This window comes from Dioscorea cayenensis, chromosome 5 (assembly GCF_009730915.1).
Source record: "Dioscorea cayenensis subsp. rotundata cultivar TDr96_F1 chromosome 5, TDr96_F1_v2_PseudoChromosome.rev07_lg8_w22 25.fasta, whole genome shotgun sequence".
Classification (NCBI taxonomy): domain Eukaryota; kingdom Viridiplantae; phylum Streptophyta; class Magnoliopsida; order Dioscoreales; family Dioscoreaceae; genus Dioscorea; species Dioscorea cayenensis.
The window spans coordinates 16,198,949-16,263,608 of NC_052475.1; the positions used below are offsets into that span (position 1 = coordinate 16,198,949).

The following is a 64,660-nucleotide window of genomic DNA, read 5'->3' on the forward strand; positions in this document are numbered from 1 at the left end:
GTAGAATGCTCTCTCTGTACACTTTGGTGAACCTAAGGCCAAGCACTTCCAATATTTCCTTCAGCTATGCACAGAATGTTTAATTTTTGCTTGAGGACAAGCAAAAGCTTAATTTTGGGGGAGTTTGATAAGTGCTTGTGTGATATGAATGCGAAGCATTCTTTCCTTATGTTGAGCATTACTTTTCTCGGGTTTTTACACTAACATGTGTGTTTTTATGTTACTTTCGTGCAGGTAGGGTTATGAGGCCGAGTATGAAGGAAAGAAGCCAATGTGGATCATAATGAACCAATTTTGGAGGAAATGCTAGAGTGTGTGCCAACCTCCTCGTATTTGAGTTAACACAACCATTTGGAGGGCACAAGGGCAGTCACACTCAAGCATTCCGACTTATGCATATAGAACAAGATCTCCACCAACTTGTCCGTCATTAAAGAAGCAAAGCGATCCACGACGTGAACATGTGCCCGTTTGCGTCACCTTGATGAAAGTATGGACTCGGGAAGTATTTTAGGCACAGCCGGCCGAGAAAACAGGAATTCAGAGAATCCACACGGGCGTGTGAAAATTATACATGACCATGTTGAAATTCCACATGGGCGTGTGAAAAATCAACAAGCCCATGTGGTCGCCCGATTCCAGCCCTATTTAAAGCCGATTCAGCCTCGATTTCAGCATTCTTTTCTCCATCTTTTCCCCTAACTTCAGAGAGGGTTTCGGCTTAGGTTTTGAGAGGTATTGGCTAGGGTTTTGGAGAGGTTCTACGCCTCCGACTTCGTCATTCCTTAGGAAGAAGGTTGGTAGGGGAGCTTCCGTCGAGGCGTATCCTATACCGGACAAGGGAATCTTTGGACGACGAGTAGAGGACTTTCCACAAGTGTACGGGAATGGCACCAAAAGTTTCCTAGAATTCCTTAAAGCTCCCCGGCAATGGCGCCAAAAACTTGATTGCTTCCCGGCAAGTGTACGGGATCGCCAAGTAATACCTCGCGTGAAGACACGAGGATCGTATTCCACGGGGCTAAGGATCTTCTATTACTCCTTCTCGAGCTATTATCTAGCCTAAGATCTCAAATGATGGATTTTTACTCTACTAAAGCAATTAAAACTAAAATGAGATTATGACCAAATTAGAGAGAACAAGCAATGGGCAAGCAAGAAATATAAAATAATGCAAAGGCCTATGGATGTGGATCCCCTTGAGGGGTTATCATGCAACATGGATGATGATTTAAAGATGCAAGGGTAAAATGGACCATGAGATTCCAAGTTTAGAACAACCCCAATTTCTCGCGATTGAACCCTAGTCCCATACTGAACATAGATAGGAATTTCTCCCAAATCTACATCCCCTACGATTGCATTAAGTATGAGGAAATCTCGCTTAGGAATGAACCTACTCTTCTTCGGATTAAACCTACATTGAGGGCTACCAAACACCCAATTTCTCGGCGTGATGATACAAGTATCCCCTTCTAATCCATTCATGATCTAATACATGCGAGCAAGTCACATCTACATGCATCACTCATAAAAGAGCTACGGATTTCTCCTTAATGTAGCACTTAGCATGAAAACAATGGATTAGATCTCAAAATTACCCAAGCAAAGAATTAACAAGTAATCATCCAAAATACATGATAAACCCCCCCTCAAGGTTCACCAACACCAGGTGGCCTTGGGGGTCTAGTGTGTCATCATCCCACAACAAGTAACATAATCAAGTAAAACACACAAGAAAAGCATGAGTGACACTCCCTAGATGAAATGGTGTAGGAGGAGGTAGAATGTATGCCGAATGATGCTTCCCTCGGCAAAGGAATGCCGAATGACGCTTCCTCTAGCCGCGGGTCTCCTTCCTTCAAAGCGTGGTAGATCTCCCCTTTGAATGATGTTACTTCTTGCCTTGAGAGTCTTGGACCTCGGGCTTAGATGATCTTCTAGCTTCCTTGCCCTTCTTCTCCTCCCCCAAGGTCGCTCAAAAAAACCTCTCAAGTGTCTCCCCAAAAATCGGCCAAGAAAAGGTCTAGAAAAAAAGCCTAGCTGAAAAAAAGTCCCCAATATCTGCCCCTAAAGTTGGTATTTATACTCCCCGAGGCATACGGGTCGTATGGGGGTCGTATGAGGGTCGTATGGCACCCAAAAAAACCCTAGATTCATGATCCATACAGGGGTGCATATGGCCCCCATACTTGGGTAGTATGAAAATCAGGGCGAGACACTCCAAAACAATCCAGCTTTCTACAGTGCATACGGCCCCCATCTTGGGTAGTATGAAATTCCTAGTTTTCTTCTCTTTTTGCCCAAATGATATCTTCTTGTTCTCCATGGCTTCCTTATGCCCTACAAAGCAAATAGAAGACGATTAAGCATAAAACGGGCATCAAACCTCACAAAATACATGCAAAGTGAATACGATAATTATATGAAAACACCTACATTTAGACACTTATCAACCATCGACACGACTATCGAGGGGGTTTCTCTATGGATTCATTGCTTTTACATTCTATTTCTTTGATTGTACTTAGCTCCATGGATAGCTAAACCCCTAGTGGGTACTTTGGTATTTGTGAACCCTAGGATGTAATTGTTTCATTGAATCTCTTTATAATTCTTTCAATGAATTGATGTTTATTATGAGTTCCAACCTTGAATGCTTGATTGTATGATCATTTCCCCTAGAGTAACACTAGGGTTGAGAGTTCTTGTTGGTAACCTTGTGAGTGAGTGACACACCACGAGCGTTAGACAAAGCTAGGTTGGAGAGGGTTGAGAGGGTGAGTCGAGAGGTACAGGAGCGTTCCCTTTCCCCTCTGATGTGATAGATTCTACCTCCGTTCCTCGAGTTCTTTGCGGCCATAATAGAGTGAATGGTCTAAGGGATGACCCTCCACTGGGGCTTAGTTGCGCGTGCAATGGAGTTAAGCGTTGAGGTGATCTTAGTATCTAGGGCTTAATTGTTGTTGGGGACTTTCCACCTGGACCAAATGGTTACGTCTATAATTAGGAAGAGATTTATCACTTGGAATCCCTAGAGCTCATTGCAACTCTATACGAGTGCGAGGTGTTGAGATTGTTCAATTTCTCCTCCGGGACATGTATAGAGTTAAGGCATAGTTGACCTTAGATTTAGGACTATGTAATTAAGGATTTCCACGACTCACCATTGCATTGATTAGGAAGCATAATAGAGGGTTCTTGCACTTGAAACAATTATTTTAGGTGGAGCATTATCCGGGTACCCCATCTTTATCAATTGCCTTACCTCCCTCTTTACTCGTACTCTCTTACTTGTTGTTTTTACTTTTGAGAATTGAATCATTGTCACACTTATCACTACTGATCTTTCATATAGCTAAGATCGGATTAAGTGTTTTTATTCCCTATTCCCTGTGGATTCGATACCCGCTCATCCGGGATTATTACTTCGACAAACCCGTGCACTTGCGGGATATACCCAAGGGGATCTTGTCAATTCCAAATATAAGTGTAGCATCCAAAATACATGATGAACCCCCCAAGGTTCACCTACATCCGATGGCCTTGGGGGTCTAGTGTGCCATCATACAAACAAGTATCTCAAACTCAACAAAAATAAGAAGTAAATGCATAAATGACACTCCCTAGTGTGAATGATGATGAGGACGAAGAATGCCAGCCGAATGATGATTCCTCTAACCCAAGGAAGGTCGAATGCTCCTACTCCTTTGATGATGAAGCTCTCTCCTTGAAGTTCAAGCTCTTGATCTCTCCAAGTCTCAAGCCAAAACACTCCCAAGAATGATGTCTTTGTTCTCCTTTTCTCTCCTAAGTAATGGCTGCCAAGGGTCCTCCCAAAAGTCCCTCAAATGGCCTTCAAGATACCCTCATATACCCTCCAACATCTCCCACAAATTGGCCTCTACATAGGTGGTATACCGGCTCTATGAGGAGCTCATTGAGGCCATTTGGGGTAGGCCAAGTGCACAAAAAGCTCTCAGAATAGTCTCTATACTAGCTTAATGAGCACCTCATTGAGCTAGTATGCCTTCAAGCAAATCATCTTCTTCAATAGCTATAGTAATCATCCCGGGCTCCATCCCGGGCAGCATTGAGGCCGTATGCCATGGGTCAATTTCTGACTTGAAAACTCTCCACGTGCTACAGTAGCAGATATAGTGATTTTACTACAGTTCCGACGCTACAGTACTCTAGCTGTAGTAATCTACTACAGTGAATATGCTACAGTATCACACCCTGGTTTTCTTCTCTTTTTCACCCAAATTGTATCTTCGTGTTCTCCATGGCGTTTCTTTGCCCTGCAAAGAACATAACATACGATTAAGTACAAAACGGGCATCAATCCTTATAGAAATACATGCTAAATACATCAAATATATACACTAAAATACGTACATTTAGACACTTATCAACAACAACTTTCTTTTTCTTATTTTTCTTTAAATATTGGTTATAGCTTTCACACATCTTACTGGTATTCTTTTCTCTTAGTAGGGCATACAAAAGTATCTGACTGTCTAAGAGAAGTTTCACACATCAAAAATCGTATCTTTTTCCACCAAACACACATATTATGAGGTAGTCCTTTCTTTTAGTAGGGCATACACAAGTATCTTACTTTCTAAGATTGAATTCACACTTCAAAAGAAAAACTATGTGCAAAAATTCTAATGTACAACAAACACTTTTTATTATATATAAACCAAGTCCCTAAAACATACTCAATAATTTCTTCATTTTGCCTTTTTATTTCTTGTAATTTATCCATATGATGTCTAAGTTTATAAGATAAGCCTCTTGATTTTTTTAATTCTTTTGAATTTATAGGCATGTTTTGGTTATATCATTTTTCAAAGTGTTCACATGCTTTTTCATTCTTGATCCAAGTACTTATAAGGCTTCTCCTTACATTGAAGGAGAGATTACTGCTCAAAAACCATGGGTTCCCCATTGTTTTATGAAACCATTTGATGTGACAAGTCATGCCATATTATCCTACCTAGAGTAGGTTTTGACTAATTTAACATAATTTTTTATTATTTTACAAAGACATTAATAAAAACCATAAGAACTCAACCTATTGTTGGATTAGACAATAAAGGTATACTAACCATGATTATAAGTAACCTACTTAAAGTAGGTTTTGACTAATTTTACATAAAGATACCCATCACCCACACAAAAGTGCATAGTAGGTGCTAACCCGAATAACAAGATATTGAATCAAGGAAGTTCACAGCAAGAAGAGCCACTTGTCTCATCATAGAGCCGAATGGAATGAGAACAACGTGAAGAAAATAGACAATTAATTACATAGGTGGATTCTAACACAAGATAATGAATGATGTGTGGATTTAATATAGTGGTTATGTATGACCACTATAGGGGATGAGTTTTCACTAATTGTGCTTTATGAAGCTATGCTATGTGTTTTCCTTACTTTTGTTTTCTTTATAATTACAACATGTATCTTCTGCATCTTCATTAAATTTAATTTCTACAATTTGCTCGATGTATTCCTTCAATAAATTCTGCATAAAATGGAGGGTCATGATCGTATGAGTGATACTTCTGGCTCAAAGATTTATGGAACCAAGCATGGAACTCCCAACAAGAAATAGAAGCCCGAGTGTAGCAGTTTCCTGATTCTACTACTTGTGGAGTAAGCAAGGAAAAGGCTTGAAGATGATAAACGTGGCATGCAAAACACAAGTACTAACTTTACTTGAGTCCTGAGTGGAAAGAAAATGCACAATGCAAGAATTTTGAATCGGTTCTTCTGGTTGGAAAATGATCACTTGACCTTAAGATCAACTTTAAGATTAAAAATTACCTTTGGGTTTATTAGTTATCTTCCATTATGTTCTTTTAAATGATATCTAATGCCTTGATATGGAGCTATAAACCCATTCATAGTTGTGTAACAACCACCTACCAAATAATATTTCCATACAAGAAAGGACGATGATCAAATAGGATTGCTTTTAAAGTTATAGGGGCTAAAATATAAATTTTCCCACCTTCTATTTTAAAGAGGTCTTTGGGTTGTAGTCTTGATATTGATTATTTTAACACAATAAAGTCATTTTACTGATCCTTTCTAGCCAGCTAGCACATAAGTAAATTTTAGATCGAGAGTCACCACCGCTTGTAGATTTTTAGTTGGCCCATTTCAACCATGAAAGTATGGTAATTCTTGAGAGGGGAGAGAGTAAATACATCAATATGCATCCCATCAAATAGACCTATACAATCCTCCATGACAAACATATATGAAAGATTGACATGAGTGCTTTAGGAAATTTATTAAACCTTTTGATATAGTTAATCATGACCATACTTTTAAATAGGTGCACAAGCTCCTATTACTCTCAATTTTAGGACGGTTGGTGTTGTTTGGTGGGTGAAATAAGTCATCATAGATTACATAATAGCTTGAAGGCCATTGTTAAAATGCCAACTAGTTGTTCCCCTATTGTGATAGAATACAACCAATCTATTGTGCAAGAATTTTGAAAACTATTCCTCCATGTATTTATGTCTACTATATACAAATAGGTCATTGTTATGGATAATAGATGCCAAATACATAAAAGGCTTTATGTCCATCAATGCTAAATTCAGAACTAATTTCAGCCATAAGAATGTAGAGAATCACTACAAAACCAATAAGACACAATATATTAAAAAAAAAAGCAAATTTATACGATAGCTTAGGATAATCTACAAGGAGGACAATGCGATGGGCTATTATACGATAGCTTTATTTGTATATTTTTGGGACAAATTTGAAAATGAAAACAACAATAATAACAATGTTGAATCACTTTAAGAAAAACATGTAAGTGATGAAGATAGTGATGCCAATTTTTCCCCACCAATTGCTAGTAGTTGGCCACATCTTCAATTAGAATGTTGAATCACTTTAAGAAGAACATGTAAGTGATGAAGATAGTGATGCCAATTTTTCCCCACCAATTTCTAGTAGTTGGCCACATTTTCAACCAAAGGTTCCAACATACATACAAAAGACCTAGAAGCCCTTCGATGATGAGTGATCTCATAATTGTGGTGGATGATATGGCTTATGTACTCAATTAAGAACCCAACATGCTGGATAGAGACCTTATATGCAAGGGTTATGGAAGTAGAAGGATTTAAAATGCAAGTGCTAGTTGAGGTATTTGACTATCTTCAAATGTGAGAAACTGAAGCTAGGGCATGCACGGTGAAGAAGATGGCCTAAGATGTGTTTGGATTAAGAAGTTCATCTCCCAAATGGAGTGAACCACCCCTTACCATGTTCTATAACTTTTTTATCATGTTAAACTGGTTACTACTTTTCATATCTTTTTTTTTTCTTCATCCATTTCTGCATTTTACGTGTATGTTTCATAGTGCCATGTTGATTGTTGTGTGGACCTAGTATGGTACTCTATCTGCATTAATTTTGTGCTTCATTCCTCTTTATTTTCATGCATACTTTCACTCTATATGTGCCTACATTTCATGTGTGTTTTATTTATGTACCTTGTGTTATGTGATTTATATGTGAAATTGCTAGTTTTATGTGGATCACTTGTTTTGCCTTTGTGTGCATTTCTAAGTGATCTGCATTTGATATGGTTTGTGGATTCTCTCAAGTGAGGATAGAATGGAAATGTTTTGAGTATAAGAATTTTGTGACAAAATTATTGGGATATAGTTCCCTGGTATGGCCTCCAAGCAAATGGGTTCATTAGCGGGTCAAAATGAAGGGTGATAGATGCCTTTCTTTTGCAGCCATAATGCATCTCATTTTGTTTGAGAAGATTGAGGATTCAATAACATAGATGTTGTTATTCATAATGTTCTTTTATTCTATGCCATCTTCATTTGTTGATTACTTTTACATTTTCATGTTTGTTGTTCTGGTTATGTATGGTTTTCTTGTTTTGCTATATCTATGTTTTCTTCTCCATTTTCTTAGATATTTATTTTGCTATATTCAAGCTAGCAAGCTAGTGGCATGTCTTTTGTGGTTTCTTTTGTCACTCTCCTAATTTGTTATTTTCTTTTGATTCTAAGTAATTGCTTGATTTTCATGATTGGGAGAGGCAATCAAGAGGCATACAATACAAGCATTGAATCGTGTTTGTAGCTAACAATTAATGTTATCTTGACTGTCTTATTTATTAGATTGGTTTTTTTCATAATTTACATTTTGTTGCTTTTAATGCATTTGTTGTTGGTCACCTTGCTTGTTTTTTATAGTAAATCAAGAAGAAAAAACATATAAGGGGACCTATAAATACTAATAAAATTGATAAAATATCACTCTTGTTAGCTGATCCATGTTAGTTAAAAGTTGATTTGTTAAAGACCATGCCAAGAAAAATTCCGAAGGGTATGCTCAATAATTTCTTGTATGTTGGCATGTTATCAAGTGATGTCTATTTTTGTTCTTAAATTTTAGGTTAATGTGTCGATTCTTTTAGGGTTAGTGTAATCTGCAAGTTGATTGCTATAATCTCCTTGTGATTTTATTTAATTACACTTACTTTGCTTCTTTTATAGCATTTGATATTGATCTTGTCATGCTTAATTCCCCAAGTGAATTGAAGTTATTGAGTTATTTATTACTAATGACTTATATTGGATTTTACATACCTCTTGTTCTATGTTGTATGATAAAGTCTACTGATTTCAAGAATGATTTTTGTTCATTTACTTATAGTTATTTTCTTTTGACTGACTAGCAACTTACTAGCATGTTACTTATATATGTAAAGGAACTTATAGCTGATGTTGGAGTTGTTCCAGGAAAGAGAAGTGGGCTCACTTGTATAGCTTGATGAATTCTATTTTGAATGGCAATGATCGCAACATTATGTTGGTGGCTATTAAGTATATTTATAAGTTTTATCAATTACATTTGTAAGTTGTGTAAGTTGTACTTGATATTCATGACAAACGCATTATGGGTGTCTAAATTATGCAAATATATAAGTCTGCAAGTATGCACTTAATACTACAGTTAGTCCATTATACCGCAAGTGTATGGGTCATCAAGTGATACCTCATGGGTGAGCATGAGGGTCGTATTTCCCCAGGAATGGCGAGAGGCTCCGATTACTTCTTTTTCATTTAATCAATAGCCTAATCATTTATGCTCTTTCTTAATTTACTTGAATAACATTATTAAACAATACAATTGGAGATGGCGGTAAACACACTTAGAAGGAGTTGGAAGTATGCACTATAGGTATCTTGATTATTAATTATGATAGTCATTAAGTGTCAACCATGTTCTAGGTTCGAACCAGGGGAATTCAAAGGAATACTATCCCCAATAAGCCATGGCGACTAGGTCTAAACCATTAAGAACTTAAGATGGAATCTCTTCCCCCCAACCTCCTAGGTTTACCTTAAGTGCTGGAATCACACAAGAAGAGAACAATCAGACCTTAAGCCTAAGGGACAATCAATCCCTAATCCATAGCCATGCCTAACCTCTTAGAACATGCATAGATCTATCATAGCATGGCATCATCAACATGGGGGCATATCCTCTTCATCCACATCAACATGTAACAATCAATTAAGAACATGCAATGATTATGATACTAAAACAATTTGTATTAATCAATCAAGATTCATAAATAATAACCGATAGACCTAGATATACAGTTCCCCTCAAATTAGGTTCTTATGTAGCATAACGAGTAAAGCATCAAAGCACAAGAGAACCACAAGACCAAATAAAGAATAAATAAGCATTTAATGTATTCCTAGACTAACTCCCTCCAATAGTTCTTCGAAGATGGGGATTAGAGTATCCCAAGATTATTCGATGACATGTGTCACTCACACCTCTCTAATGATGATCTTTGAATATGCCTGTCACGCGCGATCTTCTCCAATGATGCTCATTGATGTAGTCTTGAGAAATCCATCTGAGTCTATTAGAATATGGAATCAACACAGTGGCCTCACCAAGGGCGTTGTGATGCTCGTTGTGAGTAAGTTATTGCTTGGGCTCCAAGTCACGTACTGGCATGCTCTTTGTGCATTATGTGTCTTGGCAACTGCCGTTATGGACTTCACAACGGCGTTGTGGCTTCTATGTTGCTACCGGTGAGCTTATGCTGCCATAGCTTGATCACAGCAGAAGGTAAGTGTAGACAACGGGCGTTGTGAGTTAACAGATCACCCATTGTGAGTCGTGGTGAAGACTTGATTCAACAACTTGCTTTATTTTGCTTCAAAACATCATCGAATTCACTTATTTCTTCCTAAAAGAAGAATTAGGGTCATTGTGAATAAAAGAATGAAATTTCATACTAATGTGGTGGTAAACAAGTACAACTGCATGCTAAATATAGTATAAATGATATAGAAAATATTATCATTTTAGCATTTATCAAATATTCCCACACTTAAGCATTTGCTTGTCCTCAAGCAAGTAAAACCGATAAAAATAAAATATATGATAAGTGCTTGATCTTGAGCAACTAAATATGGAGTGTCAGTAGTTGATAAACATCTAAAAGTATGTATTTTGCATGTATTTGTTTGGTATTATTCGTTACATTTATTTGTTGAACCGATGCCCTTTTGGTCTAAATTATGTTATTTTTGCATTTCAGGCCCAATAGAACTCGGGCGACGAGATTGGGGATGAATTCAGTATCAAAACGGCGTTTCCGGTCTAAATTATGTTATTTTTGCATTTCAGGCCCAATAGAACTCGGGCGACGGAATTACTGTAGCATAGTACTGTAGCTCACCACGGGCTTCTCGGCAGAAAATTGGAAATCCCGAGGGGTCGGCATACGGCCGGTATATTGACCCGTTTACCTATCGGAACCTGAGGGTTTAAAAGGCTTTGAGGGCTTTTTTTTGGGGAGCTTCCTTTCGGGGGATCATCATCTTCTTTGGGCAAGAGACGGCTAGGGTTAGGGAAGCACTTCCACACCACCATGAACCCGAGCTTTATAAGGGCAAAAAGGGAAGAAATTCGAGCATTTCTCGGCGGGGAGACCAAGAATTAGGAGGATCTACTTCTAGGGCTACATTTCATGGAGGTTGAAGACAACGGGAAGCCACCCCTGCAAGTGGAGTCTTCGGAAGGTTTTCTCTGGGGATTCAAGCGTCATTCGGCCTTCAACATTTGAGGGAGTGTTCCTCATGTTTATTTTAGTTGTTTGTATGGATTGTTTGGTTTAGGTCACCAGATGTAGGTGAACCTTGGGGGTGAACTTTCGATGTTTTGGTTTATTTGAGTAGTTTATGCATGTTTGGCTTGTTGTGATTCTTGTTTGGTGTTCTTGATTGTTTTTGTACATTTGATTGAGTGATGTATTGATAAGTGCTTGTGCAATACGAATGCGAAACATTCATTCCTTATGTTGAGCATTACTATTCTCGGGTTTTTACACTAATATGTGTGTTTTTATGTTACTTTTATGCAGGTAAGGTTGTGAGGCCGAGTATGAAGGAAATAGGCCAATGTGGATCACAATGCACCGATTTTGGAGGAAATCTTGCTAAGGTTCAAACGCGAAGACATAGGTCGATGTAAGATGCTAGAGTGTGTGCCAACCTCCTCGTATTCGAGTTGGCACATCCATTTGGAGGGGCACAAAGGCAGTCACACTTGAGCATTTCGACTTATGTACATAGAACAAGAGTTTCACCAACGTGTACACTATTGAAGAAGCAAGTGATCCACGACGTGAACGTGTGCCTGTTTGCGTTACCCCGATGAAAGTATGGAATTGGGAAGCTATTCAGGGCCGAAATCATCGTAGAGAATCATCTGTAGCAACATGTGTAGTATGTCTGTAGTAGCACTCGTCCCACGACCCGGCGAGAAACCCGGAGAAACAGAGAATCCACACGGGCATGTGGAAATTATCCACACCCGTGTAGTCGCCCGATTGCAGCCCTATTTAAACCCGATTCAGCCCTGATTTTGGTATTCTTTTCTCCATCGTTTCCCCAACTTGAGAGAGGGCTTTGGCTAGGGTTTTGAGGGGTATTGGCCAAGGTTTTGGAGAGGTTCTACGGCTCCGACATCGTCATTCTTTAAGAAGAAGGTTGGTAGGGAAGCTTCCGTCGAGGCGTATCCTATACCGGACGAGGGAATCCTTGGACGACGAGTAGAGGATTTTCCACAAGACCATCAACACGACTATCGAGGGGGTTTCTTTATGGATTCATTGCTTTTACATTCTATTTCTTTGATTGTAGTTAGCTCCATGGAGAGCTAAACCCCTAGTGGGTACTCGGGTATTGTGAACCCTAGGATGTATTTGTTTCTTTGAACCTTTTTATTATGCTTTCAATAAATTGATGTTTATTGTGAGTTCCAACCTTGAATGCTTGATTGTATGAACATTTCCCCTAGAGTGACACTAGGGTTGAGAGTTCTTGTTGGTAACCTTGTGAGTGAGTGACACACCACGAGCGTTAGACAAAGTTAAGTTGGAGAGGGTTGAGAGGGTGAGTCGAGAGGTACAGGAGCGTCCACTTTCCCCTCTGGCGTGATAGATTCTACCTATGTTCCTTGAGTTCTTTGTGGCCATAATAGAGTGAATGGTCTAAGGGATGAACTTCCGCTGGGGCTTAGTTGCGCGTGCAACGGAGTGTAGCGTTGAGGCGATCTTAGTATCTAGGGTTCAATTGTGGTTAGGGACCTTCCACCTGGACCAAATGGTTAGGTCTATAATTAGGAAGAGATTTATCACTTGGAATCCCTAGAGTTCATTGCAACTCTATGCGAGTGCGAGGTGTTGAGATTGTTCAATTTCTCCTCCGGGACATGTATAGAGTTAAGGCATAGTTGACCTTAGATTTGGGACTATGTAATTAAGGATTTCCACGACTCACCATTGCATTGATTAGGAAGCATAATAGAGGGTTCTTGCACTTGAAACAATTATCCTAGGTGGAGCATTATCCGGGTACCCCATCTTTATCGATTGCCTTACCCCCTTCTTTACTTTTGCTCTCTTACTTATTGCTTTTACTGTTGAGAATTGAATCATTGTCACACTCATTATCATTGATCTTTTACATAGCTAAGAATCGAATTAAGTATTTTTATTCCCTACTCCCTGTGGATTCGATACCCGCTCACCCGGGATTATTACTTCGACAAACCCTTGCACTTGCGGGATATATGCAAGGGGACCTTATCATGTATCAATTTCTTGGTAGCATTTTGTAGCATGACCATTGCCTTAGTGCTAGACTTCACCAAACTTGGAAGGGATTATTGTATAAGTACGCAGTGACCATCGGGTATTTGTACCCCTCCATTCCTAGGGTTGAAAACTACTTGTGTTTCTACCCTAACTTGTGAAAACCATCTTTCTCCTTCCAACCGTGTGGGAAGTTGGGCGGAAGAAATTCTGTACTCAACACTTGCACCGGGTTAGGGGTCAATTGCCATGACCATCGGGTTGACCTAAGTTTTGGTTTTCTCGATCCAACTAGCCACGTGCTTAACTACTCAATTTCCTAGTCACTTAAGTAACCCCCTTGGGGATCCGCATTTGTTACCGTTTTCCAACCTTGAGCTTCTCCAATGTTTTGATCGTATCATATTTCTTAAGAATTTCTCTTACTTTTTACTTTGCTTTGTTTTTTTTTCTTTTCTCTTGAATTGGAATCGGTGAGCTAAACAACAGGTAAGAAGTGAGTAAAGTAGCTCCTCGGGCCCGCTTGGGAATACGACCCACTCGTGCATGCGCGAGTGGTTTATTACTTGATGACCCCGTGCACTTGCGGGTGTTCACACTCTGTGTCGATCAATAGTACGGGGGAACAATCAAACACCAGGTAGCATGATTATTCCTCTACAAAAATTAGTCTACTGCATGATAAAAAGTACTTTCCCAAGTGTGAGTCTCCTAGTCTATCTTATAGTCTAGATCGTGTAAAGAAACTTTTTGGGGTTTTATTCAGACTCACTCTTACACTTTTCATAATTTCTATAAATGATTACCTTTTTCATCTCTTTTTTTCTCTCTTTTTCTTTTTTTCCACAGTTAATAGCATTCACATTTGCTAGGAGGCAGCCCTCTCTCCCACTAGAGCATACACTTTGTATCCAACTTGTTGGGAGTGACTATGTACTACAAAGGAGGTAGCTCTGTCTGTTGTACATATATCCTAACTTAGAGCAATAAAGTAAGTACTGATCATACCCCCATTATAAAACATCACTCACTAGACAAACATAGTGTGCAAGGTGAAGTCAAGAGGGACATAAGGTAGGGTAAAGAGTCACAGAGTAGTGAAACTCTCGAGAGGGAACAAAAGAATTGCTAGTCTAGCATATCATGTCCCTAAACCAAAGAAACTCCAACAAGTAAGTGCAATGCCTTCAAAGATCAATACTAGAATGTGTATATGATACAAGCACCACTAAACAAGAGTTTACAAGATAGATATCATAGTAACATAGTATAGTATAGCATGAAATTTATAATAACGTGCAAAGAAAAAGCAAACCTACACTCCCTCCCCACACTTAAAGATGTAAATTGTCCTCAATGTACACATGCATGCACAAGTGTAGTGATATATAATAAGAAAAGAAATTAAAAGATTGTATGGTCACTAGTACTCCCCTCATTTCTTAGTTTGGCCGACTAGGGCGATGAAGTTACACTTGTCCAAGCAACAAATTGTGCGGGCCAGAACAACACTTGATCACCTCAAACCCTGATGAGAAACAAATTGGGTAGTTAAATATATAGTAAACAGAAATATATATTGATGTAAAATAAAATCCACTAATACTAAAAAGTACAAAAGAAGCAGGGCAAATGCCCCTTGCTGTGATAAAATGTACAATGTACTGAAATAAAAAAAGTACAAAAGTGGTATATAAAATCAAAAATGGTGGAGTTAGGCAGGGGAAGGCTAGTGCTATATATAATTGATGAAGTACTGGTGGTGTCGGTGAAGCTGGAGAAGATTCTGACTCCACTAGAGTTGTAACGGTAGGTGATGTAGGCTCCAAAGTAGTTGAGGGATCCTGACACTATAGATACACTAGGATCTGTCAAAATAGACCCTCAAATAACCCTCCTCAAGATGGTTAAGCGCTCCTCAAGAGCAGATAGAGCTGATGGAGTCGATGCAGCGGTCATAGGAGGAGGAGGATTAGTAGTAGCAATAACAGCAGGAGCTGGAGGTGGGATCGGGGAAACTGTGATGGCGGTGGTCTCTAGAAGAGACTCCTCACCGTTTAAAGACTCAAAGTTAGTCAAATGGACAACCCGATACTGCACCCCGTAGGGTGTGTCTCACCGCTCAATCATGCGCATGGTACAGAGTGTGGTGACTCTGAGCGGATGCATGCCCCCTACACGATGCATGCCTGTCCAGCTATCGATCAGACCAAGCCCCCATGCAAACCTAGTAATGTACGGACCATGGAATATGATCGCTAGGCGGGGGTCCAGATATTTATGTCTCAACCAGCAAGCTTGCTCGTGACCAATGTGGATTGACCCCCTAGCTACCATGCTCCATAGGAAATACAAGTCACGGAGGTTCAGGACCCCCGTGTTGTCTCCTCTCCCAGTCAACATCCAAGATACCACAGCATGAAGGTACCTGAAAGCATGACATCCCAAGGTAGACGCCTTGAAAGTCCCATAAATGTATGTTTTGCGGCCTTGAAGTGTTTGGGTCCGGACCTGATCAGTGCTCAAGTGGACCAGCAAGTCAACATGGAGTTGAGAGTATGACTTGGTGCGGCTGTACTCATGTCGACAAGCCCCATCACCATGGAGAACTCCATGTACGACATCATGTACTCCACCCCGAACATCTAGAAGCTGATGGTCTCGTGGTGGCTAAGACTGATGATCATCCTATCCAGCTCGAACAAACTCATCACCTCTAATGTCAGCTCCCAGAAAGTCAACTCTAGAATACCAAAGAATTTCTCCTAGCCCTGTACTGAAATAAGATCTCATACCTCATTTGTGAGACCTATGTGCTTGAGAGTCTGGCAATCGATGACTCGACCCTCAACAAATCTCTAATCAGTGAACCTCTTGTAGTGGGCTCTATGCTCGGGATCCATAAACTACGGTACTGATGACTGAGAAGACTCTCTGGTCTTCTTCTTCTTCTAGGCCTCTGCTTATGGACCATTGGTAGTTCTCTTTTGCCCCTATAACCTACAATTTAGAAAGAATACAAAAAATCAATCAATAAAATATAAAAAGATACAATGCAGGAAGGGATAACGGGTGGATAATGGGTGCATCGCGGCCGTTATGAGACCATAACAGCCTCATAATGACCATTACCAAGGTTGTGATGTCTCTCTAGATTGTTACAATAGGTACACAAGGGTCCGTTGTGTGACTCAGCAGCTCAACTGTATACTATGCTAGGGCTACCACAAGCACACAACGCCCATGGTATGTCCATTGTGTCCTTAAGTAGAGCAATGGCCAGTTAACAACGAGCTTCCTCCAATTGCCAAGTGTTGCTGAGGTGAGATGAGCGGGAAAAATCTCATAACAGCCACACAATGGGCTTACAACGCCATTGTGGCTCATCTTTCCGTTGTTCAGTGTTTGAACACAATGGTCATCACAATAGCTATAGTTCATCGAGGAACGACCATTGTGGTGCCCAGCCATGGTGAAAAATTTCTATACATTGATCTATTTTGATGGAAATTTACATAAAAACATTCACCAAGCATCATTAAACAATTTCATACCATTTAAACATTATAAAATTGGGATTTAAAAGGTTTGGAAGGGTTCTTATGAAATTCGCAGAAGAAGAGAGTTTTCCACAATGAGAATCAAGTGGATGTGGTGCTAAATCGAGCGAAAAACAAAGCCCAAGCTCTTCGAAATAACTAGGCAAAGGTTAGGGAAGGGTCTCCGGTGAAGTGGTATAGAGGGAAAGAAGTTTTGAGTGAGATAGGCCAACAATCAGCCATCACTCACACCCCGTTAATGATGTTCTTTGAAGATGCCTGTCATGCACTATCTTCTCCGATGATGCTCATTGACGTACTCTTGAGAAATCCACTGGATCTGTTGAAATATAGAAGCAACACTGTCTCCCGGCATTCAGATCTCCAGAAATCTAGCCGCCTTAGCGTCTTCAGCAAAAGTGTCTCCCTGAATTTAGAGAAAACTAGGGTATTTATAGTAATTGGCTCCACAACGGCCTCACCACTGTGTTGTGATGCCCATTGTGAGTAAGTTATTGCTTGGACTCTAAGTCACATCCTGGCATGGTCTTTGGGTGTTATGTGTCTTGATAACGGTCGTTATGGGCTTTATAATGGCTGTTGTGAGACTGTTGTGGCTTCTATGTTACTACCGGTGAGCTCATGCTACCACATCTTGATCATAGCAGGGGTAAGTGTAGATAACGGGCATTGTGAGTTGCCATAATACCCATTATGAGTTATGGTGCAGCCTTAATTCAGTAACTTGCTTCATTTTACTTCAAAACATCCTCAAATTCATTTCTTTCTTCCTAAAAGAGAAATAAGGGTCATTATGAACAAAAGATTGAAATTTCCATACTAATGAGGTGCTAAACAAGTACAATTGCATGCTAAATGCAGTGTAAATGATATAGAAAATATGATCAGTTTAGCACTTATCAATTCACATTCTTCTGGTGGTGGGTATAATTTTGTAATTTCTTTAGAATGCTGATTGGGACGCAAGTGTATGTGCCGATCGTGTAATAAAGTGCTAAGAAATGAGTATCTGCCCTCAGGGAAGATTGAGACTACTAGTAATAACCCTAGTTCCAAATGTTAGCCTGACCAAAAGTAGTAATGTGTGTGAATAAAAGAACTAGAAAATGAAAATGAGAAATACAAAATAAGGAGTAGAAGAATTAGGAGAAGAAATGATGTCTGGGAATAGTATCCCGATAGGGTTTTGTTAAGTGCATGACAGAGGTTTTTTAAGCATGCAATCCTATTTGAACCGAGAGTTTTCCTAAATCATACTAAAACCCTCTTTCAAGGGTGAAAAGTAATTGAATCGGTACAGTGCTAATACAGTCACCACACAATTGCATTACGCTCTGTAAGATCTCAATGTGAGTTAACAAGATTTTCTTAATTCAGTAATTCTTCTTGTAAAGATATTATCCCTAATCGGAATATAGAATGGAGATGTGATTTCTCCTAAAATCTATTTCACATGATTACAAAGAGCATAAAAATATTCATTGACTCACTCGGAAGGATTGAGGGAGAAGAATTCTTCAAAGTACCCTATTGCTAGGCTTACTCACAATCCACCCTAATCGTAGTATGTCTATGCTAGGTGGGTATTTCTACATGTTAGAAAGCACATAGAGTATGATAACTAGGGTTTTGCCATGATAGCAATCAAGCAATACAGACACACAATTAGATTCAAATAACATACATTGCAATTAAGAAACAAATCAATCCCTAAGATTTACAATCAATGTCAAAAGAGATTAAACCCTAGAGTTTAACTATGCCCAAACATCTACAAAATTATCCTTCCATTAATGGAGGGCAAGCATTCAAATTACAAGACATGAAGAGAATGAACATAAACACGAAAACCCTCTTCTCAATCGTACCGAAGGTTGATCACCGAAAAACTCCCAAGAACCTTCTGCATATGATTCCATGGTGAGCTTGACAGTTACAATCTTCCCCCTTTTGATAATGGATCCAAATTTCCTTCAAAAGTCACCTTCAAAGCCCTAGAGATTCACCTCTTTTCTTCCCTAGCCTCACCTCCAAGAAAAGAATTAAAGATTTCCCTAATAATCCTCATCAAGTCTATTTATACTATACTGCTTGCGATGATGGGTCACGAGCATTATAGTGACACTTCTATTTGTGTTACGGTCTAGCTTACAGTTGTAAGTACTGGACCGTTAGCTTCACTATGTTGCCTTTGCAACCACTATTTACGGCCTTAAGCTCTGCTCATAACGGGCATAAACATGCCCTCAAGGTTCTCTAGAAGAGGTTTATAACCATAAGTCAGCCGTAAGCTGCCCGTAAGCCATCCTATTTTCCTTGTCCTTAGCCAGTTGATGTCGAGAGAGCTCTATTTTTCTTTGTTTAGGGTTTAGAAAACTTCTTTTGGCTCTCTATATCTCTCATCTTTAAGTGTTGTACAGACATAAAAGAAGCCTAGGTGAGCTTGATAACGCGATTCAAAAACGGAAATCGATGCCTAAAACACCATTTTAGAGCCGATACTATAGCATTAATGTAGCAGCCTATAGCACAAAGACTTGAAGAAAATGCTAAGTCTGGAGTTTCATACGGGCATCCATACGGCCGTGAAGATAACCGCATGAGTACTAGTAGCAATTTACTACAGAGGTTACTGTAGCAACTTACGCAAATTTCGGCAATTGATTGGGAACGTCACTACCCGTATGCCAACTGCATGCTAGGCGACATGCGAAGGAGTTTAAAGAGGATTCTAGGGCACCTTTTAAAGGAGAGAAGGGCCTAGTTCTTGGTGCTCACCACCACCACTCTGAATCTGACTAGAAGAAGGCTTTAGAGGGCATCTCCGAGGTGGAAATTGAGGGACAAAGCGTGATTTGGCGAGATCTACTCATACGGCACACTTGTAGGAGGTTGAAGACGACGAAGGAGCTTATCTATGGGGTTTCTCAAGCGTCATTTGGCTTCTTATTCTTGAGGGAGATGATGCTATATTCTTTAGTTGTTTTCATGGATTCTATTGTGTATGTTACTAGCATGAACAACTAAACCCCAAGGTCACTGGATGTAGGTGAACCTTGGGGAAGAACTTGTGTACATTGGATGCTTTTATTTATCTATTGCAATTGGTGTGTATGTGATCCATGCTTTGTGCAATTCATGATATTGGTATGCATAAGAACTCTGTGTATCGATTTCTAGGTTATACTAGGTTGCGTGACCATCGCCCTAGTACTAGACACACCTAGTTTGGAAGGGATACATGTACAAATACGCCATGACCATCAGGTATTTTGTACCCTTCCAACATTAGGGTTGAACCTAGTGTGTGTTTCAGCCCTAACTTGGGATTTCCTTGCTTGTAATGCAATCGGGTTAGGGGCCCATTTCCGTGATCATCGGTTTGGCCTATCTTAGAAATTCCTTGGCCCATACCACTACTTGCATGATGGTCTTAGCATCTTTCTCACTTTAGTAGCCCCAGGGGGATCGACATCTATGACCATTCTTATTTCTTGATCCACACCAGTGTTTTGCGTTCACTGTCGACACTCAGTAGAGACTTTCTTATTTCTTTATAGTTTCAGCACAACACCCGAATTGGTAGGTCAAACAATACTCAAAGAGGAACTAAGGAACTAAGGATAGTTTTAGCACAACCTCAAATTGGGTACTGAATTTCAATTTGTACCTAACTAATCACCAGACATAACATTTCACATGGAGAGTACTCATGGGATTCCTACCAATTAATCTGATGTTGCTGCCAAAATGGAAATGCCGATGATGAGTTGCCATTCATTAAACCCAACTAAACATGACACGTTCTATGTAGACCATGCCACCTATTTTTTTTACCACGCTATCATCCACATTAACCTAGCCCTTCCACCATCCTCCTCTATCCGAGAGAGCAAGAAACCCATCTCTTCATCGAAGAAAGTACAGATGATGAGGCTCTTTGAAGACAAAGTGAACATGGCTACGTTCTCTTGGTTGGAAGGATTCCAAAGATGAAGACAGCTTCAAATCCTTTGCTTCACATGTATTTTCCCCATCTTGAATAATTGGTGTTGTTATTTTTGTCATCATGTGAGAACTTCATGAAAACTTCATTATATTTTCTCTTCATGTGAGATGGCATAAGGATATCTTTGTTTTGTTTCTATTTGATTTGATTTTTTATATATAGTCAAATGTTTTTGAAATTTGATTTCATGGATCAATCTAGAGTTTGAGTGCCCTAATTTAATTAATTTATAGTTTTATATTAAATGTCTTGTTTCATGTGGGAAATTGTACATTATGATGATTGTCATCAGGTTTGTCATTTTTATTAGACTTTGTTCTTCATTAAGATTGAAGATCAAAAGTTACAAACTAACAACCAGCTATTACTACAATAAGATGTGAATTAAATACTTGTTGATAGCAAAAAAATATGTTGAGCTTGTATATCTGAAAGAACATCATATCCGTTTCTTTCTTTCATTTATGTATATGCCAAAAGTTTATATGACCAAAGTTCCTTCTAATTTCTCCAATTATATTAGCATTTAAGGAGATCACTGGCATTTCTACTTCATTATCACTATTAATAGCCATTTGAAGCAACTAGTGGAATCTTTACGATGATTGACAAGTGCTTGTGTATTAGTAATACAAAGTATTCTTTTCTTACATTGAGTATTATTTTTTTCAGATTTTATCACTTATTCGTGTGTATATGTGTTCTTTTGTGCATCTAGGGTTGTGAAGAAAATTGTGGAAGAAATGAACTAAAAGTAGATCGTGGATGCATTTATTGATGAAGTCTGGGAGTGAACAAGCATGAAGACACAAGTTATGCTCAAAGACATGTGAATGTGTGCCAATCTCCATGGTGCTCGAGCAATTACACAATTTGGAGGGGCACAAAGGCAGTCACACTCATGTGGTTTGACTTATGCAATACTAGCAAGATCATCATAAATGTTGTTTAGTTGAAGACGCGACGCGATCTACCTCATTGATGTGTGCCCATTCATGTGGCCTTGATGAAAAGTGTGGATTTGAGAGTATTTTGGTGAAGTATTGTATTAGTTTACTGTAGTAAATCACTGTAACAAAAGTACTGTAGTAGTTACTGTTCACGCATCACAGGAAATCAGCTTCTCCAAATTCACACGGGCGTGTGGAAATTCCATACATCCGTGTGGATACCCGATTCTAGCCCCTATAAAAGCTGTGATTTCAGACGTTTTAAAGAATCCTTTTCTCATCATTTTCCCATCTTTGGAGGCACTCGCGGCTAGGGTTTGGAGAGGCTTTGTCTAGGTCTTTGGAGTGGTTCTACGGCCTTCGACACTGTGTTCCTTCGGAAGATAGTTATTGGGGGAGCTTTCGTCGACATCGATTCGGCAAGGTGTGCCCTAGGCTTGACGAGGGAACCCTCGGAGAAGATGAGGTGACTCCACAAGACCATCGATACGGACTACAAGGGGTTTTTCTTATGGATTGCATGCTTTTACATTCAATTTCATTGTTGATTGTATCTTTCTCCATGGAGAGCTAAACCCCTAGTGGGCGCTTGGACTTGTAAACCCTAGGATGATTTTGTTTCATTGATCTTTCATTATGTTCTTTCAATTAATGTTTTTAATTGAGTTCCAACCTTGAATGCTTGTTGAATTGATTTTCCCTTAGAGTGACACTAGGGTTGAGAATCTATTTTAGTAATCCTTGTGATGAGTGACACACAATGAGGGTTAGACAAAGCTAGGTTGAAGAGGGTCGAGAGGGTGAGTCAAGAGATAGTGGAACATCCCTTTCTCTTCCGATGTGATTGATCCTGCCTCCACATTCCAAGAGTTCTTTGTGGTCACAATAGAGTGAAATGCTAAGAGACAAACTCCACTAGGGCTTAGTTGCGCGAGCAACATAGTGAAGTGTTGAAGTAATCCTTAGTGCTAGGGCTTAATTGTGACTAGGGGTCTTTCGCCTAGACCAAAAAGTTAGATCTATATTAGGGAATAGGTTTTATCACTTGGAGTTCCCAAACCTTCATGCAACCCCACACAGTGTGAGGCGTCGAGAGTATCCCTTTCTGCTAGGGCATAGTGTGAGGGTTAGTAACGGTTGACCTTAGGTTTTGGACCATGTGTCTTAGGATTCTCATGACTCATTAGACATCAGTTAGGAGACATAATGACTGGTCTTGCACTTGAAACAATAGTCCTAGGGTGAGCAATGTCCGGGTGCCCCATTTTCTATCTATTGCCTCTCCTATTATTCTGTTGCGTCTTTTTCTTCTTTACATTATTTATATTTGCATTGATATTGTTCACACCACTCTTAAATCATCTTCACTATAGTTAAATAGCAATACTTGTGTTTCTGAGCACTATTCTCTGTGGATACAACTACCCACTCACCAGGGTACTTTATTACTTCAACAACTCGTGCTCTTGCGATACACACACGCAAGTGGTGTGTCAATGATGAGATGCACAAAATTTGCTATAAATGTATAATGAATGTATGAATGCTAAGAATGCATAATGAATTTATGAACTTTTGACAAACATACCATGTCATTCCATTATGTATTTTGTGTGTATCTCATAACAACAAACTCAATCTGTATAATGAACAACCCCACATATTCACACAAATAGTCAAATTCTTTTTTAGTATTTTTGTGTGATTCGTGCCTCTAAAAATGGAAGAAAACATAATAATAAAAACAAATTAAAGACAAATTATTTACCATATCAAATTGTCTAAATACATCATGATCTTTGTTGCACAGTTACAATTTCTTGTGCAAAGACCAAGATGTTTCATGTGAAACTTTCTACACATACAACAAATATATATATATATATATATATATATGTATGTGTGTATATATATATGTATGTATATATTGTATGGACTTATTAAAGTTAATCAATTATTCAAAATTAAAATGCACAAGGTCTCCACTAGTCTGTTGAAGCCTTTAAAGATCACTAAGCAAAAATGTAGCAGCACATCCTTTAAGAAGGTCTTCATGTAGGTCCACTAAATCCTTTAAGACCTGGAGGAAGCCATACTCTTATTTTTTTCCTTTCAACACCACCTAATTTTCTCCGATCTTCACCATCTTTCTCTATCACTTGTTGTCCCAACACAGGGGCTTTGCTGGGAATTCCTTCCTTGCTTTGCTTTTTGAGAGGAGTTGCCTCTTCCTCTTCTTGTGGCCAAATTTTGCATTCTCATGCCTGTTGCATTCGCAGTTGATGAACAAGGGAGAGTCTGAATATGTATGTCAACAATCTACATTGTTAGAGAAGAAAAGGAAATTTTCTTAATCCATTGATGCAAAACTTTAAAATAGTTTTATTATATTGAACATACCTGTGACATTGGTTTAGTTGAAATATTTTTCAGTTGTAATAGGATCTTCCCATGACGTTAATGACTTGGGCAAGTCCAAACAGGTATGTCAACTTCCTGCAATATTAAAAAAAAAAAATCTTAAATCATTGATGCATAACATTGAAGCATTTTCTCATTGCATTACATTAAACATATCTATGACATTGGTTCATCGGAAACATTTTCATCTACTATTTTGAATTCTCATTATCATTGTTTCTTCTCAGTATATTAGCCTTATCATGCCCACAAAACCAATTCAGCAAAGAGTTGAGAAAATAATTTTTATTTACTCAAGAAAATGTTTCTCTAAAACCTGAGGATCAATTGTACCCATTGGGTCTTGGTTATTATCAGCACCTTACGAAATACCAGAAATTAATATAGATCATTACCAAATAAATTAACAAACAAAATTAACCTAATGTATTCACAACACTTGTATTGGTTATTGTAGAAGTATACTCATATGGTCTCCCTATTGCAATCTGATTCTTTCCCTATAATTGGACATTTAAGTGAAAACATATTAAAATAAACATTATTGACATAATTAAAGAAGTTAAAATTGCCAATAATTCTGTATCTGCAATCCATGGTGTCTCTTATTGTGCCTTGAAGCCCCACAAATGCCATAGATTATTGTGATTCCCTTCCTACGGGCTTTCCCATTTGTGAAGCCATTATACCTTCTTCCTCCTAAACAATGGCTTCCTGCCCCTATTATTATTTCCATAATCAAGTGGTATCATGGGGGCTTGGTCACCCTTAGGCTATCAATTGCTATCTTGGGTTAATTATTAGATGCGACTATGTATTGCCAAGAAGGTGCTTATCTTATAGCAGTCATCTAGGTTAGTCCTTAAGTTTATTTTTGTTATAATAAATTGTTGAAATTTCATGACAACAGGGGACCCCTATTAACTGCCATCTCTTACAAGTACAGGATCTTTCTTTGTTATCTACAATGAACTTCCCATCAAAGCCTACAACGTAATATTTATCACCCAAAACCATGTTGTTTTACAAGACCAACTTAGCTACTCTGACATTTCTAACTTTCTAAGAAACCTTGGGCAATGCTTAGTTCTACATCTTTGCATGACATCTTTTTTTCTTTTTCTTTTTTGTTTTGTGAATTCTAGTCATCAATTATGTCCTAATCATTTCATTCATCTTGACTATACCCTTGGTTCTAGCTTGAAGTATCTGACTATAAAGTAGCTACACAAGTTATTTAGTAGCACATCAAACTAAAATTGTGTTTTGAAGTGTGATATACTCCAACAAAAAAGACTAATGTTTTTAATGAACCCATGAGCTTTTGCAGACAAGTCTTTTAGAATATCCATAGCTAGGTTATAGGCAGGAATGTAACTAGATCAAGCACAAGTCCATAGGTGATCCTAAGAGTTTTGCCTCTGCATTTTTTTCCTAAAATTTGTGTGAATATGTCTTAAACAAATCCTATGTTCATCATGAGAGATTAATTATTGGGTTGTAGCTTAAAGGCCATATGTGTTCACTTATTACACACCATCACTAGCAAATAGGGTAAAGAACGATAAAAACAAGAAAAATATATAGAAAACCAAAACAAAATAAGTAATCAACAAATTTATGAAACACACATTAAATGAAATAATAGCAAGATAGGGAATACTTAATTTTTGTCTATCACTCATGAATGCCCAATTATGATTGTTAGTTATTTGTAAATCTTTAGCCAACAACTACAGAAAGCAAATCCAATTCTCATAATTTTCCCTGTTCACCATAGCCATGTTATTTAATAGATGCAATCATCTTGCATCTATTCCAACTACTGTCAACAATTGCTCTCTACAAAGACCTTTAAGGAAGCAGTCATCCACATATACAATATGCCCGCATCTTAATAGGAATCATGCTCTAAGTGGGGATAAGAACACATACATAGATTCAAATACACCTTCATTACACCTAAACTTAACTTTTGAGCTAGAGTGTGTTCTAGTCAACTCGAGTCATTAATCATATAATCTGGCCATCTATGCATGCTCATCCCCATCAAGCAGCCTAATTCCTAAACATAGATATAGAACACCAGAAAAAGGAAAAAGAAAAAGGATAACAATCAACCACCTAGAATAAACTAATTTTATAACTTGCATCCATTTAAATAAAGCACAAAATACCTTGTTGTAATGCTTTTAGCTCTAAACTTTCAACCTACTTATATCTACCTTTTGATTAGTTTTAATAGCTTAAATGATCCCAACAATCTTCCTAGAAAAGGTCTGGCCTAAATTGCTCTAGGTAGTGCTTTGTTATTCACTAAGAATTTACAGGTCTAATGTTATGATCCTTAATACACTTATGATTCAAAATCCAAGCCTTTATTTAGACTACACTCTTATTTATGACCACTGTTGATGTAGCCCATAGGTAAAAAGGGCAACCAACCCTACAAAATGCCTTACACCTCTTCCTTTTGTTGGGCTTGAAATTTATCACAAACCTATTCTTAATGCCATAATTCTTTATTGCCTCTTTGAACTATTCAAAACTTCTAAATTCCATGCCAATCTTCATCAACTTCATTTCCCTTGCTTTCTTTCACAACTAAATTACTTACTAAATTAGAAGCTTCTTCTACTTCTTCTTCAACGTCTTCATGTTCGATATCTTTTTCTTCAACATCTTCTTGTCTACTTCTTCTTCATCTTCTTCTAAATATTCTTCTAAAGCAACCTTCCCCTGTCCTACACCTGCACTAGCACTAGCAGCATTTCTGAAGACATCATTAACTACTACTAAAATTTACCTTAGTCACCTTAACATACACATTTGTAATACTACTATATATGATCCACAGCTAAAGTCATTACCACTGCATCTAAATCATTTTTTATTTTAGTCATTTCCACCCTTTCTTAATGTCCTTCCACCAAAAACTACATCTATCTAGATGTAATTACCAATCTTTAGCCATGCTTATAATTTTTAACTTTGACATATAATTTGTGGAACAAAAATTAGCAAATTTGGCAAACCTATAGTCACTCTAGTTCTCTACATCACCATGACTATAGTAAATTTGTATTGTGAAATATTCAACAATGGGCACTACATAAAAATGGGAAAATATTAATAAAATATTGCAAATCTATGGATTGAAACTAATTTGGGTATCCTATGAACATTTTGATAGTACATAATATTGGACAATAATGAAGTTGTATGGCTATACATTTTATTTGAGTAACACCTACACATACCATTCAATCAACAACCACATAAACAAACATATAGGGTCTTCCATGAAGTAAACCTCAAATGTAGGCTCAACACATAAAATAAACACATGAAGGAAAAAATAAAAAAACATATAAATCCAACCCCACATGAAGACCAAACACATAAAAACAAACACATTAAGCAACAAATAAGTGAACAAATAAATCAAGCTCCACATGAAGGTCAAACACATAAAACAAACACATGAAGGAACAAGTAAATAAACACATAAATCATACCCCACATAAAACAAACCTCGACATTCAATAAATACTAACCATAATTACCAAGCAACAACAAAGAAACAAATTAACACATTAGATTATCCCTAACATTCAATAAGTTCCAAACTTGATTTGCAGCATGACCCAAAAAAAAAACCAAAATTAAAAAGCAAAAAAGCAAAACAAAATATCTAAACATCAACAGATTAACAAGATAAAAAAAACAACTTAAAATCACCAAACATGATAAACAATAAATAACATCAACAAACATGATGATAATGATAAACAAGCAATGGATGTTCATCAACCTTTTTTTCTTTTTCCTTTTTTTCTGTGGAACCGGTCATAAATATTTTTATTTCTCAAGTGCTTGAAAGTATTTGGAAGATAAGTACCCTCCACATCCATTGCTTCCAAAGCATCTTAATAAGAAGGCTCTTAATCTCCGAGTGATGAAACATTAGAGTTCTTATTTTTGTTATTAGTGTATTTTTGCATATTTTATTAATATGTGGTAAATGAGTGTGTTCATTGTCAAGTATTTCTTTTTAGCTTCTTGTACTTGTGTATGAGAGTTGATTATTAAGGTGCCCATTTCAAAAAAAAATTGAAAGTAAGTTTTTGCATTTTTTTTTGTAAAGGAGAATATCATAAAAAATTTTCTAGGATACTAACAGCAAACACAAAACATCTTAACTGTCTGACATGATCTCATGAAGACAAAAACAATTTACTTATCAGTTAAATCTCAATTATGAAAGTGTACTTATCAATGTCATAAAAGTTTTCTAAATCATGAAAAACTCAATTTTTATTAGTTAAATCCTTTTATTAAAGTGCACTTATCAATGTTATAATTTGTTTTTGCTATGCATGAAGCAATAAATATTTGTTTTTCTTCCATATCTATATGATATTTGACTAGATTTTGTCATGAGACTTCTAAGTATCTATATTTTTAATTTAATCTATAGTATTCCACTTCAGAAGGTCACATTGGTCTCTCAGGGGAGGAGCCAGAAATTACAGAGAGGGGGGAGTGAGCTACAAATTCAAAAAAACAAAAACAAAAACAAAAACAAAAATTCAAATAACAAAATTTTGAAAAATTCAAAATTCAAAATAATACACTAAGAACAATATTTTAAAATACAAAATAAAAATACCACTAATGACTGTGAGGAGGGAGCTCAATCCTTCAATTTTGCATTTTTGAAAACATTGCAATATTATTTCTTCATCGTCTATTTTATTTCACAAATCTGTTATGATGATATTCATTGTTGAGAACACTCTTTCAACTATTGTTGTTGCCACAGGTAAGATCAACACCAATTAAATAAGGTGATAAACCAATGGAAAAGTCAAATGCTTCTCAGTTTGAACCATCTTCATAGCAAGACTTGTAAGATCATGACAACTTGAAAAATCAAAATTTCTTCTCACATCAAGAATATATATTAGAAATTGCTCTTTCAAGATAAGATGATTAGATGTGGAGAAATCATCAGAGTAAATTTGAGTAAGTCAAACAAGCATACCATGATCCAATTTGGAAAAAGAGTTTCTTGGATCAAGACAAGCAATGCATCTTAATAACTCTATAGAAGTTTCACTAAACCGATTATTCATCTCATCAGTAAGTAAATCAATCACAATAATAAAAGATCTCCGCATGATAATAATGGTAATAAGTAACCAATTGCACTCCACATCTCGAACGAACTTGAACTAGTATACTATCTTTCATATTAGGCACTGAAAATGACATTGCAACACAGAAGCTCTTGACTTCTTTTGAAAATATACCCCATCCATTTTATCTCAAGTCTTGAATGAGTTCTTTCATAGTTACTATCAACCTTATTGCATTAACAATGTTTTGTTCTTTCTGTTGCAAGGCATTTGACAAGTCATTAGTTAATCCCAATGCTTTGATCATCAGATGCAAGATAAATACAAATTCAAAAATCTCTATCCTTTGTATCAAACCCGATGCTATGGCTCTTTGATCTGCAACATTCCTGTCATTACATACATTCTCTAATACCTCTAATACTGATTTCCACATAGTAAATAGGTGGATTAAAGATGTATAATGTGAGCCCATCGAGTAACACTGGGTCTTGCATAACTAGTCTCTCGATGTTGGCCCTTTCTTGAAAAGATCTCATCTCTCTCCAATTTCTCGACAATCTTATCATGGTGTTTTTAAAGCAGCGCACCTTTTCTCTTACAAGAAGCACCCATAATGTTCACAATCATAGTGACATAGCTGAAGAAATCGCTAATAGCCAAAATGCCCCTAGCAACTGTAATGACAACCAACTGCAGTTGCTGAGCAAAGCAATGGACATAAAAGGTAAATGGATTTTCATTTAAAATTAACATCTTCAAAGCATTAAATTTTCCTTTTATATTTAATGCTCCATCATATCCTTGTCGTCTCAATCTAGAAATAGATAAAACCATAACGGGCAAATAATCCATCCAAAGCTCTCTTTAATGGAGTGGCTGAATTATCAGTAACATGTTCAAAAGTAAGAAATCTTTCAATTACTTGCCCTTTCTTATTCACAAACCTCACAATCATAGCCATTTGCTCTTTTACTGATTTGTCATGAGACTCATAAAGAAGTAATAAAAAATTACTATCTCCAATCTCATCAATAATGGCTCGCTTGGTCTCTTCTGCACAAGCCCATACTAACTCTATCTGTATTTGTGAAAAAGTCATTTAATTATTTTCAGGAGCATTTTTCATTAATCACACGACCAACACTTTCAACTTCTGTCCCATACCAATTTAGCATCTCTAGAAAGTTGCCCCTATTTGTGGAACTAGAAGATTCATCATGTCTACGAAAAGCAAGGCCTTGCAACAGAAGAAATCTAACAACACATAAAACAACAGTGACACGAGCTTTATATGCAATCTCTATCTCTCTGCTATGAGAAGAGAATATATACGACATGCTTTGCCTCTGATTTTTGAAATCTTCACAATGCCGCCTTGCATTGTTGTGGTTGCTATTAACTCCACCAACATTATTAGTGAAAACTTCCATTGTCATCTTCCAATTACTGTACCCTATCTTCGCGAAGGCATCAATCCCAAGTTTATCAGCCTTTGGCTGCTTAAAAAGATAACATTAGAAATAGTAAGCTGCATCTCTACACCATATTCTAACAATCAAATTTTTGAAACCACACTTCTTTGAAGCTTCTCAAATCTTTTCCTTGTTGTTTTCTAGAAAAATTGTGGTTAACTAATTGATATGGACCAATTAACAAATACTCTCTCCTCACTTGATCTCTTATTCCCGTGTCATATTCCTCAATTGCTTTTTGAAGCCCTGGGTTGTCAATAATATCACTCGAATTAAACTCAACACGACTTTTCTTTTGAGCAGAAGTACTTACATCAAACACTGAACTCATTCTTCAATATATTTTAGTATAGATTTAAAAAATATATCCATGTCTATGAAATTGATCAAATTAAATATATAAATGAATTAAAGTAAATCATAAATTCATAAATTGTTCAATCAAATATGTGTAACACTAAATTGGATACTTTACCCTAATCATATTGAACTAGATTATAATAGTGCCCCCTCTTTGAGTTTATTTAAAATAAAACTATAGTATAAATTTAAATTTTTTGAGTACTGTAAATTAAATTTTAATAAATAAAATAAAGGCATAATTATAATTTACCATTATCTTAAAATAAATATTTTTATTCACGTGTATAGTTATAACTCATACTAGTTATATAAATGTAAATAATATTTACAATTAAAAGTATTATTTAATAGAATTATGATTTATGGGATAACTTAAAATTCAATAAGGAAAAAAATAATTACATTTTATCATTATTATGATTTATGGTTATAAATTATAGTTAAATAAGTATAATAATATTTTAAATTTAAAAAATATTTAGAAGAATTATGATAAGTGGCCATATCTTATAAGTTTGAATTTATTATAATGAATTGATGATTATGTTTTAGGCTCGTGTAAATTGGATTTCTATGTTGAGTAGTAGACATAACAACATATGTTATTTAAATTAATGACTATGTTTTAAATAATTTTTCTGAAATTATTTTGATAATTTTTAAAATTATATTTTTTTTAATTGTTATTTTTAAGATATTACTAGTTATAAATAAAGTTTTAATTTAAAGTGATAACTTATTTTTAAAGTTTTTTTAATGATAATGTTTCAATTTATTAGCCAATCACAAATTTTGATTTTAATACTACTCAAATATCTAAATTAATTTAATGTTATCAATTTAATGCTATGTTTGGATTGAGGGCCGGTGAGGAAAAGTAAAGTAAAGTGAGGGTTTTATAGGGTCAGAGTGAGACTTCCCTCATTTGGATAGATATTTTTAATTTCACGAAGAGAAACAAAGGGTTAACTCTAAACCTCCGAGACCCTCCGAAACCTCACTTTTTCAGGCCCCTCGATTTAGGGTGCCGGATTTTTAGAATTTTTAAAAGACCTTAACACCTTTAATTTTTTGAATAATTACATAATGCTATTTCATAAGTTTCTTCTTTCACTTTTGTCAATCTAATTTTATTTTAATCAAGTATTCACATGACATCCATCACAAATCCTTGTTTTTATGTATTTTTTTTTGTTTGCTTATTTATTTATTTGTTTGTTTATGTTTTGTATTTTATTTGTCAATTCATCCTTATAAGAATTTATCTCAATAAAATTCTTTGCTATCTACAATTTTATTCTAAGTACAAATAAAATTAAAATTTTCTTTGAGTGAGAAAAAACTAATAATTATCTAATTCAACATGACTATTACACTAGGAATTAAAATATTAGAATAGGTTTACTAACAATATGATAAAATGATCTTGTGATAACCCAATAGAGCTGTAGGAGGAATTGGTCTTTAAATAATGTATGATATACTCCAAAGAAAAATTAAATGATGGTATTTGAGAAAAAGCAAAATTAAAGTATAAAAATCAAAATCAAAATAATAATGATAATTATAATAATTTTAATATTTATTAAAAAAAATTTGCTTAAAGTGTGAATTTACTTGAGATATTTATAATGCATGTGTTTAAATAGAAATATGTAATTTTGTATTTAATAATAATGGTATAATTGTTAAATCATATTATTATATGTCTTATCCTTTCATTTCCCTTCTTTAACCAAACAAGGTTTATCAGAAAACCTTTCCTTTCCTTCCATAAAATTTGTCTATCCAAACAAGGGTTGAACCCTTCCTTTCGTTTCCCTTACTTTCCTTTCCTTTACTTTCCCTCCCCTTCCCTCCCCTTACTTTACCTTCTACTTTTCAATCCAAACACTATGTAAATGTCTCATCTCTAAATCAAATAATCAATGATATAAATCCACATACCACATTAATCAATATCAATTCACAAATTTTTTAACAAATTTTTTAAAAATTATTTCACAAATGGCAAAAAATGAGTAAATAAATTAAAAGATTAAAAAAACTTCACCTCTGATAAGTGAACAGAAAGTGAGAAAATAAATGGGAGATTGCAACTTGCAAGTGTTGTTTATCAAGAATAATTCAGGTTCTCAGAATCTCAGCTCTTTGAAAATAGATGAGAAGAGTTGAACTATGTAACAATGTTAATATGATAAGTTGATATATATTTATTAATATATATATATATAATATTAATATATTATACATTTAATAGCACACAACGTATATTTCTCTACCAAAATAACACTTTTCCAATTTTCATTGGTTCTTTAAACTTCGTTAAATTGTTGCTTGTCACCTTTCTTAATCCCAAAGCTTTTCATCTATCGGCGTTCACGCTTCTGGCATCGGCGATTGAGTCACAAACCGCAGCGGCATTGCAGACAAGAGATAACATCCATCGTGGGAAGGGTGCCCGGCTGCCCCGCTATCCCTCCACCCCTCTCACATGTTTTAGATAACAAGCATTGTTAGTTCAAGCATTGTTGGTGAAAGCTCCAACCAATATTGTGTGAATATATGGACCACTAACCATTTTTTTTTAAAAAAAAAAACCATATGTAGCTATTATAGCTCCTATTAAAATTCTAATTCTACCATCAGGACCCTTTCCAGATTAGATGCACATTGAGACTTGAAAATTAAACAAGAATAGTATAAACACCAACAAACATGATAAACTCCATCGAAATAACAACACTGTTAGTGAGGACAAATTAAACACTCACAAAGTACACAAGCTTAGAATTTATTTATAGCTTAAAAAAATAAATTCTTTATATAAATAGTGAAAGGTAAACCCTCATAAAACCCAAATTTTATTTTAAACTTAAACTTTCCAAATGCAATTCCTAACGTCGATATCTCCATTTCACATTTCAAAACAATGGGAATATGAATTAAAAGACTTACAATAAGTTGGTGCTTCACCATCCACAATCTTATCTCCCAAATTGCTTGCCATGATACTCCATGACTATATATTGGCTCTAGCTCTGGCCATCAACAGCTAGGGTTTTTGGTCCCTCGTTACTGATGCCTTACTTCTTCTGAGATTAAGAAGGAACCCTTGCACTTCAGTGTCACGCGCTATCTCAGATGAAGAAATGGGTTTCTTACTCTCTTGGATAGAGGAGGATAGTGTCACGCCCCTAGGCCCAAAGCCGGGCCCGCTGACAAATCGGCCGCATCCAACGGGGCTGGGCCCCACTGGGTGCAAGGCCTCAGGTTTGACCTGGTCAGAGTCAACTCTATCAAGCAGAACAGGAAACAATAAAAAAAATGGTACAGAAATACAACGCAGACTTACAGATAGGAGAATCCAAGGTATAAATACAGGTTATTAAAAATTTACAAGAAAACGACAACCCTAATGGATCCATCCTAACACTGGCTCATCAACAAGGTCTTAAGCACAACCTAAGAGTCGAGCACCTGAAAAGATAGCAGAAGAAAGACTGAGTAACTCGGTTACTCAGTGAGTGGGGCGAAAACATGAGAAACTCAAAATACCAGTAGAATACAGAAAATTTGTTATCTAAACATTTCCAAAACATAATACTTATCGAACAGAATGGCCAATAGCAGAATAATAGTGGAACGGAAATACAGAAAATGCTCAGATTACAGAGATAGTCAGAAATACCTAAAATACGCAAAACATACATGTACATCTCCCTGACTAATAACAGAAATCAACAGCACGAGGCTGGATCATCGACTGTGAAGTCAGAACAGGACAGAACAGAATATCAACAGCCGTAGCCGGATCTTCGACCGTAATCGGCGGCCGGGGGGGGTAGCGCTACTACAGAAAACATATGCACATGGCTAGGACTTACTCCTCCTAGCTGGGCGAGCCAGGAATGGAGATGTACTAAAACCCCAAAATACAGAATTCAGACAGAGAAAATATCGAGTAATTAATGCAAGAACAAAATAAATAAATAAATAATTATACACCAAAATTACAGAGTTCGTGTTCAGAAATTGTAAATTCAGAAGTTCACATAAACGCAGAAATACTAATAAATTCCAAGTTTTCAATCCCGGGCAAATAACTAAATAAACAGAATAGGTTATATAAAAGTAAGCAAAATGATATAATAAATCATTCACACAAAACATCATATTCAAAATACAGAGTATTCATGAATTTCCCAGATACTCACACGAACAGAAATACAGAACTTCAGAATCCAACATTAGGGAAAATAACTGAAGAAACAGAAATTTATTTACAAAATTTACCAAATGAATAAATCATCAAATAAAAACCAATCACCCTGGGAATTACACTCTTAAGGTCTCGGCATAATATCACTTCTAACCTATTCCATTTCACAACACATAACTCCAAGATCATACTAACAATTGCAAACTCAGGACCATACTGAACATTTTCCTTGTCAAATCCTTCCCAAAGTTTTGTCCCCATAAGTGAGAAAAATCAAGCTAAACCTTAAGATTCCCTGTAGAGACATCATCTTGCACAAGTCTTTTAATAAACCATAACTTCCAATCTACAATCCAATCCACAACCATGGTTTTCCCCATCATTTCGATTTTAACAACAATGTATCTTATCATAAATTGTTCATCTAAAACAAGTTATCATTTCAAAGACATAAACCTAGTTTTCCCCCTCCCTTAAAAACTAACCTTGAAACATCGTGCAACATCAACCCTTAATAAGCTATATTAAGCTTTTATCCCAATTTGGTTAAACATTAGGCCAAGATCACCTCTAATATCCAAGATGCAATAACACCCAAGCAACTCACCCACTTTTCATTTCTTTACCGGCCATAAATGCCATGTCACCTCACCCTTAAAAAAAAATGTTTTCAATCCTAGCTTCATACCACCCCATTCCTCTAGATTCAAAAGCAACTCAAATTATTATTTTCATTCTTGAATATTCATGCTTTAATTCTTATCACATAAGTTCTCATCAATAACTTACATTTTAATTATGAGCATACATCTCCCCCCCTTTCTCTAACATCTTCACATTATCCCGACATATCATAAAAGCATTTCCAATCTCTTCCATTCCCAAGCAAAAGAATTTCATAAACATAACTCCCTCACATAATCAAATTTCACTTGCCAACATGCATAGACTTATAATCTACATCCATAAATAAACAAACACACGCTCTTCACAAATCTAAGAGTATTTTCCATTTCCAAAGTAGATGTAAAGAAGATAATGTCTTATTTCACCAATGCACAAATCTATAATAACAAATTCACGCACACCTCTTATAAGCATAAATACCCATTTCATTAACATTAATATACAAAATCTCACACATAGTGCCATCTCCAACAATCCATAAACTCATACCATCAATATCTAATAATCAATTGGTCATGGTTTGCATATTGTCCTTGCAAGTATTATATCAAACACCTTGTATGCATCACCCAAATTCCACTCCATGAATTCTACAAAAGTCAAGAACATGACCAATTTACATACCTCATCAACAATATACAACAATTATCAAGTGGGCTATGCAAAACACAATGAGTTGGCAATTAGAATAATAATGAGTCAACATATACAAGCATTGAACTTCAATAGAACCATCAAATAAATTCTTGAGAATCTTTCATTCAAACATATTACGATAATTCATCACAAGCTAACTAAAATTTCAATATAATAGATCACATCAAAACAACACCACATCAAGCAAATATATGATGAAAAAGTCGAAATAGGTAAAAAGGAAATTCGGATAGCCCGCTCACTTTGCCATCTTCTCTTCTCATCCTCTCTACTTCTATTAATCTAATGAAAACAAGAGAGGAAACAAGAAGAACATAAGGCCTAAGTTACTCTAGGGTTATGAACAAGAACACAAAATGAAGATAAATGAGAACTAAAAAATATACTTACCTACCATCACAAGCAAGAAAATGAGAAGGCTAGGGTTTCCAACAAGGCAAGAAATGGGAAATGGAAGACAAAGACTGAGGCTTTTCAAAAGAAACCATGTTTCGGTCTGCTACAGATACCCGTGCTACTTTGTTGGGCTTTATAAAGTTGCTACAGTAACAGACTGGGTTATAACAGATAGTGGAAGGGATGGGCTCTAAATGGAGAATGTCTTGGTAAAAACAAGGTGACATGGCCCTTGCATGATAATTGTCATGTCCAGTTATGTTTAATGAATGCCAACTCATCATTGATGTGTTCATTCCGACAGCCACATCAGATTAATTTGGTCGGAATCCTATGGGTATAGAAATTCCCAATGAAATGTTATTGATGCCTAGTGACTAAAAAGAGACAAATTAAAGTTCAATATCCAAAGTGAAAAAAAGACGTAGTATGATGACTTACACAAATTTTTACCTTTTTATTCCACAAAGATGAACAAAATTTATAATTATAAGCATTTCCTTCTCAGCTTAAAATGATCGAAATCACAATATCAAAATTACCATAGCAACCCTTATTTTCTTAAAATAATCAAAATGTCATTATTTTGTTAAATTACAAAATGATCGTTATCTACTTAAAATTCATTTTTACTAAATTATATAAAAGGGTATAAGGTACCAATGGAGATAAGTAGTGGTAGTTTGATCATTTATCTAGATAAATATATGACGATGTAACTCATTATTATTCTTCCAATTATTGGAAAAGTATATTAATTTTGAAATACTAATGTTTATCAATAATATAGTAATGTTTATTAGTCAAGTTTATCTGTTTTTATAGCTCCTCCATTAAAATGATCTAGTTTTGAAATTCGCAAATTAAGACGTGAATTTCAAAATGTTTTAATAAATGGAATGTCACAAATGAATTCTCCACATGCAGTAGTAACTAGATGGTATTTTAGATTAATTCCTAAAAAACTTTTAGGTCATTAACAAGATAAAGTCAACAAAACAACAAAAAAGAATAGTCACCTTATAGTAAGAATTCAACTGGCTTCAGAAGACGCAAGCAAAATGTATTTTATGTGTCAAATACTGTAGTAGATTCCTACATTTATCTAGTGGTATCATACAAGGGGCAAATATCAAGGGAAAATGATGCCACGGAGTCTTTTTTTTTTCTTCTCCAAATTACATTAAATAATTATTTTCTTTTATGCAAATATAGAATTGAAACAGGTGTTTTATATTTTCCTCGGCTTTGACCTCCACATAGAAAAATCTCTGATTCACAATTAACATTTTAGTTAATTGATTTAGAAAAAAAAATAGAATTCTTGGCGCCAAGCATTGTAGTGAGTATTGGACCCACTCACACAATAAACCTTTAACTAATTTTGAGGATTGCCCAAACACAAAACCATTCTCTACTTTGCCTACACTGCAAGCTGCATCCTCCTTTATTGCCCATGTCCTCCTAATTATCTTTAGAAAAACGACTCTATTAGAAGTAAACCCTTCTCTTAATCCTCCTTCCAAACCCCAACCAAATCTCTGTACCTAACCACAAACTTAAAAGGAAATAATCAAGAAACTCGATTAACATTCCATGGCCAGCAGTCCATCTCAGAACTGTGTCATATTGCTCCTCCTCCTCAACTTCTGCATATCCCTCATTCTTGCTTGTATTGGAGGATGGGCCCTAAATTATTCCGTCCAAAATGACTATTTCATAGGTAGGTCAGTTTTATCATAAACATTTATTCTCAATTCATAAAATATCATCATACATATAGTACTAATCTATTAAAAGATGTAGATAGGATGAGAGACCTATGCTTATGTATTTATTCATGATGCTTTGGTACGCAGATAGAGGGGTGGTGCCACCGAGAGACTACTCACCGGTGTACTTCCCCATGGGAAATGGTGCCACTGGTTTCTTTGTTATATTTTCATTGATATCTGGAGTTGTTGGTGCTGCATCTTCTATTGCAGGGTTATCTAAGATGCTTCCTTGGGGTTCTGATCATGGCTGGCTTCCGGCTGCTCGGTCTTCAGGTTTTACTGCATGGGTTCTCACTCTGCTTTCTGCTAGGTTAGTATTCGAGCATGCCATAATCTGAATCTCAAAGCTGGACTTGTATGAATATATATATCATAAGTCTTAAACCTAAAGTTATGATTTTGACTAGCAGTTTGGCTATTAAGGAGATTGCTCTTGAAGGGAGAAATGCACGTTTGGTGAGTTTTAATCCTTCTCCCTCAATCAAACACTAATAATTAATGCGTGCTTACTTAGATATATATATATATATATATATATATAATTATATAGCTTTTCCCTTGCATCCTCCCTCTAACAAAAAGGGAACTTATTTTCATCTCAGATATTATTTTTTTCAACTTTAATTTAGTTGGTGATGTTTTAACTACCATTGAAATTACTTTTGTTTTTACCATTTTTTCTATAAAATCAGTTTGGTGATGTATGTCCTTAAATAATAGACTTAAAATATAAAAGAAAGTTTTATTTTAATTTAAAAACCGGATGATTTATTCAGTAAAATCATTTCTACATCTTTTTATTTTTTAATTAAAAAAGCCTATGATTTAATTATTAAAATCAGCTATGTATATTTACTATGTAATGACACCCATTACAAAAGTAATTTTAATTAAATAATAACGGGGTAAAAAATTATTTTTAACCAAAGTTATTTAATTAAAATATTTTCCCAAATTATATATATATATATATATTAAAAAGAAGAAATTGGAAAGTAACATTTGAAAAATTAATCAGGAGGCAAGTAAAAAGACTCAAATATAAACCATGTTATATATTCACATTGTTGTGTGGCGTGCTTTTGCAGAGGACCATGGAAGCTTTCAATATTATTCTTGCGGTGACACAGTTTGCATCCATTGTGGCAATTCATGCTGCATGAATTTGATGAGACTTTTATTTTCAAAGAAGTTTGAGAATTATTTGGACCAAATGCAAGGCTTCACCTTTTTCTAATTGTTCCTTGCGAAGTTCTAATTGGTGGCTTACTGTTGTTCTATTCAACCATGTCTATAAGCTTCAAGTAAACAACAGCAAGTTCGATAACTAACACCTTCATTATTTATGGAGAGAATGTGATATGGTTCATGTGATGGTTGTAATTAATCTTATTTCTGCTGATCTGTTGCAACGGAAGGGTGCCATTCATTGTTCAAGATTGCTGTATTATGTACACTAAAGAGTTTATAGATAAACATATTATCTAATTTGAAGGTTTTCCTTGGTTTTCCTTGTATGGGATGACAAAAATTAGGATATCTCTGACACTAATTAATGTAAAATATTACAAAACTGGACTGCATTTAATTGGTATGGTAAGAGAATGAGGGTTAAGTGATTTTGGGGTCGACCATATTATTTACTCCATAGAGTTATATATAGAATTCTAATATGAAATGGCCTGGAACATTAGACTTGAAAGAATTATGTAAAATTTGGTTTGTGGAATGTAATTACATTTTATCATGGACTTAAAATGCTCATTGATCATCCTTCAAAACCAAAAAAACTGGTGTTTCCATTTGCAATGACAACATAATTCTCAGTAATGAACTTAGGGTCTGTTTGGTTCGCAATAATGATATTGTGATCGAGAATGTTATATGCCCGGAAATGTTGCGGTAATGTGATATTACCATGATTGGTTGAGAATTTATATTATTCGTAATCTTTAATTACCATTTTTGGTTAGTCATGATAATCACCTGAGTAATATGTCAAATTTACTAAAATATCCTTACATATAAAATTTTGAAAAATAGAATTTAAAGTATTTAGATAAATAAATAATTAAATTATAATATTAAAAAAAATATTGTTTTACAAAATTTTAAAATAACTTTGTATTTAGCAAATTACCCTAAATATAAAATTTTGAAAAAATATAATTTTAAGTATTTAGATAAATAAATAATTAAATTATAATATTAAAAATTATTTTTTTACAATTTTTTAAAATATCTTTGTATTTACCAAAATACCCCTATATATAAAATTTTGAAAATTTTAATTTAAAGTATTTAGATAAATAAATAATTAAATTATAATATCAAAAATTATTTTTTTCACAATAAGGAATTAGATTAAATGAGTGGGGCATAATTGGAAAAAAAAAACATTACATATTACAACCAACTTGGTAATCTGGATGAATACCTATTTTGATGGTAATTACATTACCACCTTATTTGGTAATATTTCACTTTTGATAATTTCACATTATCATCAACATTACCACTGCTAAAGTAATCAAATATGATAATCTGAACACATTACCACTAGATTCCCGGTAATGTTTTCACATTACCGCAAACCAAAAGCCCCTTTAGAGTTTTAGTTAAGCCAACCCAAAACCGCTATTGCCTAAAGAATCAACAAATTTTAGTCTTGTGACTAATGTTATCATGTATTTCATTAATTTAATTATAATAATAATATTAATTATTTCGATAGCTGAGGCGGTAGCAGCGGGGGACTCCAAGCTAGCCCTTGTTTTCTTAGTTTTTATTCAGACATATTTACATGTGCAACTAAACAACTTTATATTTACACATCTATCTGTATAGACATTCATATTTGCAAATACACTCTCATTAAAGTTCATATACATATTTTTCAAAAATTAATTGTTTACAATTCACACCTTTGAATTTCATTTTGGCACGTATGTGTATACAAAGAGCTTATTTTATTTTGTTTTAAAATTTACGGGAGGTTCTTATTTGCATCTTTTTTCTAATACTATTTTATATTTCTACTTTTCAAGGCATATTTACCCGCATATTTATATTGTGACAATTAGAAAAATATTGGGATCTTGTAATATTATGGGAGATTTTTGTAAATATAGAAAGTATATCATGTAAATATAGGAGGCTTTGTGATTGATGTTAGGAGAATAATTTTAGGAGTTATTTTTGGGTGAGGAGTGATTTTAGGAAGCAAATTCTTAGAATGATATATATGTATTCTTAGCATGGCTGAATGAGACAAAAAGAAAAAGAATTTCATTCAAATTCTTTCATGGTACCAGAGCCACAAGGTTGCCATGGCAGGAGAAGATGAGAGTAAAGAGAAATACGAACAAAACAAATTGAAGTCGCCCGATCCTCGATCACCATATTACATCGGCAGCCAAGATAATCCCGGAGTGGTGATTACTCAGGTGTAGTTGAAAGGAGAAAATTATGAAGAATGGGCAAAGGGTATTCGGAATGCCCTTAGAGCGAAGAAGAAGTTGGGTTTTATCGATGGGAAGATCGATAAGCCCACAGATAAAGCTGACCTTGAAGACTGGTTTAGCGTCAATGCTTTACAAGTTGCTTGGATATTGAACACAATTTAGCCAAGCTTGCATTCTACCGTAGCATATGGGGAGAATGCAGGAGACCTATGGGAAGAATTGAAACAAAGATTTTTGATAGGAAACGGACCAAGAATACAACAAATAAAATCAGATCTTGAAAACTGTAAACAACGAGGACAAACCGTAGTCTTGTACTACGGACGCCTTAAGAAGATGTGGGATGAACTTGTGAATTACGAGCCGATTCCCACATGTAGCTACAGTGGGTGCAGATACAACATCACAGCTGAATTGGTCAAGAGGCAAGAAAATGAGAGAATTCATCAGTTTTTGATGGGGCTAGATGATGCGGTGTATGGGATTGTGTGTTCAAATATATTGAGTATGGATCCATTGCCGAGTCTAATGCGAGTATACTCCATGATCATACAAGAAGAAAGACATTGTGATATTGCGAGAACAAGGAAGGAGTGTACGTACGCGATTGCATTTGCTGCACAAACTGGTCAAATCTCAAGAGTAGCAGTAATTAGAGGGAAGGAGAAGACAGGAATATGCAATCACTGTGGTCGAATTGGGCATGATCCCAAGGAGTATTTTCAATTGATAGGGTATCTTGAATGGTGGGGAGATAGACCTCGTGGAGGAGGAAAAGGAGCAAGACGTGGATGGGGAGGTGCAGGAGCCATAGGACAGGGACGTGGTCGAGCTAGAGCTAATGCAGCGCAAGTGAGTTACATTGAAGCACAACAGCAAAACAATGTAACTGATGCTGGCAAAAGTGGATTTCCTGACCTCAGTGGTGAGCAATGGACAACTCTTATGAATTATTTGAACACTCACAAGCCAGGCGCAACGGAGAAACTCATGGGTAAGACATATGACTGGTTGCTGGATATAGGGGCTTCACAGCACATGACTGGAGATATCTCTTTGTTGAATGATGTGAAGAAGATTTCACCTTGTTTGGTGGGAATGCCAAATGGGGAATATGCAATAGCTGTGAAAAGGGGGTCCATGTGTCTAGGGAGAAATATTTAATTGAATGATGTTTTATTTGTGCCAAGCATGAATTGCACACTTAATTCTGTTGCTCAGTTGGTGAAACAATTAAATTGCATTGTCACTTGTTCTGATAAGTTATGAGTGATATAGGATCGACTTTCGAGGACTTTGATTGGAGTGGGTGAGCAATGTGAAGGGGTCCATCTTTTCCGAGCGATGAGAATAGAGCAAGCAAATAAGGCTAAGGCAATGGAAGCTCATGATTTGTGGCACCAAAGGTCGGTCATCCTTCAAATCATGTTTTGAAGTTTGTTCCTAAAGTTCAGAATAATGAAAGTAGTAGCATTACCAAAGCGTGTGATGTTTGTTTTAGAGCAAAGCAAACTAGAGAGATGTTTGTTGACAGTAACAATAAAGCATGTGATTGTTTTGAACTGATTCATTGTGATTTATGGGGACCCTATCGAGTTCCTGCGTCTTATGGTGACGGGCAGTATAGATTTATTTGCTTCTTGAAAAATCTAAACTGCCTCAAATTGTGAAAATTTTTTGTGTGATGGTTGTGAGACAATTTGGAAAACAAGTAAAAATAATTCAATGTGACAATGGTAGTGAACTTGATTCCACGAGAACTTATTTTTCGGAGAATGGAATTGTTCGGCAAACCTCATGTGTCGAAACACCTCATCAAAATGGCTGGGTTGAAAGAAAACACAGACACATATTGAATGTAGCCAGGGCCCAAAAGTTTCAAGTAAATTTGCAAATAGAATTCTGGGGGGAGTGTGTATTGACAACTGGATACTTGATAAATAGGACACCCCCTCAAATGCTTGATGGTAAAACTCCGTACGAAATATTGTTTGGAAATCTCCCTCAATTTAATTTGTTGAAGGTGTTTGGATGTTTGTGTTTTGCATATCGTCGGTCACATGACAAAGATAAATTTGGAGAGAGAAGTAGGAAATGTATTTTTGTCGGATATCCATTTGGAAAGAAGGGATGGCGTCTTTATGATATTGAAAATAAGGAATATTTTGTATCTCGTGATGTGAAATTGTTTGAAACAAGATAATGAAATCAAAGATGGGAGTGATTTTGGGGGGACAACATCTCCTAATAATTGGCAATTTGGTGAGGTGGATTTGCATAATGGCGTTGGGAATGAGGAAGAAGACTTTCAAAGGGTCCACTTGAATGCACATGGTGTGGAAAATAGGGTGAGTGATGTGACACAAAGTTCTCATCCTGGGAGTGATGTAGAAAGGGAGAGTGAGGAGTATGACATGGAAAGGAGAAATGAAAGACTTGTGGTCATTCAAAATGTGGAGACTACAGCATTGCAAGATGGGCAAATAATTGAAGGAGCCAACATAAAAGAAAAAAATGAAGAAGAGCAAGCAAAATTTGAAAGGGGACAACGACATAGACAACCATCCGTCAAGTTCAAGGACTATGTGATGCATACCGCTCACTGCATGAAAGACCCCTTTGCATTTCTTCCTTCTCCGTCAAAGACCTCAGGTACTCCTTATTCCATAGCTAACTTTGTGACATGAAAAAATTCTCTACAAAACACCAGATTTTCTTGGCTGCAGTAACAACAAAAATTGAGCCCACATGTTACTCAGAAGCAGTAAAAGATGCAAGGTGGAGAGAAGCTATGCAAAAGGAGATCGAGGCGTTGGAGAATAATGATACATGGATGTTGGTAACATTGCCACAAGAAAAAAAAAAAAGCAATCGGGTGCAAATGGGTGTACAAAATAAAGTTTAATTCCGATGGGACTGTGGAGAGACATAAAGCCCGCTTGGTAATATTGGGGAACCGACAAGTAGAAGGAGTTGATTGCAACGAGACTTTCACTCCTGTTGCTAAGATGGTGACTGTACGAACTCTCTTGGCAGTGGCAGTAGTGCAAGGGTGGGAACTACATCAAATGGATGTACACAATGCATTCTTACACAGTGACTTAAAAGAGGAGGTGTATATGAAATTGCCCCCAGGTTTCACAGCATCCCAAGACAAAGTGTGTAAGCTTAACAAATCCCTCTATGGATTGAGACAGGTACCAAGATGTTGGTTCTCTAAACTAGAGATAGCCTTGATAAATTATGGATTCACTCAATCATATTCGGATTATTCTTTGTTTAATTATACTAAAAAAAGGTGTTCATCTGCACATACTTGTATATGCAGATGACTTGGTTATTGCAGGAAATGACTCAAAGGCAATAACAAAGTTCAAGGAATATCTCAGTGATGGTTTTCATATGAAAGACTTGGGGTCACTAAAATATTTTCTTGGAATATAGGTTGCATGTGGATCAAAAGGAATATTATTGTGCCAAAGGAAATTCGCTCTTGACATACTCACAGAAACAGGGTTGTTGGGGTCGAAGCTGGTTGGATTTCCTATAGAGCAGAATCATCAACTTGTATTAGCTGAAGTACCATTTCTTGATGAACCAGAGAAGTATAGGCAATTGGTTGGAAGACTCATTTGTTTAACCATAACTCACCCTAAATTGAGTTATTTTGTTCATATCTTGGCTTAGTTTATGCAAACACCAAGACAAGATCATTGGGAAGCAGTTCTTCGAGTGGTTCGCTATCTGAAAGCCAATCCTGGACAGGGTATATTTCTTAGTTCAAAAAGTGACTTGAGTGTCTTTGCATATTGTGATTCCAATTGGGCAAATTGCCCTTTAACACGACGATCTTTGATGGGTTACATAGTCTTGGTGGGTAACTCACCCATCTCGTGGAAGACGAAAAAGCAACACACTATGTCACATTCCTTAGCTGAGGCAGAATATCGATCACTAGCGATGACTACTTGTGAATTAGAATGGTTGAAAAGATTGTTGCATTCATTGGGGGTCGTACATAAAGAACCTATGCAGATATTTTGTGATAGTCAAGCAGCTATACATATAGCCGCTAATCTTGTATTTCATGAAAGAACGAAGCACATAGAAGTTGATTGTCATTTTGTTCAAGATGAACTTCAACGGGGCAATATTACTACATCATATGTTCGGACGACTCATCAACTTACAGACATATTGACAGAAGGCCTTGGCAAACGGCAATTTAAGGTATTTCTTGGCAAGGTGGGCATTTGTGACCTACATGCGCCAACTTGAGGGTCAGTATTGGGATCTTGTAATATTATGGGAGATTTATGTAAATATACGAAGTATATCATGTAAATATAGGAGGTTTTGTGATTGATATTAGGAGAATAATTTTAGGAGTTATTTTTGGGTGAGGAGTGATTCTAGGAAGCAAATTCTTGGAATGATATATATGTACTCTTAGCATGGCTGAATGAGACAGAAAGAAAAAGACTTTCATTCAAATTCTTTCAACAAATAATAAAATTTCATATTTTCATGAAAACTTATATCAAAGTTTGCATTTGTGTACACAGCATTATAAAAGCAATATTTTCATTTATATCCTCATAAATTGCATTATTTTATACACATAAAAATTTTTATGTATGCACCCATGAAAATCACATATGCATATATTCATGTATAAAGTGTCTATTTATAAATATGATTTTCAGTGTATAAAGACAATCTGACTTTTGTGAGGAATATGTGCAAATATGTATAATTTCATATGCATTTGTTTAGCTAGTGTAACTATGATTATATATAGGTTTAGTAGCGGTGGAGATAAAAAAAATTACACTTTTATAGGGACGTATATTTGGCTATATGATATTTCATAAGGTCATATATCTAAGAGTTTACTTTCATAGGGTTGTATATAGAAGTATAAACTTTAATCAGGTTATATATGAAAATATTTTTTGTTGTAAATATAAGTATAAATTTTTATAAGGATATATATACAAGTATGAACTTTTATATCGGTATGCATATAAATATGTCTAAATATATATATATATATATATGACAATTCGTTTTCTAGGGACGTCTCCAAAAAATGAATCTAGGTAGCCCGATACTAGAGTTAGCGATGCAAACCCCGGCACTGTATTATATTTATAATAAAACAACAACCATTAGATGATGATTTAATGGTTGTTGTAGGGCGTCCCTATAGAACTATGAAGCAGAGAGAGTTGAGGAAAGGCTCGCCTCTTTCATTAGAGTTTGACGTGAATATATTCATATTACAAAACATAGAGTAAGGAAACAAATTACAAATAATAGGAAACATATAATTTAATTGTAGAGATTGAATATTCCCTTGATTTGGCCCTTAACCTTCTCCATATGATTTTATATGATTTAGCCCTTAACCATCTCCACATGATTTGATTTGCATTGATTCATTCCTTGATTGTTCCGCATAATTTGGTATGTCTTGATTGTTTCGATATGATTTAATATTCTTATCAACCCCTGGACTTAAAATCTAAGGACGCCCCTATATGACTGGTTCCCTAGATATATATATTGACAAGAAAGTGAACTCAGTAAAATTGGTGGAGTAATAATTTGAACCTAATTTTAGAGATCAAATTGAATTTTGGGTATAATTTGAAAAACAAAAGTACAGTTTCTCAATTTTTTAATAAAAGTTCTACACTGGTGTTTAGTTGCATTTAGATCAGCATTTACTTTATTTTCCTCTTTCATTTTTTTTAATAAAAAACTTTCATTCTTTTCATTATTTAAATCCTAAATCTAAACTTTAAGCTGTATAATAATTAGAATTTAGGGTTTTAGAATTTTTGAAAATAGGGTTTTATAATATTTGAGTTTAAGAATTTAGGGTTTTAAATTTAGAATTTTATAGTGTTTTTTAGTTTTTAGAATTTATACTATTTTTCTAAAAACTTTTATGAAAAGTTTGATATTCCCCACCCCAGTCAGACTGAACACATAAGTTTGTCTTCTCAAGCAACCTTTCAACATTCTTTTGAAACTGAATGAAAACTTGAGCAATATTAGATTTATACTTAAGCCAATATATTTTCAAGTGAATTTGCTGAAATCATCCATAAAACTGACATAATATTTGTTTCCTCCTACTGAGGTTAAGGCATACATTAGTGAGCACAAACTTAAGTGGAGAAAAGGAAATATTACTTGAAGGAGAGAAAGGAAGTTGATGACTCTAAGCTTGTTGACAAGAATTACAGACAGTGGAATTGTCATTATTAGAAACAACGTGAAGATTATTTTCATGAAGAGCATGGTTTTGAGGAGCCTTGACACTCGTGAAAGCTTTCTTCTTCAAGGCATTGCTGAAAAGGCACTAACAAAGGATATAATCCTCATTCACATTTGCCTTGAAGAAGAAGGTTCTTCGTGACTCGATCTTTACAAGAAAATAGTCAGGGTGAAATTCAAAGAAAACATTATTACCTATGAAGAAACGATGAACAGATGGAAAGTTCTAATAATGTTGGGAACATGCAGAATATTGGACATTTGAAGAGGTCGAGAAGCAATAGAAGTATGAGAATAATCTGGGTGAAGAATTGACAAACCTGATCCATTTGGCAATAGGACTTCATCTTTCCCATGGTACTTTTTCTTATTGACAACTTGTCAAGGCCACCGTTGATGTGGTCGGTAGCTCTAGTATTAGTATGCCAGTTTGAGTTGATGGCATAAGAGGGTATCATCACCACTGCAATAGCATAAGTGTCTTTAACTTAGTATAAATAATCAACCCTATGAAAACACTTCAATACAACATGACCAACTTTGCCACAAACTTGACAGGTCAGTAGACTTATGTTATGAGATGAGTTGAAGTTGTTCCCTGAGGCTAGCTTGCCATGGCCACAGCCGCTCCCTCACCCTCATGGAGCATTGTAGCCTCCACCATTACTGTGCACCACATTGTTGGTAGATGAGTCCAGGATCTGAAAAGCATTATTGTGGTGTTCCTTACACAGTTCAAAACTCAACATGTGTGAATAAAGGTCAGTCAATGATATGGGATCAGATATTATACTGATCGATGTGACCAAAGCATCATAATCTGAATCTAGACAAACTAGCAAGTATGAAATAATCTCTTCTTTTCTTAATTGTTGTCCTATCACTACACCAAAGTAGTGCTTTCGGGGCACTTTTATACCGGTGTTTTTCATAAACGCTGGCCATACAGCACATTTTATGGCGTTTTTTTATCAAAATGCCGGGTAGGTTGCTTTGCGGGCTAAGAAAAACTTGGGCGCGCGAAATTGTTTTTGGTCACGGCGTTTATATCTTATAAACGCCGAGAATATTATTGATAGGAATGGCATTTAAGTAAGAAACACCTGGATGTTCATTTTTTTCCAGTAATTAATAAAAGGACAAAATTTTGTTCTGCGGCGTTTAGTTTTATAACGCCGGGAGATATGTTTACAAAATCTCCAAGTGTTCGCTGTTTGTCTCTCTCTCTCTCTCTCCCTTTAAACTCCAAGTGTGTCTGGCATCCTGGAGAGCATTGGTCCCTAATTTTCTCCCCGATCCGTGAGAATTTGCACCCTGATCGTTCTCTTCCTCGCAGCCCTTGGTCCCTGATAGTGCCTTTTTTAGGTATTTTTTGTTTTGTTGGGTTCACATGTTGTAATCTTTTTATCTTTTAGTAATTTTTGCTAAATCCTTGCTAAATCACTGTACTGGCACATTTTCTCGCAGCTCCACAAGGATTGTTTTGAATTCGAGAGGCAGTTGATTGGCAATTGCGGATCTCCTTAAGAATCACAAGTTCTATCCGGTGAGCTTTGGTTTTGGGTATTCATTTTTATTGGAATATTTTGCGTTTGGTTTTTTATGCGATTTTGGTGTGATTTTAAGAAATAAGGAGGATCGCCAACTAGGTCTTATACTTGAGCCGTCCTCCCCCTCATTTGAAAAAAAGATCATTTGATATAAAGGTTCTTCAGGTACTTTATGTACAAACTCACAAGTTGCTAATTTTTCCTAAGAAATTTATTCTTTTGGCAGATTGATTGTTATATTTATACTAAGAAATTTATTGGATGTTTGATTGAAAATGGAAAATCAAACATGAGTTTTGTTGTGGGAAGAATTGATTATAACTTGAAGATGTGTCTTTGGTTATAATGACCAAACAGTCAAATGGAAAGAAAAGTAGAGGTAACTTCATAAATGTATTAGCATAATTTACCTGAATGGGGATTAAAACAATTTCTACTTATATTCAGTGATCCTGACTGAAGAATTGGAATAAAGCATACTCATTGAACTCATGAAATCAGAAATTTCACATTATCTGAAGAACAAAACAATGGAAATTTCTCTGGAAACCTAGAGAATAGTAATCAGAATTCCGTAAATTCAGTTTGATAACCAGATTAGAGTCTTGTTGTCATAATCTAAGAAATGGAAGAACAACAGGGAAAAATTAATCATCCATCAGTATTAAGCTATGGTATATAAGGAATATTATAACTAGTGAGAAAAGCATATGTCCAAACTAAAAATCGTCTGAATTTCTTAAAAATCATTAGTTAAATTAGCCAGGGGAGGTTGTTAATTAAGCCATGCCAAGGAGGTGAACTGGAGTTTCAGTTAGAAAATGCTTCCTGTATGACAGCCCCTAAGTTCACCTATGCCTGATGAATATTACCCTAGTGTTTTCCATAATTTGAGCACTTTGATGGATCAATTACAATTGTAGATAAAAGTAATAGATACCAAGTACATATGAAGAGAAATTTATCTAATTCCTCTTCAGTTAATCCATTTGTATCACTCTATTTTTCCAGTCAAATATGAAGTGTTTCCAGTACATCATCTTTTCATGCATCTATGAAGTGTTTCCAGTCAAATATATCCTTAAAGTCACTGCAAAACATAGCCAAAACTTAATCAAAGTCACTGTAGAAGGGTCCTGTTATTCAATCAAATGCTTGATCTCAGGAGAATGTTTGGGACCTTGGATCTGTCCAGAAGGAATCATGATCTAGAGAAGGGAGAACTAGGGTGGCATTCATAATCCTTGCCACAGCAACCATGTCGCTTATCTGCAGAGGAATGCACATCAAATCTTTATATAATGTCACAGCCTAAGAATATACATATATCTGAACTAGTTATGTTTCCAGTGATCTCACCCCCATTCTCGTTTGATTCAGTCCACCATTTGCATGAACTAGAAGGTAACCATCTCAATTAGTACTATTCCTTGAAATTGGAGGTAGTTAGCATTAGATAAGTTTCAGTAAAAACTGTATGTACAGTTTCTGATTGACATGTAGCGTACTAAAACGGTTTCGTAGGCATTGAATACACTGATAGTATCCATTGTTGTTGGGCTTCATCCAAATCTCAAGAACATGTAGAGATGCACGTGGTTTATACAACTTATAATTATTAACTATTTCTATTATTGTGAGGTGCTTGAGTTGATAATGAGTAGAGGAGGGATTCAGCTTCTTTGTTTTTTTTTGTTTCATTGCTAATTCTTCTTTTGGTCTTGCTTCTAATCTTAGCAAGTGTACTTTTTGTTAACAATGGGGAGAAATCAGTGTTGTGATACAATACCAAAAAAAAATATATCTTTTAGATTTATATTTGAGTGCTTAGTTTTATATTAATAATTTAATAAAAATATAAGTCATGTGTTTTAGGAATAATATCCATTATCATTCTTGTTGATGGTTGAAAAATATAATAATAATTATTATTTTTAATTTATATGAACATTAATGAGCTAGATATTTGGCCAAGTTGTTATTATTTTGAAATAAAAAAATTATGTTAAAAATTCAAGTAAGAACTAATGCAACATGATATGTTAACATACAGGATATTTTACAAATATATATGCTATAAAGTTAAAAAATATAAATGCATGTGCTAGGTCATTGTAATAAACTTTTTTTTTTCTAAAATACAAGGATAGTATTGGATATTTAAAATACATTCAAACACAAAAGAGCTATATGTATAAATAAATATATATATATATATATATATATATATATATATAATGAGAAAGCTTCAAAATTAATCAAGCAATCAAGAAATAATTAAAAGCTATTATAAGTGAGATAAATCAAGATTATAATACTGGTTCTCTTACAAGTTACAAGAAGCCAAATCAGATAATCCCACTTAAAGACATTTATTTGTAACTGATATTATTTTTAATCTTATTTTTGTTTTTTAAGTAACTAATATGAACAAACCATGAGATCAAATCCCACTTTCATGAATTGCTTCTTCTATACTTGGTACAAGTTTGGTATTAAACATGAATTTTCTTGTGTTGTCTTGTTTAACTGTAATCATCATCTTTTTTTTATATAGTTTTTTGTGAATGTAAAAGAGATTAATTCTTACAAATCCAATTGAATCCATTAATCAGAAAGCAAAGAAGTGATTAGTTCATCACTTCATCCCCAAATTTTGTGATATCCTTAAGTGATTTGCTTGGCTTGGTCTAGGTTTGATTATATTTTATTGTGCTATTTTTTATGGATTTTCTTGTCACTAGCTCTTTGATTGTGCAATGTAGGTGGTGATTTAGGGTTTAAGTCAGTCTAATTCAAGAGGATTTTCTTAGATTTGATTTGAGGATGAAAGGAAGTTCATTCCCCACTTTGTTGGTTTAATTGGATCTTCCTTCTTAGTTTGGAATTTGGTTTTTTTTTCCTTTTGATGTTGGTCTTGTTCTTTAAATTTGTAGCATTTTTTTAGTTTCATTTTGGCATGGAGGGTTGATTGTATTTGTTTTTGGTTAAAATACCAATTAAAGTTGACATGTATATGTTATCAATTGAATAGTTTCAATTTAGTTTAAAAACTTATATTTCTTAATAGTGCTAAATTTAAAATAGTTTTATAGTATGCATTGTACGGGACATACACATACATAACATTAATTGCAAGGTAGGATTTCTCTTTTATAATAATCAATATTTGTAACTATCCAATTATTATTTTTTATATATTAAACAGAAATGAATAAGAGTTGGATGTATAAGTCAAGGTTGAGCCAAGAATATGAACATGGAGTGGAAGAATTTGTTAAGTTTGCATTCGATAATGCAAGCCAAGATGGTATGATTGTATGCCCTTGCGTAAAGTGTGTAAATATTCATTGGCGAACCCGTGAAGTAGTGCTTGAACATTTAATATGTGATGGAATTCTACAAGGATATACATGTTGGTTCTTCCATGGAGAACATATTCCATCACCCACTGCTAATATAACAACCACTTTCACATCAACATCAATTTTAAATTCTTAGAACATAACCCCTCAAGTCAGGAAAGATGGCATGGATGAATTGTTAAGGGATGCTTTTAATATGCATCAAGTTGATTAAGAGACTTTGGATCCTAATATCTGTGAAATTGATGTTGATGTGAATGTCGGAGATGGAACCTACAGGGGGATAGATGAAGAACAACCTTCAGATGAAGCTGCAAAGTTTTACAAGTTGTTGATAGAAATGAATGAAAACCTTTATGAGGGTTCAAAGCATTCAAGATTGTACTTCTGCATTCGCCTGTTTCATCTGAAATGCATGTGTGGGATAACTAAAAAATGGCTCGATCTGTTGATTGAATTTGTAAAAGAATTTTTTCCCTTAGCTGCTATTCCTAGAAGTAGTCATGGGTCCAAGAAAGTTATCAATGATTTGTGTCTTAGGTATGAAAAAATTTGATTGCTTCCCCGCAAGTGTACGGGATCGCCAAGTAATACCTCGTGTGAAGACATGAGGATCGTATTCCACGGGGCTAAGGATCTCCTATTACTACTTCTCGAGCTATTATCTAGCCTAAGAACTGAAGTGATGGGTTTTACTCTACTAAAAGTAATTAAAACTAAAACAAGATTATGACCAAATTAGAGAGAACAAGCAATAAGCAAGCAAGAAAATCAATGAGGTGCAAAGGCCTATGGATGAGGATCCCCTTGAGGGGTTATCATGCAACATGGATGATGATCTAAAGATGCAAGGGTAAAATGGACCATGAGATTCCAATATTAGAACAACCCCAATTTCTCGGCGATTGAACACTAATCCCATACAAACATAGATAAGAATTTCTTCCAAATCTACATTCCTACGATTGCATTAAGTACGAGGAAATCTCACTTAGGAATAAACCTACTCTTCTTCGGATTAAACCTACATGGAGGGCTACCAAACACCCAATTTCTCGGCGTGATGATACAAGTATCCCCTTCTAATCCATTCATGATATAATACATGCAAGCAAGTCACATCTACATGCATCACTCATAAAATAGCTACGGATTTCTCCTTAGTGTAGCACTTAGCATGAAAACAATGGACTAGATCTCAAAATTACCCAAGCATGGAATTAACAAGTTATCATCCAACATACATGATAAAACCCCCCAAGGTTCACCAACACCCGGTGGCCTTGGGGGTCTAGTGTGTCATCATCCCACAACAAGCAATACAAACAAACAAAACATGAAACAAAAGCATAAATGACACTCCCTAGATGAAATGGTGAAGGAGGAGGTGAAGAATGTGCCGAATGATGCTTTCCCCGCCAAAGGAGTGCCAAATGACGCTTCCTCTAGCCGTGGGTCTCCTTTCTTCAAATCGTGGTAGATCTCCCCTTGAATGATGTTGCCTTCTTGCCTTGAGAATCTTGGACCTTGGGCTTGGATGATCTTCTAGCTTCCTTGCCCTTCTTCTCCTCCCCAAGGTCGCCCAAAAACTCCCAAGTGCTCTCCCAAAGTCGGCCAAGAAAAGGGCCAGCCAAAAAGTCCTCTTTTCTGCCATAAAAGTTGGTATTTATACCCCCCCCGGAGGCATACGGGTCGTATAGGGGTCATATGGGGGTCGTATAACACCCAAACTTCTACTTGCCCGCTAGTTTGTGGGTGGTATGCTGTTGCCATTTTATGGGAAACTCCATAGCGCTTCAATATCTTTGCGAATTGGGCATTACAGAAATGAATGCCTCTGTCACTGATGATAGCCCGTGGTGCACCAAACCTGGAGAATAATTTCTTCAAAAATTTCACCACCACCCTCGCATCATTTGTTTGCAATGCTTGAGCCTCCACCCATTTAGACACATAATCAACTGCCACGAGTATGAACTTGTATCCATGGGAGCTCGGAAAAGGTCCCATAAAATCAATCCCCCACACATCAAAAACTTCACAGGCTTGGTTCCAATTTTGGGGCATCTCGTCCCGGCGAGATATGTTACCGACCCGCTGACATCTATCACAAGCTTGAATGAATTTTTGGGTGTTATGGAACACCGATGGCCAATAGAAACCTGCATCAAGAATTTTCTTCGTTGTTCTATTCGCATCATAATGGCCACCAGTGGGTCCCGAGTGGCAATGCCTCAAAATGCTTAGACCCTCAGCCCTAGAAACACATCTTCGAGCTACTTGATCGGAACAAACCCTGAATAGGTATGGATCTTCCCAGATGTAGTGCTTGAGGTCTAAAAAGAATTTCTTCCTTTGTTGATATGTAAACCATTTCGGGATGACCCCACCAACCAAGTAATTAGCGAAATCGGCAAACCAGGGTGGTTCCTTCTCTTCTACTACCTGGATATTATACAAGTGTTCTTCAGGGAATGAGTCATTAATGTCCTTGTCTCTCATAGTTTCTGCGCTAGAGCCCTCCAAACGGGATAAATGATCAGCTGCAAGATTCTCTGCTCCCCGCTTATCCTTAATCTCCAGGTCAAATTCTTGAAGCAGCAAGACCCACCTAATCAAACGTGGTTTGGCATCTGATTTGCTAAGCAAGTACCTTAAAGCTGAATGATCGGTGTACACCACCACTTTAGAAAGAACCAAATATGACCGGAACTTATCAAAGGCAAATACCACGGCAAGTAGCTCCTTTTCAGTCGTAGTGTAATTCGCTTGGGCTCCCGTTAGAGTCTTACTTGCATAGTAAATGGGGTGAAAATGTTTGTCCCTCCGCTGACCAAGCACTACCCCAACTGCAAAGTCACTTGCATCACACATCAATTTGAATGGGGAGTCCCAATCTGGAGCTACCATAATCGGCGCTTGAATTAGTTTCTCCTTGAGTTCCATGAAGGATGTCATGCAGTCATTATCGAACTCGAATGGGACATCCTTTTCCAATAACCTTGTTAGGGGTCTAGCAATTTTAGAAAAATCCTTGATGAATCTTCTATAGAACCCGGCATGTCCCAAAAAACTTCTTATGGCCCTCACAGAATTTGGAGGTGGCAATTTTTCGATGGTGGAAATCTTTGCCTTGTCAACCTCAATTCCATCTTTTGAAATTTTGTGCCCCAAGACTATCCCCTCTTGGGCCATGAAATGGCATTTCTCCCAACTTAGCACAAGATTGGTCTCCTCACATCGAATGAGGACCCGCTCAAGGTTCTTGAGGCACACATCGAATGAATCACCAAAGACGGAAAAATCGTCCATAAACACCTCCATAAAATCTTCTATCATGTCTTCAAAAATGGCCATCATGCATCTCTGAAAGGTTGCCGGGGCGTTACATAGCCCGAAAGGCATGCGGCGATAAGCAAATGTGCCATACGGACAAGTGAATGTAGTCTTCTCCTGATCTTCGGGGGCGATGGGAATTTGGAAATAACCAGGGAACCCATCCAAAGAACAATAGTAGGCATGGCCAGCTAACCGCTCCAGCATCTGGTCAATGAATGGTAGGGGAAAATGATCTTTTTGGGTGGCATCATTCAATTTTCTATAGTCAATGCATACCCTCCACCCGGTTGTTGTACGAGTCGGGATTAACTCATTTTTCTCATTGGTGATCACGGTCATTCCCTCTTTCTTTGGGACCACTTGTACAGGGCTTACCCGCATCGAGAAGCTTGATGATTTCTGCCCGGACCACTTCTTTCATATTTGGATTGAGTCTTCTTTGTGGCAAGGCTTTGGGTCTGTGATCGTCCGTCATTAGAATTTTGTGAGTGCAAACAGATGGATTTATCCCTCTTATGTCAGCAATCTTCCAAGCAATTGCTCTCTTGTGTTTTTTTAGTACATCCACCAACCCATTCTTCTGCTCAACTGTTAGGTTCGAAGAGATGATGACTGGAAGTTGTGTACCTTCTCCCAAAAAGGCGTACTCAATGTGTTCAGGTAGTGTTTTCAACTCCAAATTTGGTGCTTCCTCAGTTGACGGCATCAACTCTCTATTCCAAAGCCCATCACCTTGTTCGGACCCTACTTCTTCTACCGACCCCGCACTCTCATCAGAACTGTTGTCTGTACCATAAACACGAAGCTCATAACATTTGGCATTATTTCCTAGGCCTTCATGATGCTCAAACTATTGCCCCAAGTTGCACTCCTGTACCCTTGCTGACACTTGGCCCATATCAACACGGTCCTCAAAGGTGGGATTCATGTTAGCAAACTATCGACCCTCGGTAGTCAAAACAAACTGTTCAATTAGTGATATGCTTCCTTCGCTCACTGATGGTGTTCCACTTTTCATAAAAGTCTCAAACACTGTTTGCCAGCTGCAACCATCAAAAGATATACTAGAATCCCCAGATGGAAGCAAAGTATATAAATGGTTGTCTGGAGGGTGTGAAAAATGTTGCTGAGTTTGTGAATTAATCCAACCATCAAATCTGTGTACGCAGTCTTCCAACTTGATGTTCAGATTAGCCATGATGTACGCATAAGACGGACGTGTCATGCACAGTACCTTGCAAAACCAAGAAAGATGATAGAAAGTTAAGACCAAAGGAAAAGAAAAATAACGACAAGAAATGAGTAAAGAATGAAATGGCTAGAGTAATAATCTAAAAGTTTCCTAGAATTCCTTAAAAGGTCCCCGGCAACGGCACCAAAAATTTGATTGCTTCCCCGCAAGTGTACGGGATCGCCAAGTAATACCTCGTGTGAAGACACGAGGATCGTATTCCACGGGGCCAAGGATCTCCTATTACTCCTTCTCGAGGTATTATCTAGCCTAAGAACTCAAGTGATGGGTTTTACTCTACTAAAAGTAATTAAAACTAAAACAAGATTATGACCAAATTAGAGAGAACAAGCAATAAGCAAGCAAGAAAATCAATGAGGTACAAAGAACTATGGATGAGGATCCCCTTGAGGGGTTATCATGCAACATGGATGATGATCTAAAGATGCAAGGGTAAATTGGACCATGAGATTCCAAGATTAGAACAACCCCAATTTCTCGGCGATTGAACCCTAATCCCATACAAACATAGATAGGAATTTCTTCCAAATCTACATTCCTACGATTGCATTAAGTACGAGGAAATCTCACTTAGGAATAAACCTACTCTTCTTCGGATTAAACCTACATGGAGGGCTACCAAACACCCAATTTCTCGGCGTGATGATACAAGTATCCCCTTCTAATCCATTCATGATCTAATACATGCAAGCAAGTCACATCTACATGCATCACTCATAAAATAGCTACGGATTTCTCCTTAGTGTAGCACTTAGCATGAAAACAATGGACTAGATCTCAAAAATTACCCAAGCATGGAATTAACAAGTTATCATCCAACATACATGATAAAACCCCCAAGGTTCACCAACACCCGGTGGCCTTTGGGGGTCTAGTGTGTCATCATCCCACAACAAGCAATACAAACAAACAAAAACATGAAACAAAAAGCATAAATGACACTCCCTAGATGAAATGGTGAAGGAGGAGGTGAAGAATGTGCCGAATGATGCTTTCCCCGCCAAAGGAGTGCCAAATGACGCTTCCTCTAGCCGTGGGTCTCCTTTCTTCAAATCGTGGTAGATCTCCCCTTGAATGATGTTGCCTTCTTGCCTTGAGAATCTTGGACCTTGGGCTTGGATGATCTTCTAGCTTCCTTGCCCTTCTTCTCCTCCCCAAGGTCGCCCAAAAACTCCCAAGTGCTCTCCCAAAGTCGGCCAAGAAAAGGGCCAGCCAAAAAGTCCTCTTTTCTGCCATAAAAGTTGGTATTTATACCCCCCCCCCGGAGGCATACGGGTCGTATAGGGGTCATATGGGGGTCGTATAACACCCAAAAACCCTAGATTCACGATCCATACGGGGTGCATATGGCCCCCATACTGGGTAGTATGGAAATCTGGGCAGACACTTCAAATCAATCTGCTGCTACAGTGCATACGGCCCCTATACTGGGTAGTATGGGGGTAGTATGAAATTCCTGTTTTCTTCTCTTTTCGCCCAAATGATATCTTCTTGTTCTCTATGGCTTCCTTATGCCCTACAAAGCAAATAATAGACAATTAAGCGCAAAACGGGCATCAAACCTCACAAAATACATGCAAAGTGAATATGATATATACATTAAAATATCTACATTTAGACACTTATCAAAATTCATAGTTGCCCTAATGACTGCATGCTATATTGGGAGCATAACGAACATCAATAATCTTGTCATGTGTGCGGGTGTTCTCGCTGGGTGTCGAATGATCCCAAACAACCTTCAGATGATGATGGTGATATCATTCATAAGAGACCCGCAAAGGTTTTACAATATATTTTCCTTTAATACCACGATTACAAAGGATTTTTATGTCTTCAAAGACTGCAGTTGATATGGTTTGGCTTGCTACCGGTCGAACAAATGATGGTTGTTTGAGACACCCTGCCGATGCTGAGGCATGGAAATCATTTGATGTAAGATATCCAGATTTTTCTTCAGAACCACGAAATGTTAGACTTGGGCTTTCTTCAGATGGATTTAACCCATTCAAGATTTTAAGTACATCTTATGGTACTTGGCTAGTAGTTTTGATTCCCTATAATTTGCCACCATGGATTGGGATGAAGCAACCTTCTTCCATCTTATCAATGATTATTCTAAGCGACAAAGGTCCTGGAAATGATATCGACATCTACTTGCAACCTCTTATTAAAGAGTTAAAGCAATTGTGGGTTGGTGTTCAGACATTTGATGTATCAATGAAAAGGAGTTTTCAGTTGAAAGCTGCTTTATTATGGACTATTAAAGATTTTCCAGCTTACGCAAATTTATCAGGTTGGAGTACCAAAGGAAAATATGCATGTCCTTGTTGTGCGGCACAAACTTCTTCAAGATGGTTATCTAATGGGAGAAAGTTTTGTTTCATGGCACATCGACGGTGGCTAGAAAATGATCATCCATTCCGATTACAAAAAAATATGTTTGATGGCACAGTTGAGATGCGTGGAGCTCCTTCAGCAATTTCTGGATCAAATACTTTGTTAATGTTAAAAGATTTGCAATTTACATATGGGAAAGGGATGAAATGTAATTTGAAGTAATCCAAATCTACTTCTACATCAGTGAAAAGACAACATCAAGCGTCCATTGTCGCCGTAGACAATGATGAAGATGGGATAGAGGAAGATGAATCACATGCGGCAATACTATGGAAGAAGCAATCCATTTTCTTTGAATTACGTTATTGGGAGTATAATCTTTTGCGCCACAATCTCGACGACATGAACATTGAGAAAAATATTTGTGAAAATATTGTTGGAACAGTTCTTAATGTGGATGGGAAATCAAAAGACAATTTAAAAAGTAGACTAGATTTGGTGGAATTGGGCATTTGAGCTTCATCCCGAATATCTTTCCAATGGAAATACAAGACTACCACCGGCATCCTTTTCCATGTCCAATGTTGAAAAAGATCTCTTTTGTCATGTATTAAGGAATATAAAAGTTCCAGATGCATACTCTTCAAATGTTTCCAAAGCAGTGAATGAGAAAGAACGAAAACTTCAAGGGTTAAAATCTCATGATTGTCATATATTACTACATGATTTGCTTCCAAATGCTTTGCTCTCATCCATGTCAAAACAAGTGACTCTTGCCATTACAGAACTTTCAAATATATTCAAAATCCTTTATGGCAAAGTACTTAAGGTGGAAGATATTGACATGCTTCAAGATCGAGCCGCAATAGCATTATGCAACATGGAAAGGATTTTCCCACCTTCATTCTTCACTATAATGGTGCACTTGGTTAAACATCTTCCATTGGAGGCTAAGCTTGGTGGTCCCGTTTATTATCAATGGATGTATCCAATCGAACGGTATTAGTTTCCTCGTTCAAAAATTTTTATAATATCTTATCAAGCAAAATTTGTGGGCTTAATATTTTTATCTTATTGTTATAGGTTTTTGCTCAAGTTAAAAAATTATGGCCGAAATAAGAGATTTCTTGAAGGGTCCATTGCAGAAGGATATCTGGCAAAAGAATGTGTAACTTTTTGTTCGAGGTATTCAGTTGATGTTGAAACTGTATTTGATAAACCTGCGAGAAATCTAAGGCAAGTTCATGATGAGAGTATTGCAAGTTGTTATATATTCCAAAGTGGTGTTGAGTCAATAGGAAAAATTGATGTGGTGGAGTTGGATGATAGATCATGGGCACAAGTACATCGTTATGTGCTATTACATCATGAAGCTATTGAACCATTCCAGGAGTAAGGCAAACATTTTTGGTTTTTTTTAATTTAGTGATGGAATAGTGCATTCACATGCTATATTATCCTTACTTGCAGTGAGTATAAAAACATATTGAGATATCAAATGTGTGGTCGACGTTCAATCGCACGAGATGTTGATAGAAAATTTACGGAAACTTTCCATGAATGGTTGGAGCAAAATGTAAGCAATTGGAAAACCTTTTATTTATAGCAATTCCCCATTAATATTTGTACATTCAAATACATATGTTTAATTACATACATGTAATTTGGGCAGATTTCTAATCGTAGTGAGGTGATTGAAGAACTTAAATTCCTTTCAAAAGGTCCAAACAGAATTATAAAAAGGTATAAAGGGCTCATCATTAATGGATATTGATTTCATACAAAATCTCAGGAAAGATGTAGGAGAACACAAAATTCTGGAGTTCTTGTTACTTCTTCCATGATGAGCTATGCCAGTGCGTGGGATGCTAATCCATTAGAAGGAAATGTCGACTATTATGGTATATTAACTGATATAATTGAGTTGGATTATTTCAACAAGTTCAAGGTTGTGCTATTTCGAGCTGATTGGGCTGATGTGACTAATTGTAGGGGAATCGAGAATGATAAATATGGGTTCACAATGGTTAATTTTTCTCACACAATTCACACGAGCGAACACATTCTCGATGAGCCATATGTGCTTTCATCTCAAATGAAGCAAGTTTTTTATTCTGAAGACCCAAAAGAACCGGGTTTGGTCGTTGTGATACGCAATCAACCGAGAGAGGTGTACAACATGGGTGACAAAATTGTAGATCTTGGACCTACAACTGAATATTTTCCTTCTATTGATGAGGGTATTTTCAGTGCACATGATGCCGCCCATTGGGCTCATCAAGATGGTGATGATAACATTTATGAATGTTGACACTCACCACTCAATTTTGAGTTGTAGATATTTTCAGTTTTGACTGTTGACACTCGCCGTTGTTATGCTTTTCATGTTCTCTTTTAATAATTCCATAAGAATTTTAGGGTTTACTACTTAAAATGATGGTCTTCTTCATGTCTTCTTCTATCATTGCAAGGTTAGTTTTTATTGATTTATTTATTTATTTGGTTGGTATAATTGTTATCTACGTAATATACATGAATTAATATTGATGATGTTTACTTTTATTAAAACCTGTATAGGGTGCAAACATCAGGCATATTAGTTGAGAAAGAACAACTCTATTCTGAAAAGGTGATTCCAAAAGCTTACTGCTGGCCCGAAGTACCTATACAGGGTGCAAACATCAACTATATTAATATTTCAGGTTTTCTCTTGAATTTCTTCACTCTTGACTGCTGACTTCAATGCTATGGAAATTACCTTGTTGTGTGAAGAATATATAGAAGAACATTAGTTATTGTCATCACTTGATAATGCTCTAGACTTTAGATGGATGGCATGCATATATTGAGACTTATGTCTTCTGACTGTTAATATATATATATATATATATATTAAGTTAATTGAATGAGTCAACATTATTATAACTCTTTAAAACTAGAATTAAACAAACTCCTTACTTCTAAAGTAGTATTATGATAATTTGTACATTATTTATGACTGTGTTTGTAGTGAAGAGGAAAGTGGAATTCACAAGTCTAGGCTTTCCATTCCCCTTTCAGTTCAATGGATATTTTAAAATTATTATGTAGTCATTTATATGTAAACATATAACTAGATTTTATAGTTGTAAGGAATCCTGTGTAAATTTGGTTTTTTAAAATTAAAAAAAAAATCTTCTTATACTTTTTTTCTAAACAATACACTACCTTATTAAAACCAGATAAAAACATTATATATATATACATATATTCAAGTTCCACTTGCGGAAGGTCATGCTCACAATGATATATAAAAAGGTTAACATGAACTACAGTAGTTGACTCAGAACTTTAACTATAATCCACAGACATGATAACCTCCTAAAACTTCTCCTGTTGATAAATATGATCAACTCTCCTTATTGTGAACTTTGAAGCATATATATATATATATATATATATATCCATATACACAACCAAAACTCTTTAGATAACCATAAAAGAAAATAACAATATAATTGGACTGGTCTTCAACTTCTTTGTGGATGCATGCAAAGATTTAACTCAGTCCCTCTCCCTCCACCAAACATCTCATAGCTGCCCTTCACATTCAAATCAAGCACCAAAGAAGTACCATTTGTAGCAAATTTAGTGTCCTAAGCTTCATCCGCTACACCATCCTGTAGCAAATTTAGTATCTTTATGGGTGGAATTCACAAATTATTATGTAGTCATTTATTCTTCCAAACACACCATCGACAAAGCATTACTCTCCTTATATAACTTGGACTAATAGGCTAGCATATAAGATATATGCCACATGTTCATCGAGTGTACAACTGGACAAATCTAGGCTCCTGGTGATAAGATTTGAGAATGAATTCTAACTTTTCTTTCCAATTAGGCAATCAATTCCCAATCTCTCCTATTTGTGTTAATTCAAGAACACCAAATATTAATGATATGCCATCGAATGATTATTCATGATGGTATTAATCATAAATTCTTGGTCTATGAACATAAAGAGACCTGAATTAAGGTTAAGGTTTGGATAATCTTATCACACGTGGGTTCAGAATAGTCTTATGTGGTGCTTGGATGTGGTTTAGCTAACCTAGATTACAATTGTTAATTTAAGTGCATTTGAGTTTTAACTATTATAATTTCACTTTTGTGTTTGTTTAGAGAAATGGTAAATAAGTTCATAGAGTAGGCATTTGAAATTTGGAATGCGTGT

The 64,660-nt window shown here is 36.1% G+C and overlaps 1 protein-coding gene and 1 long non-coding RNA gene across 2 annotated transcripts; both read left to right on the forward strand.

The window, feature by feature from the left end:
- Positions 1-38,533: 38,533 nt before the first annotated feature.
- LOC120262144 (membrane protein PM19L-like) lies at positions 38,534-40,297 on the forward strand. The gene is made up of 4 exons (XM_039270209.1): positions 38,534-38,794; positions 38,931-39,156; positions 39,257-39,302; positions 39,935-40,297. The coding sequence occupies exons 1-4, from the start codon at positions 38,668-38,670 to the stop codon at positions 40,007-40,009; spliced, it is 474 nt and encodes a 157-aa protein (XP_039126143.1). The 5' UTR covers positions 38,534-38,667; the 3' UTR covers positions 40,010-40,297.
- A 4,550-nt stretch (positions 40,298-44,847) lies between these two features.
- LOC120260517 lies at positions 44,848-45,688 on the forward strand. The gene is made up of 3 exons (XR_005536422.1): positions 44,848-44,962; positions 45,037-45,507; positions 45,639-45,688. It is a non-coding gene; the product is annotated as an uncharacterized LOC120260517 (long non-coding RNA).
- Positions 45,689-64,660: the final 18,972 nt, after the last annotated feature.

Excerpts from the sequence above, each read along its gene's own strand:
- LOC120262144 (XM_039270209.1), top strand. The coding sequence starts at position 38,668 with ATGGCCAGCAGTCCATCTCAGAACTGTGTCATATTGCTCCTCCTCCTC. Across the intron at positions 38,795-38,930 it reads CCAAAATGACTATTTCATAG|ATAGAGGGGTGGTGCCACCG; the intron begins GTAGGTCAGTTT and ends TTTGGTACGCAG. Across the intron at positions 39,157-39,256 it reads CTCACTCTGCTTTCTGCTAG|TTTGGCTATTAAGGAGATTG; the intron begins GTTAGTATTCGA and ends TTTGACTAGCAG.